Below are 72,089 nucleotides of genomic sequence, written 5' to 3'. Positions count from 1 at the left end.
CCCCTCAAATGTCTGGGGAAAAATGTTGACATAAAAAAGTTCAATAGTTAGGACTTTTGCAGGCAATCCCACTTAAAAAAGGACAAGTCACCAGTGTTTTTTCCAACTTTAATGCATGCATTCAGTGGTGAAGGAAAGAGGTAATGTTCAGTAAAATTTGCACTTTAGTGAATTTGCGGAGTAATGAACGTTCACTAGAGCGAAAAGTCGCCTGGAAATAGAATGTGAACAAACGCTAGCAATTGCTCGTTCGCTAGTGAATTGTGCTGTCAGTGAGATTGCTGCTGATTTGTTGGATGAGATTGCTGCCGAATTGTCGCTAGCGATGGCCCTGGTGCCACAGTTTTTTGTAACTTATAGGGGGCCCTGCCCATCAATGGCTTTTTATAACTTGTGTGTAAGGGAGGTTTACAGTTTTAGCTCTAAGGTCTTTTAACTGTGTTGTGGGCTGGATCTGGGGTGGGCAGGGCCAATGGGGCCCCAAAGATTTTGTTGTACGGGGCCCCGTGATTTCTTATGGCCGCCCTGCTGGTAGGATGCAAAACCTGTGGGCTCCAGGGGCTACAATTATAATCCCTGGCCATAATCCCAAGGCATTAATTGCCTCTACCGCACCAAAAGAGCCTCAGTGTGGCACCTGCATGGAGAGCCAGCTGGAATCGGTTGCTGGCACCAGGGAGAGTGGAAATCCATCCGAGGCCTACTGCTGCCGGGGAGGCCTCAACCTCGCATACACGCAAGTGCACGGGGCGACTGACCGAGTGGGTGCGGCTACATGGAGCAGCCGGGCAACACCATAGAAACTGACCACCACTGACTTGCTGCTGCCACACACTTGATCCCAGGGTGCCCTCCTCCCTGCCAAAATATACCCAAAGCAACGGAAGGGGCCAGCAGCAGTTAAACCCGGACTACACTTGTCAACTATACTGCTTTAACACCTCAAAGCCCCATGCCAGGACATCACAAGCTGTGTGAGACTGGTTGGCTACCTCCAACTGCAGTCCACAGCACCCCCCAAGCGTGATTTTGGGCACTCATTGTCTGACTTTCTCCAGCATATCAGCCTATCGCAGTAGGACACCAAAGCACCAAAACACTTGGAAAGCAACTGAGTTTAAACTGAAAGCTAAAAGGCTATACAGCAGGGAAGGTAGAGGCTTAGCTACAAGCACAACCATATTGCAGCAATGCATCAACCTGAATATCTCCCCCTTACCCCCACAGACGCGACATTGGACCCACCACCAATCTATGGCTATCCTACTCACAACAATGCCCCAGGCTAAACAGGATGTCATTGAACCCCGGGGGCTCCATGATTTTCTGTGTTACACTAATAGTGAATCATTAACAGGCTGTGGTAAAAGCCTATACTTTGACTTCATGCATGTACAGATATCCTACCAAAACAAACCTCATGTCTAAACCAAAAACCCAATGTGACAAGCGAGACACAAGGAGAGAGACAACAGCACCTCCTACCTCAACACCAGAACATACCTCAGCAAACCAAAGCAATTCAGAGATGAGCACTCCCAGCAGACACACAGCAAACCTTAGCGCAGGAAACCGCCAAGATGGTAGCAGAATTGCTAACTCCCACATTCAAGCAAAAAATGTTTTTTTTTTCATTTCATTCTCTGTAAAGGAGATGCTATCTGAAATCTAGCAACACACTGAACGTTTGAATGAGGGTTGGAAAGTCAAGTAGAACACATACAAAAAAAACCAACACAATACTAATAGATTGCATTGAAGACCTGAAAACAGGAACAGAAGGAGCAACCTACCCTTGATTGACCCTAACCCTAACCCTAATACACTAACCCTAACCCTAATACACTAACCCTAATACACTAACCCTAACCCTAATACCCTAACCCTAATACACTAACCCTAACTCTAATACACTAACCCTAAATGAATAAAAGTACAAGATTTATGGGAATTTGTCAGATTTACTCCACCTGGATTAATATACAAAATGGAGAGCAACCTGCAACTTAATATAGACAGAGTCTACAGGATAGGCCCACTGAAACCAAACCAAGCGAAAAGGCCCAGGCCAATAATATTCAAAGTGACCAACTATGTAGATAAAGTCAAACTCATGGCAGAATACAGAAGAATGGACATACTGGAATTTGAGGGCTGCAAGTTGCTACTATTCCAAGACTTTTCTGCCATGGTCACAGAAAAAAGACGACAATTCTCATCAATATGCAAGATATTGTACAACCGAGGCATTAAGTTTGCACTGCTCTATCCAGTGCGACTGAAAATACTACATCAAGGGACGACACACTTCCAGAAAACCTGAATCTGCTAAAAGCTTTATACAATCTCTCAACTGCTCTCAGGCATCCAGCGGAGAGTCTGACCCCCAAACTGAACAACCCGGATGTATTATTTTCCTTTTTTTTCCTTTTTCCTGCCCTACTCACATGGGACTCACTTGGGTGGCTAATTACACAATACTCGACTGTGACTAAACCCATTACTGTAATAAGGCCATACAAGGCCGAAAGCTAGCTCGAACAAAGACATGTCCTTGGAGCTGGATATTATGGCATGGGACAAACTATGGCACTAATTATACACACGTTATGAACCTATTAAAGGATGAAATAGTGCCCCAACACAATGGATACATGAAAAAAATGGCTCCAGACTACTAGACTCCATCTGAGCAATGCAACTCAAATACTCCGCCAGATGTTCTTATGAACTATAGGGGAAAAAAAATCCTAAGTCTGATATCGGAGGACATGTTTTGTTTAATAATATGTTGAATTCTTTTTCCTTATCTTTCTCTCTCTCATCTATTCTTTATCTTAATACCTATGAAAATGAGGAGGAGGAAGCGAGCACCAAAACAAATAAATTGCCAAACTACAATATCATGGACAACCACACAGAAAGTCACAAGTTCAAATGACATGAACATTACATACGACTAACAAGACAACACAGATAGGAGTCTCATCCTGGAATGTAGGAGGCATTAATAACCCAATCAAGAGATACAAGATTCTTCATCACCTCAAATTGTCACACACACATACAGCACTCCTACAAGAAACACACCTCACGGCAGAGGAGCATAAAAAACTCTGCAAAGATTGAGTAGGAACATGCTATACAGCCCCATACACATCACATAGCCATGGAGTAGCTATATTAATACACAAAAGTCTTAATTGGAAACTACTCAATAACATTGAAGATCCAGAAGGCAGATTCTTAATCATTAAAGGACAGGCCAACATGGAAATGTATGTGATTTTGTAACATATATGCCCCGAATTCCCCTACACATAGCTTTTATAGTCTGCAGCAAACAATAGATATTCCTACTAAACAATTATTGGTGGCAGGAGATTTCAATGTAGTCATGGACCAGCAAATAGATAGGAATAAACCCCCGTCCCAAGGAGCTAATCCCCTTTGTTCATTCACAAAGAAATTACAACTACTACACGCATGGCAGATCACACACCCCTTAGATTGGGAATTTACCTACTACTCACATGTACATGACCTATAAACCAGAATAGATTATATACTAGTAAACCAAAACACGCTCCAACATCAAGCCATATAAAAATACATGACATAATCATCTCAGACCATGCCCCTAGCACTATAACACTTGTGGTAACAAACCCAATACGTATACTGATGGTATTTGTAGTAGTACCATTTTGACCTTGTGTAAGACAAAACTCAGTAAAGGAAAACCTTTAGTAATAGTCAGGCAATTTATTCATACAGAATACAACATAACAGTTGTGTCTGGGTAAGCTGTTGAAGTTACACATAGAATGTCAACCAAGGATTCTTGGTCCAGGCGTTATATAACTTTCAGAAGGCATTTACAGTAATTGTGACAAGGGGTACAGGGAAATACCATACATGGTCTGGCGAGGAGACTTACTGGCATATATATTTATACATTCCTGTAAGATGTGCAGTTTTGCAACATTGCAACATCTTCTGGTTCCAACTATCCACAGCCTCGTAAACATCTGTTGGCTAAACATGGCCATTGTGGTACAGCCAGTAATTGAGCAACACTTCTGCAAAAGGGCATAAGAGACAGGCTGACACTATGCTGACACTCTGGAATCTAAGTAACAGAGTGGAGATCATTTATTTGTATGGACTAGTATAAGTTATATGAGTGACCATTGTCCACAGTTGACCATTAGCCCTTATAGTCCATCCTGCCTTGGGCCCTCAAGTGTTATGGTGTCATAGAGGGCGGGGGTAATAGATATCGACCCTCTGACACTAGCCATTCATCCGTCATAGGAAATAGACCGTTCCAGATATAAAAAATATAAACATTTCCTCTTTTGGAACATTTTAAAAACGTTTCATATTAGTAAATCATAGGCACAGTAAGAGGGCCCCCAGGAACAAGGGAGGTCTGTTGTAATTGGTGGACAGTGGTGTGCGCTGTTGTGAGTTACAGTTCAACGTCATGGCAGCACCAGTACAGAAGTGCAGCTGAAAGCTGAAATCAGTGAAAAGAAAACACAGGAAGCTCGGGAGCTACAGATAAATCCTGTTTCATGAAATAACTTGGCTAAGTGCAGCTGGGAACAGAAAACCCTACAAAATGACAAAGAATATATAATATATATATGTAACATGTTATATGTGAGCTGTTATAAGAGATGAATATAATACTGATTTCATTACTATTGAAAAGCAAAAAATTATTCTCTTTCTTTCTTTCTTACCTCCCCACATACGGCTGAGAAAAGCTTTATCTTATAGATGTAAATGAAATGAGAGGAGAAGTTGGGGGGAGGTGCTTATAGCACAAATTCTAACAGAGAAATATAGAGCAAGTATCAATACTAGGATGACATGGATAGACTTAATGAAACTTCCAATGGAGTTGTTTAACCAGCTATAAAATGTAACCTAATCATTTGCAATAACTGAACTCTTCTATAAAAACATTACACTTATTGTTGCAGCTCTAAAACTTTGACTATATGACATTCAACAAACATTTCAGAAACAATATGAGTACAACCTTCTTTCTCCTATCAAAACACATACTAATCTAAAATCATACTATTTTGGTCAGCTACTCTATTTATTTGGACAACTTCTATGTTTATGACAGTGATAGATTTATAGATTTTACATTATGGGAGGATTAGTCTTGGCATCTCGACTCTATTCATTACTAATATTAGCACATGACAAAGTTCTATTATTATGGGTCTATCATTTTGTTTATGTCAGTGCCGTTTACACACAACCAGCTACATATAGAGCTGAGGACCTGGGGCAATAATACAATTAAGTAATTACAGGAAACTTTCCTTCTAAAACCTTTTTAAACAAATACCTTTGTTGTTTTCATAACTAATCTATAACTAAACATACATAAAAAACTTTTTCATTATCACATTCCCACTGTTCTTGTCAATGTCACACAATTTAACTATATCACATTCAATACTGTATGAATCTAAAACTTAAAATTAAGCCGTTTCAATATCAGTCCGTCAGTTCATTATAGAGGAAAGTCCAATCAGAGAGACATCATGGCTGTGGATAGACATATGAAGAAATATTCACTTGTATTCAGTCAATGCAGCAGTCTCTGTACAGTTCTTAATAGTTCATAATCAGTCCATAGATCTGATATTAGGATAAGCAATAGATGTAAAGGCATCACAGATATGAATGGAGAACTTATGAAATGGCTCTTTGTATGTATGTAGAGTTTCCTTCAATGAGTGGTGGGATCAATGATAGTTGTTCTATTTGGAATGGATTGGAATATAGTGAATAATCTCAACAGCTACTGATGGAGTTTTGCTCAGATCACCAACCTGGAAACAAAGAGACAATGTGACAATATCTGGTGTTCTGGTAATACTGACTTATCTAATGTACTAGCTAAAGAACTCTAATGAAACTACTGTATGAACTGTCAGTAATGAGAAGTGGTTGTACATTTATGATATGAGTGAAGGACGTTTGTTTTCTTGTGGTTAATTCAAATGGAGAGAGTCCACAACAGCTGATAGGATTGTTACAGAGAATTGACAGGAGAGCTGGGAGTAAATCCAACCAAATGCTGCCACTAATTGTGTTGTTGGAAGTGGTACAAAGACACAACTCCACTTAATATCACTGTCATTTGCACATTTCTAACAGAATTGAAAATGTAATTGTGTCAAATACAACCTGTACTGTTTCCTTCTTATAACAAAACCATTTTGATTAATCATAACTAGGAAAAACATTTAACAAGTTCTCTCTTGTACCTTTATATATTTAGCCTAAATGAGAATGACATAGACCCATTTTAGTAGTATTATTTCTACAAATTTGGTAGTGAAATGACTGGTTATCAGATAAAATCAACAATAAATCCATTAAGTCCCTTCTGCATTTTCTTACACTTGCAGACGTGAGATACAAGATACACAAGTGCAATGATACGGGAGAATTTTTTCTTTTTAGCAGCAGCACAAGCACATAAGCTGCATTTTTACGAACTGAAACTTATTTAATTAGAAAAAATAGTAACAACAACAGAACCCACAATATAATACTCCCCTCTTGTTGTACTGCAAATGTAGTACAATAATATGAAATAATAGATTCACATCTGTCTAGAGAATAATGAAAAGAATTTAACCTGTACCAATGAGTGGATCGGGTATAGATCCAAACTGCATCAAGTTCACCTTCATGTTGGTGAAAAAGATCCAGACGCAGGAGATACAGAAAAAAATGCAGATGAATATGAAATGGGAAAGTTAAAAATATTTGCTGTGGTTAAAAGTTCCTGAGCCAGTGGGCTGACAAAAGAGGAAATTACAAAACAGTGAGAGTTGAGCATCTGAAATATTGTGCAACAGGTCCGGACTGAGAATTAAAATAGGCCCTGGCATTTCAGGTACTCGGAGGCCTAATCAGCCCACACAGAGGCCCAAACATCCCCACCAGCCCACTAAATAGTGACTTTCTATGGCACCTTATAGCAGCCCTTCTGGCATTTGCCAGAACCCACAGATTGCCAGTCCGGGCCTGTTGTGCAACGGAGGATTCTGGGAAGTGTAGTTTGTATGACAGTTCCAGCAAATAGAATCCTTCTTGTTATTGTTTGGACTATGAACTAGATTTCTAAAGGGTGCTGTAAGTCTAATGCATCGTTAAGTACGTCAGTGTGACTGGGCCCTGGTGTTTGAAACAACTGACTGTGATTTATTTGGTCATCAGGATGTCTGTCTTCAGAATATTCAGGGGAAGTATTACTGTTAATATACTACTGTTAATATACTACTGTTATTATACTACTGTTAATATACTACTGTTATTATACTACTGATAATATACTACTGTTAATATACTACTGTTAATAAGCTTAAAACATCCTGACCCATTAGCCCAATAAAAATCTTTATTACTAGGGCTGCACTGTCTGTGGAAGGAAAAGTTGTGAGACTGTGTAACCCTGTGTCACTCTAAGGTTCCAATAGGCACATTTAAATGGCATTTAATTGCTCCTGAGTTTCCATATAAAGGACTGGATCTAAGTTTGCTGAGCAAGGAGCAGAGAATAGGTGTAATGTCTCAGCTGAAGTATATGTGAGAAATATCACTTTCTATTGGTTGGCAAAAGCCTGCTAGATCTAATGGCATGCAATGTGTATAGGAAAATATTTACTTATTTACCCACAACTGTATGGGACTTAACCTCTAAATGCGAATAAACAATATTAGATAGCCAGGACCATGCAGATTATGTTAAAAAGCAATATTTATTATCACCATGCCAAAATAACTAAAACCATTTAAAATAAGCAGCGCTGCTTGGGGGGTGGGGATCCCATTATTCCTATTTTGCATATATTATACAATACAATATAAGAGGCTGCGTGCACGCTGTAAGTCAAAGCCTCCAATATATGTCGATTGCAACCAACTGGATAGATCCGTAATTAAGTGTTCATGAAATGAGGAGAGCGATGAATCATCGCGGCTTTAGTGTAAGTCACCAATAGGGTGCTCAATTTAATGGTAGAGAAGGTAATTAGTCCAATTCAATTGTGAATAAGATATCAGGATGTAAAACGGCATGTGAGGGCGGAGCCGGTGTGGGGTTAATTCTTTGGTGCCCAGAATAATTCAGTCTTAAATGGTGCGGACGTAGGCACTAAGAGGAGAAATATCCTCTATGCATATCCAATGGACATCCAGATCCCGGTATTGTGGTGGTGTGGCAACCGCTATATGATTGTGTTTATCCCACCGCTCTGCAGCGGACCGCTGTACAGAATAGAGAAGATACTGACCGTGATGGATCACCTCCCACACCGGCTGCTCAACGCTCCATACTCACATCCGACTCCCGCAATCACTTGAGCCTCTGATGCGCATCATCCTCAGGAAAGGGAAACAGGAGACCATAAAGGTAAGCCTTGTTGTGGCACTATTCACGTAGCTACTCGCTAGGTTTGTATACCCCTAAGGCATGGTGGTAAGATACAATTAGAAGATTATCCAATAGGCCCTGGACATATGATCAAAATTCTCGGTTGTAAACATGTATGTATATATATATAGATTAAACTCCCAAAAATTAAAATAAATATATTAGAAGAAAATAGAAGGAAAGAGAGAGAGAAAAAAAGAATTGTACTAATTTTGTATATATGCCATTCTTCCTTTTTCCTTTTCCTTTTTTTTCTCTCTCTCTTTCCTTCTATTTTCTTCTAATATATTTATTTTAATTTTTGGGAGTTTAATCTATATATATACATACATGTTTACAAATTTTGATCATATGTCCAGGGCACAGCGCTGCAAGGGGAATTGTGGTCTCCTGTTTCCCTTTCCTGAGGATGATGCGCATCAGAGGCTCAAGTGATTGCGGGAGTCGGATGTGAGTATGGATGTTGAGCAGCCGGTGTGGGAGGTGATCCATCACGGTCAGTATCTTCTCTATTCTGTACAGCGGTCCGCTGCAGAGCGGTGGGATAAACACGATCATATAGCGGTTGCCACACCACCACAATACCGGGATCTGGATGTCCATTGGATATGCATAGAGGATATTTCTCCTCTTAGTGCCTACGTCCGCACCATTTAAGACTGAATTATTCTGGGCACCAAAGAATTAACCCCACACCGGCTCCGCCCTCACATGCCGTTTTACATCCTGATATCTTATTCACAATTGAATTGGACTAATTACCTTCTCTACCATTAAATTGAGCACCCTATTGGTGACTTACACTACAGCCGCGATGATTCATCGCTCTCCTCATTTCATGAACACTTAATTACGGATCTATCCAGTTGGTTGCAATCGACATATATTGGAGGCTTTGACTTACAGCGTGCACGCAGCCTCTTATATTGTATTGTATAATATATGCAAAATAGGAATAATGGGATCCCCACCCCCCAAGCAGCGCTGCTTATTTTAAATGGTTTTAGTTATTTTGGCATGGTGATAATAAATATTGCTTTTTAACATAATCTGCATGGTCCTGGCTATCTAATATTGTTTATTCGCATTTAGAGGTTAAGTCCCATACAGTTGTGGGTAAATATGTCAATATAAAGTAAATGTGGACACCTCTTTAATGCGGGCCACAATTGGCTGCTACTAATTGCATGCACCTTGCTTGGGTTATATGGATATTTGGAAAATATTTACTCTTACACATATTCTTTATCTATTAGATAAAGAACTGTGATAGATGTGAAGAATTTATATTCTTTATCACAGTAGAATGTCAAGTTGTGAGGGAAGAAAACTATCGCCTTCTGGCCAGGAAAACGCAGTCTTGTCCCCTCCGCTGTGACACTTAACAAAGGCTTTGAAACTTAAAATGTTTTGGGCACTCAACTAGTATATCTAGGAGGATTGTTAGATATTCTAAACTGATGGAACATGATTTTTTCAGATCACAAGTCAAACATAATACACTTAGAAAAGAGTTATTAATCTGACACATAAAGATAAAAAATAGAAGTAAAGTTAGTTTGAGACAAAAAACTATAACAGAGAACATTTAAAGAGACAACACTAATATTTCTGTTAACACTATAAAGACAATTGGAGTGTATTAACCTTATTCACGCGTAACCCATTCACAAACAGAAATACACAAAAGATCTAATATTACTATGAGAATAATAACAAAGTAGACAATGTTAGGATAAGATAAGAATAGAGACATGATAGTCTAAGACAAAATGACAATATTGTAGTGACAGACACATAGAACAAATATTATATTACAAGTGGTACCTATGAAAACATATAAACTTTAAAGAGAACCAAAAACAGTAACGCAAACGTACTCATTACAGACACATCAAATTCATATAACCGTCAAGTCAAGTCCTTTTCTTTGTAACATACACACAAGTATTACATTCACAATATGCTCTAACAGACCTGTAGGACGCAAAAAAGCTTTAACATTAATATTGGTTTATAAAACAAACAGGGCAAACAAACAGACATATAGACTGGAGTCACCTGCAGGAAAACATGATGTTATACTTTTCTCTGTAATTTAGAAGAGGCTTACAATTGAGTGGAAAGGGAGAAAATAGGTTTGAAGTTGCAGATGGACAACACCTAGATGTTTGTAGGGCTCTCGTTTTTCATCTGACAATTCAAACGGACAGGAAAGTGATTCGCACTTCACACTCTAAAGAATTTCCTTCAGAAAACCTAGTTTTGCGTATTTCTGGCCTGCTAGGTCGCCCCATAAACAGGAACTGCAGAAAAACTCCTAAACAGCAAGCAGACTCTGAGATAGAGCCACATATTCTCTCATACACAATCACACCAATTACATTTACACTAAAGTTATTCACGCATTCGGCTAGGCAAACATTCAACATTCATGGATCCTTTTGCATCCATCAAACAACATACACGTGTAATTTCTATTTCAAGATGTTTTAGACTAAACTTCATGATAAGGAATAAGAGACGTACAAAATACAAAAACAGGAAGGGCATTGCGGATTCCTATCATGAATGGCAGATGATTTCAGCTGATTAACACAACAATTAACAAAACAATAGGCAAAAAAGAAGTTAGATAAAACATATATGCCCACCCCAGGGGGGCTTTCAACCATCCATGAGTAAAGCTCCAGGGAAAACCTTCCGGGAGTAGAGAGCTTCACGGGTAGACTCCAGTCACCCAAGGATTCTTGGTCCAAGTGTTATATAAATTTCAGAAGGCATTTACAGTAATTGTGACAAGGGGTACACGGAAATACCATACATAGTCTGTCGAGGAGACTTACTGGCATATATATTTATACATTCCTGTAAGATGTGCAGTTTTGCAACATAAGAGTCCTCTGGTTCCAACTGTCTACAGCCTCATAGACATCTGTTGGCTAAACATGGCCATTGTGGTACAGACAACTATTGAGCAACACTTCTGCAAAAGGGCATAAGAGACATGCTGACACTATGCTGACACTCTGGAATTTAAGTAACAGAGTGGAGATCATTTATTTGTATGGCCTACTATAAGTTATATGAGTGACCATTGTCCACAGTTGATCATTAGCCCTTATAGTCCATCCTGCCTTGGGCCCTATAGCGTTATGGCGTCATAGAGGGCGGGGGTAATAGATATCGACCCTCTGACACTAGCCATTAGTCCGTCATAGGAAATAGACCGTTCCAGATATAAAAAATATAAACACACAAAACACCAAATACTCCCAACAAAACACCAAATACTCCCAACAAAACTAAACTACGAACAGCAAAAGATAACTATGATCTAACACTCCAACAAGTGATACAATATACAATTATATAACATCAGCAAGGTCCCCATAGGCTTTCCTACGTTTTTTTGATCGAAGGATATTCCTTTGATCGTTGGATTAAAATCCTTCGAATCGTACGATCGCAGTATTTGCGCTAAATCCTTCGACTTCGATATTCGAAGTTGAAGGATTTCGATTCCTAGTCGAATATCGAGGGTTAATTAACCCTCGATATTCGACCCTTAATGATTCAGCCCCTTAATATAACAGACACTATAGAAAACGCTTTACAGGACTTCAAAAGTTGGGAAATCGACCTATTTATAGGCAGACTTAATCTTATCAAAATAATCACCTTCATGAGACCTTACTACAAAGTGCAAGTGCTACCACTAATATTAACAAACCACAGACATAACCAAACTTAATAAAAAAACTACAAGCCTTCAAATGGCAACACAAAAAACCTAGGATATCATTATTAAAATTAGCAGAACCCAAAAACAAAGGTGGACTCAACCTACCGCTACTAAAATACTATAACCTAGCTAGCCTGGTACGCATAGCTGCAGACTGGATTAATCAAATAAATATATATATCTATGTCCAAAGAGATCAAAACTTCACACCGAGGGGCAAATTCACTAACTGGCATTGCGCACATCGCAACACTTTGCCATCGCAATTATGCTCAGAAGTTTGAAGTTCCGCTAGCGTTGGCCAATTAGCATACGGCGTGCAGTTAAAGTACAATGGCTGTATATGTTGCAGCAAATACATTACATTACACAAGCCCAGGGAATTTGTGTAGTTCCACCAGAACAGAATCAATATGGCATTGTCATCATTAAAATAGTTTAACAAACATTTATTAGACGTACATAACAGCTATTAAACTCAGGTATAAATACTAGGAGGAGTTTTTTTTGTTAAGCTGTTTTATTGTATTTTCAGATGAAATAAAGTAACATCCTGTAATATAATATAGATCTCTCTGAAGTCGCCCGTGGAGTTCCACCCTTAAACTGTCAAGAAAACTCCATATAAACTGTGACATGGGCAAAAACCAGGTGTGAAACATCAGATTCTGGAAGAAAAGCCTTTGTTTACATATCAGAAGAGAAACACAACAAACTGCAAACGTGACTAATGGAAGGTATTCCTTTTTGGGTAATGCGAAAAATCCTGAGGGATATAGAATTCTGGATCCAAAGATTAGGAAGAAGAACTCCAGCAGGAGAACTGTATAATAGGATAGTAGTTACACTGCATGATTTTGGTCGATACCCTTTATCAAGTGTACGAGGACATTTTGTTAATGACATTTTAAAATAATAATCACAACAATGTCTGTCAAGCCAAGTAACATGGGCTAGAATGCTACAGAATACAGCCATATATTATTTAAATAGAACTATATTTCAGATTAGAACTACTAGCAAAGGTAACCTGGTTGGATCTATGGATGTTAACTAGGCTGGAGACTCCAGTGACATGAAGTCTACTAGTGGCCCTACTAGTGCTAGTGGAGCCATTAGCTGGACCAGTAGAAATAGTCAATGGTAGGAATTTCTTTAATTCATGCAGAGTTTGTTACAGCAGCACAGGCAAGACAAGGGGTAATAAAACTGAAACCCTGCTAATAGCATTGAATTAGCAGCAGACAAGGCCAATTAAAAGAGAGTTACAGTAGTCTAGACGCGATATGATGAGAGAGTGAATAAGAATTTTGGCAGCATCTTGGGTGATAAATGATGGTATTTTGGATATGTTCCTTAGGTGGAAGTCAACTACAAGAGGTCCTCTGGACTCAACCCATTATCAATATATTTAAGACAGAGACATTTTGTGCTACTGCTACTGAAAAATGCCTTACCCTTTAAACAACACAGGGATTGTTTGTCCATATATTGCACTTTCCCTTGTTTGCCTTAGGTGGAAGTGACATGATTTGATAAGTGACTGGATATGAGGAGTGAATGACAGGGCAGAATCTAGGATAACCCCAAGGCACCGGGCCTGGGGAGAGGGGGTGATAGTGGAATTGTTAACTATGATATTTCCAGGATATTACAGGTATTATTTGGGGAAAGAGAACCATTTCCATTTTAGAGAGGTTTAATTTAGAGGACAAGGAAAGTTAAACTAAAGAAGTAGGTAGAAATGTTGTACATGATGTTTTGTGCTTCTGTACCAGCCCAAGGCAACCACAGCCCTTTAGCAGTAAAGATCTGTGTCTCCAAAGATGCCCCAGTAGCTCCCCATCTTCTTTTCTGCTGATTCACTGATTCACATGCTCTGTGCTGCTGTCACTTACTGAGCTTAGGGAGCCACTCACAATATACAGTACACATAGAATAGAAATGTCACAATATAAGGCTGATTAGTAATTAATACACATAATTACTACATGGCAGCACAGAAACCAGTGCAATTAGCATCAGAATTGAATAATCAGCAAACCTGTAGCATCAGCTTATATTACAGCCAGGGAAGCTCATTTTCTGCTGCTGGATAATTAGTGACGAGCCCTAAGCTTAGCTTCTCAACAGCCAATCAGAGCCCACTGAGCATGTGAGTGTCACAGACACTTTCCAAGATGGTGACCCCCTGTGACAAGTTTGAAGTCCTGAAGCCCATGTGGGGGAGCAGAAGCCCATGTGGGGGAGCAGAAGCCCATGTGGGGGAACTTAGAGTTGACATTAAGGTGATGGGTTCAATACAATATTAGCTTTCAAAGGAATCCAAACATGGCTACGAATATCTGGGCAGGGGCAGGTCACACAGTATTAATACTTCGACTCTATGAAATCAGTAGTAGGAGCCATAACTAAGGAATAAAATATAATTTCTTCCCTGTGTTTCTGTAAGGAGTTATGAAATTCCAGTGAATATCACAGCACTGCTACATAGATGTTTTTTTAAAAATAAAAAGCCTTTATTACAGCATTTGGCTTCTGATCCAGAACATACAAAGTTTCTGGCCTAATCTCGGCCCTTTATGTAAGGACTTCTGATCATTATATTCTTGGCCCAGTCACTACTGAGGTTAGAAAAAAACGAATGCTGTGTCCTGCTAGGCCATGCCCATTTGCATTGCCTGATTCCCCTGAAATCACTGATAAATAGTCAGCTCTTAGGACTAAGAATTTGGATCTCATTGGAGGACCCATTTTCATGGGGGTTTATCCCGGCTGTTTCCCCTTGCCTCCAGGACCAGAAAATTCTATATTTTCAGTTGACTTCCATATTTTTCCCTTTTATTTTATAAACTGTTGTATTTTACTGTATGTCCTTTTTGTATAAATGTACTGTTGTGCCTTTTATAATATTAAATCTAAAATGTAATGTTTGTCTTTGATGCTCTAATGACCCCTAGCCCAAAAATGTGTAACTGGGAGCCTTAACCCTCTGCATGCTGAATGGAAGCCTCTGTGTGTGTGTGTATGTGTGTGTGTATGTGTGTGTATATGTGTGTGTTTATATGTATGTATGTATGTACTGTATGTGTGTGTGTGTATATGTGTGTGTATGTGTGTGTTTATGTGTATGTATGTATGTGTGTGTGTGTATGTGTGTGTCTATGTGTGTATGTGTGTATGCGTGCACATGCTAGTTAACCCTTTAGTGGCTATGAAAAGAAGTGAGTTTGTTTTATAACAATTGAAGGTATCTCTGAAGTCTTGAGATTGGTGGCAGCAAGTTTAGTATGAGTTTTTATGGGTGTTGGTTGGTGTTTGGGGGTGCTGTTGTGCTACTCTAACCTATATTCAAGGTGTGTGAGAGGGAGTGACCCCTTATAGTCCCACCTAAAGTCACATTCAGCTGGAAGTACCGTAATCCTGACAATATAGGACTGTAGATTCTTCTTTCCAGAAAAGGAGGCAACCCTATCTCTTAGCTTTGTAACTTTCACAATGGCAGCTCCCAGATGGGATTTAGACAAGGGAAGTTTTAGGGGCAGATTTACAGATGGTCGAATATCGAGGGTTAATTAACCCTCGATATTCAACTGCCGAATGTAAATCCTTCAACTTCGAATATCGAAGTCGAAGGATTTACTGCAATTAGTTCGAACGAACAATCGCTCGAACGAACGATTAAATCCTTCAATCGAACGATTTTTCTACGACCAAAAAAACATAGGAAAGCCTACGGGGACCTTCCCCATAGGCTAACATTGCACCTCGGTAGGTTTTAGGTAGCGAAGTAGGGGGTTGAAGTTTTTTTTTAAAGAGACATGACTTCGACTATCGAATGGTCGAAAAGTCGAATGATTTTTAGTTGCAATCGTTCGATTCGAAGTCGTAGTAGCCAAAAAAGAAATTGAAAGTTTTTTTATTCTATTCCTTCACTTGAGCAAAGTAAATGTGCCCCTAATTGTCACTTTAAAGGACAAAGAAACCCTCATCAACAATCATAGGCATCTGTTAAGATGACTAACTATAGTCCATAATCAATAACCAAGACTAAACAATAGGCACATCCAGTGTTCACTTTGTAGGACAATAGCAATGTAGCAATTTTCACAGACTAGGCTGATGCCCCATCCAACTAGGAAAGAGTTGTGAGAGTTAGGCCCCAGCACATACATATAAACATCCACCCAAAATTCTCAAATAGATTCCTCTCTCCATTGAAATCCACCCACAGTTGTAACTCTCAGAAATCCCTGGGTACTTACCTCCATCAGTAGGTACAACTGCTGAGCTCTCCATTGGAACTGTTTCTCCTCTAAACTGTAATATTTTCACTTCATTTGCTTTGTACCCAAATATCTCATGGGGGGCTGTCCTGGATATTGAAATTGACACATAGTGGAAAAGTCCCATTAATAAAGCAGTAGAATATACAGAAATCACTATTTAGGGCCACATGTAGAAATGACATTTTATTGATTTCTTTATTACCTTAGAGAACAAATGAATAAAAAGGAAACAAAGAACAATGTGACATATTCATATAATAACACTTGTGCAATTCCAATTGTACCCAGAATATTAGGGTGATTCTGCAGTGGAGAGGTCGGGCTTGTAGCCAGATGGTATGTCTGATGGTTTTGATAAGAGTTGACCATCTATCCTGAATCTCACAGGCTACAGACGTACAGACTAATGCTGTAATGTTAATGTGGTGCCACTGTTCAAAAAATGATCTTGTTCTCAGCCTCAGAACTAAAGGCCAGTTAGTCTGACATCAGTGGTAGGAAAGCTTTTTGAAGGATTTGGATTTTGTAAATATTTTAAGTATATGCAACATGGATGTTTAACCCATAGGCCTCAGCTGTTGATCTAAAACTCAAATCATCCTCACAGACAAAGGCCAAGGACCCTGAGCCACCAACACATCCAAGTACAGAAACAGCAGCAGCAGCAGCAGCAAGACTGGGGCATTTTCCTCTATTGTTATATAGCACTAAAACCTGCATGCAGCAGCAGAAATTGCTCATCATTCACACTGGCCCAGTGAGGCTTACTATCTAAAATGTCTATCACACTGACAGACAAGGGAGGAAAGCAGAATAACTGAAAAAGCACGTGAAGACACATGGTCAGCATGAAAACTGCCACTGTTGGAACCAAACTCAAAACCCCAGTGCTGCCAGACAGAAGTGCTACCTACTAAACCAACATGCCTAGCATCATAGCAAAGTGAAATAGCACCAGTCCCACAGTCTCCCCTCTCTATCAGTCCCTGCAGCAGGATTAACCCACAGTCTCCCCTCTCTATCAGTCCCTGCAGCAGGATTAACCCCCAGTCTCCCCTCTCTATCAGTCCCTGCAGCAGGATTAAGCCCCAGTCTCCCCTCTCTATCAGTCCCTGCAGCAGGATTAACCCCCAGTCTCCCCTCTCTATCAGTCCCTGCAGCAGGATTAACCCCCAGTCTCCCCTCTCTATCAGTCCCTGCAGCAGGATTAACCCACAGTCTCCCCTCTCTATCAGTCCCTGCAGCAGGATTAACTCCCAGTCTCCCCTCTCTATCAGTCCCTGCAGCAGGATTAAGCCCCAGTCTCCCCTCTCTATCAGTCCCTGCAGCAGGATTAACCCCCAGTCTCCCCTCTCTATCAGTCCCTGCAGCAGGATTAAGCCCCAGTCTCCCCTCTCTATCAGTCCCTGCAGCAGGATTAACCCCCAGTCTCCCCTCTCTATCAGTCCCTGCAGCAGGATTAAGCCCCAGTCTCCCCTCTCTATCAGTCCCTGCAGCAGGATTAACCCCCAGTCTCCCCTCTCTATCAGTCCCTGCAGCAGGATTAAGCCCCAGTCTCCCCTCTCTATCAGTCCCTGCAGCAGGATTAACCCCCAGTCTCCCCTCTCTATCAGTCCCTGCAGCAGGATTAAGCCCCAGTCTCCCCTCTCTATCAGTCCCTGCAGCAGGATTAACCCCCAGTCTCCCCTCTCTATCAGTCCCTGCAGCAGGATTAAGCCCCAGTCTCCCCTCTCTATCAGTCCCTGCAGCAGGATTAACCCCCAGTCTCCCCTCTCTATCAGTCCCTGCAGCAGGATTAACCCCCCAGTCTCCCCTCTCTATCAATCCCTGCAGCAGGATTAACCCCCAGTCTCCCCTCTCTATCAATCCCTGCAGCAGGATTAACCCCCAGTCTCCCCTCTCTATCAGTCCCTGCAGCAGGATTAACTCCCAGTCTCCCCTCTCTATCAGTCCCTGCAGCAGGATTAACCCCCAGTCTCCCCTCTCTATCAGTCCCTGCAGCAGGATTAAGCCCCAGTCTCCCCTCTCTATCAGTCCCTGCAGCAGGATTAACCCCCAGTCTCCCCTCTCTATCAGTCCCTGCAGCAGGATTAACCCCCAGTCTCCCCTCTCTATCAGTCCCTGCAGCAGGATTAACCCCCAGTCTCCCCTCTCTATCAGTCCCTGCAGCAGGATTAACCCTCAGTCTCCCCTCTCTATCAGTCCCTGCAGAAGGATTGAGCCCCAGTCCCACAGACAGAAACTTTTCTTCTAAAACCTTTTTAAACAAATACAATTTTACCTTTGTTGTTTTCATAACTAATCTATAACTAAACATACATAAAAAACTTTTTCATTATCACATTGCCACTGTTCTTGTCAATGTCACACAATTTAACTATATCACATTCAATACTGTATGAATCTAAAACTTAAAATTAAGCCGTTTCAATATCAGTCCATCAGTTCATTATAGAGGAAAGTCCAATCAGAGAGACATCATGGCTGTGGATAGACATATGAAGAAATATTCACTTGTATTCAGTCAATGCAGCAGTCTCTGTACAGTTCTTAATAGTTCATAATCAGTCCATAGATCTGATATTAGGATAAGCAATAGATGTAAAGGCATCACAGATATGAATGGAAAACTTTGTTACTTTCATGTTGGTGAAAAGATCCAGATTGAGGAGATAGAGAAAAAATACAGATGAATATGAAATGGCAAAGTTAAAAAACAAAAATTAGCTGTAGTTAAAAGATCCTGAGTCAGCGGGAGAAGTTAAGCATCTGAAATATTGTGCAACAGAGAATTGTGGGAAATGTAGTGAACTGGTGTTTACGCTCATGGCAGATAAAATCCTTTATCTATCACAGCAGAATTTCAAGTTGTGAGAGGAGAGAAAACTATCGCCTTCTGGCCAGGAAAACTCAGCCTTGTCCCCTCCACTGTGACACTTAACAAAGGCTTTGAAACTTGAAATGTTTTGGGCACTCAACTAGCATGGCCAGAGGACTGTTAGATATGGAAAGTGGATTTGTTTTAGATCACAACTAAAACATAATACACTTTAAAAGAGTTATCAATCTGACCCATAAACAAGCTGCTGTGTAGCCATGGGGGCAGCCATTCAAGCACAGGATACACAGTAGATAACAGATAAGTACTACTATAGTTTATATAAACAAGCTGCTGTGTAGTCATGGGGGCAGCTATTCAAGCACAGGATACACAGTAGATAACAGATAAGTACTACTATAGTTTATATAAACAAGCTGCTGTGTAGCCATGGGGGCAGCCATTCAAGCACAGGATACACAGTAGATAACAGATAAGTACTACTATAGTTTATATAAACAAGCTGCTGTGTAGCCATGGGGCAGCTATTCAAGCACAGGATACACAGTAGATAACAGATAAGTACTACTATAGTTTATATAAACAAGCTGCTGTGTAGCCATGGGGGCAGCTATTCAAGCACAGGATACACAGTAGATAACAGATAAGTACTACTATAGTTTATATAAACAAGCTGCTGTGTAGCCATGGGGGCAGCCATTCAAGCACAGGATACACAGTAGATAACAGATAAGTACTACTATAGTTTATATAAACAAGCTGCTGTGTAGCCATGGGGGCAGCCATTCAAGCACAGGATACACAGTAGATAACAGATAAGTACTACTATAGTTTATATAAACAAGCTGCTGTGTAGCCATGGGGGCAGCCATTCAAGCACAGGATACACAGTAGATAACAGATAAGTACTACTATAGTTTATATAAACAAGCTGCTGTGTAGCTATGGGGGCAGCCATTCAAAGGAGAAAAGGCTCAGGTTACACAGCAGATAGCAGATAAGCTCTGTCTGTTTTATGGTGTTATCTGTTATCCATTAGTTAACCTGTGCCATATAGCCATTTTTCAATTTCCGCCATTGCTTCACAGCAGCTTGTTTATATAAACTATAGTAGTGTTTTTGAAGCAAACACATCAGTTTTACCAGTGCAGGGCAACACTACATGATATTTTCATTACTTTAAAACACTTACATTTTTGGTGTTACTGTTCCTTTAAAGAGACAACACTAATATTTCTATTAACACTATAAAGACAAGTGGAGTGTATTAACCTTATTCACGAGTAACCCATTCACAAATGAAAATACACAAGAGAACTAAATAACAAAGAAGACAATGTTAGGATAAGATAAGAATAGTGACATGATAGTCAAAGAAAATAAATAACAATATTAGTATAATAGTGTCAGACAGAGAGAACAAATATTATATTACAAGTGGTACCTATTAAAACATATAAACATTAAAGAGAACCAAAAACAGTAAGGCAAATGTATTCATTACACACACACATCAAATTCATATTTGTGTCAAGTCCTTTTCTTTGTAACATACACACAAGTATTACATTCACAATATGCTCTAACAGACCTGTAGAAACACACCTATATAACAATGTAAAAAAGCTGAGCAGCAAGTTATTAACATTTGTTTTGTTTATAAAAACAAACAGTGGAGACAAACAGACACATAAACTCCTCGAGTCGCCTGCAGGAAAAATGATGTTATACTTTCCTCTGTAATTTAGAAGAGTTTGGGAGTTTAAAATTAGGAATAATTAATATCAGATAATAGACACGGAAAATGAAACCTCCTAGAGAAGTAAGGCAGAAGATAGTTACAGCTGTAGCTTTCAGATTATTCAGCAGAACTAATTTCTCCATTTGGAGACATGTGAAAGCTCCCTAGTATAGATAGTGGGACCTGTGTCTGTAGTGGGGATTTACTGTGTGGGACTTACAACTGGGTGTAAGGGAAGAAAACCTATTTGAAGTTGCAGATGTTGGACACATAGATGTTTCTAGGGCTCTCGTTTATCATCTGCTGATTCACACAGACAGGAAAGTGATGGACACTTCACACACTACAAGAATTCCCTCTGGAACATCCTAGATTTCCATTCCCTGGTCTGTGGAGTCGCCTCCTAAACAGGAATCATAGGGAAAATCCCAGAACACAAACAGACTCTGAGAAAGAGCCGTGAATTCCCTCATGGACACTTTCATACAGATTATACTTATTCTAAATCTTATTCACACACTAGTCTGATGCCGGTTATTGTATCCGGTCTCAACCTCATTCATCCAGCTCAAGACACAGGGATTCTTTTTCATTCATCAACCAACATTCATGTGTCGTTTCTATGACAGATTAGTCTAATGTTTCATAATAAGCAACGACATACATGACAAAAATAGTAATGAAAAAGCGTATTCCTATCACGAGTGGCATTTGAACTAATTGTCACAACACTTAACAAAACTGAGCAAAATAGAACAGGCTGAAAACCATGAATACTCACACTATGGAGTCTGCCGCTGCCGGATCTACTTTATACATAAGCGATAGACCGATTGCACTGCCATCAGTTTATCCTGTAGATAACTGGCCCTTGAACAAATACGACTGGAAAATCTCAGGCGTCAGGAAAATGATCACGTCGGGAGAGTCACCAAATATGTTGCTAATTTTATTGCTATGACCTCGTTATATGGACAGGGCCGCCATCAGGGGGGGACAGGGGGGACAAGTGTACTGGGCCCGGGCATGAAGGGGGGCCCGGCAGCGCTGCATTTTTTGAAGATCCGGGCCCCCCTTACGAGCCCCCGAGCCGTACGTCTTGCCTCTTGCGTTGCCGAATGCGGAAGTGCCGAAAAGCCGAAGCCGATGCGCCGAAAAGACCCGAAGTCACGAAAACAGCCAAAGTCACGAAGCGCCGAAAAGACCCGAAGGCACGAAAACAGCCGAAGTCCTGAAGCAGCGCAAAGACCCCGAAGTCACGAAAACAGCCGAAGTCCTGAAGCAGCGCAAAGACCCGAAGTCACGAAAGGAGGTGAAGTTGAAGTACTGAAGCCACAAGTTCAATTCTACTGACACCAGTTTGTGTGTTTTTTTTTTAATCCCCTGGCCACCAATGTATTATTTAAATATTCTATAGGCCCCTGCCGCCAAACTTTTTTTTTAAAACTTTTTTTTGGGGCCCCAATTTTTTTTTTAAACTCGTAAGGGGCTCCTTGCCACCATTGTTTTTTTTTGGTTTTTTTAAAAAAAAAAAAATTAATTTTCTTTTTGGTGGCCCCAAATTTTTTTAACTTGTAAGGGGGCCCCTGCCACCAGTTTTTTTTTTTTCAAATTTTTTTTGGGGCCCCAATTTGTTTTTGACTTATAAGGGGGCCCCTGCCACCAATGTTTGTTTATTTTTTTAGGTTTTTTTACATTTTTTTTTGTTGGGGCCCCAAGTTTTTTTTAACTTATAAGGGGGCCCCTGCCACCAATGTTTTTAAAAAAAAAAAAAAATTTAATATTTTTTTTTGGGGCCCCAATTTTTTATAAGGGGGCCCTGACCATCAATAGCTTTTTACAACTTGTGTGGGGGGGTTACTTTTTTAGCGCTGATGTCTGTGTGGTCTTTTAACTGCGATGTGGAGTGGGCGGGATATGGGGCGGAGCTTGGTCGTCAGTGTGGGCGGGGCCCAGGGGGCCCCAAAAATTTTGTTGTACGGGGCCCCGTGATTTCTAATGGCGGCCCTGTATATGGAAAGCAAAACTCAGAGATAAGGCTATTTCAAATAGAATGAAGTTTATTGAGTTTAACAAAGAACATAGAATGGTTCTGATTTGGGAAAGAATTCGATGTGACACCGAAGTGGAACACGAGGGCTTTGCCATAGACTCTCCTCTTCTCACAACTTTTATAGATTAAAATGGGAGGACACAAACATACGTCAATGTTGGAAGAGAACTGAATGTTCTTCTCTACAGATATTTCCCGCTTACAACTGTCCCTCAGCCTCGTGGTTCTTTATCAGTTAAAATCAGACACAGGGAGGAATCAGTAAATGAAGAAAACACAAGGGGCCCATCTGCTGACACTCTGAATTCTGTCAGTAACTTACAAAGTGGCCTCTCATCACTGGGTGTCATTAATAAGAGAAATAATAAATGGGGGAACATCACCCCTCCCTTCACCTTTCCTGCCTTAGGGATTTGTTTTTATGATCAGATATAGGGACATTTGTTATTAGACTTTATTATTCCTACACTTGACACATAACCATTTGTCCATCATTGGAATAGGCTGTTCTCATAGAAATGTGCTCATATAAAAAATATATTATCAGCACTTTTACAGATTTACATAGGGTCGAATATCGAGGGTTAATTAACCCTCGATATTCGACTGCCGAAGGTAAATCCTTTCGACTTCGAATATCGAAGTCAAAGGATTTATCGCAATTAGTTCGATCGAATGAAAGATCGTTCGAACGTTTCAAAGGATTTTAATCCATCGATCGTACGACCAAAAAAGCTTAGAAAGCCTATGCGGACCTTCCCCAAAGACTAACATTGCACCTCGGTAGGTTTTACTTGCCGAAGTAGGGGGTCAAAGTTTTTTTTTTAAAGAGACAGTACTTCGACTATCGAATGGTTGAATAGTCGAACGATTCAAAGTCGAAGTCGAAGGTCAAAGTAGCCAATTCAATGGTCGAAGTAGCCAAAAAAATCATTCAAAGTTTTTTTTTATTCTATTCCTTCACTTGAACTAAGTAAATGTTCCCAAAAGTGTCTCAATCCGTAATGTTATGAGAGAGCAGTTCTCCCGCATTCTCCTGTAAGGACTGTTCCATATTGTATGTGTTTGTGCAACCATCGAGATCACAGTCCCGTTATCCTTTCTTCTCCAGCTTTGTGGTGTCCCAGGGATAGTAACAATTAAGGCAGTAGATAACGGGACAACTCCACCTCCTTTTATTTTATTTTCCTTCTATTATATCATGAATTATGAGCAGATTGTTTTAATAACTTATAAAGATAAATATAGGGACTGCACAATCAAATTAAAAAAGGCAAAATTTTATTACATTTACAAAAATACATTTACATTTTCAGTTATGGCCCAATATTGGCCCATGGCCCAGTATTGGCCCTACGCGTTTCGACCACTAACGTGGTCTTCATCAGGGCAAAATTCATAAATTATTGCAAAAAAGATAAAAGGCCTGCACTGCACTTTAGATTAATTGAAGCTAATTTAGCCGATTAATATAAAAATAATTACTGGATGCACTTAATATAGAGATGAATTAATTGTTTTTTAAATCACTTGTGTAAATTGATTCCTAATTAGAATTAATTTGAGGTAATGAATTTCTAAATATTGCACTGCACTTAGTAAGGTCCATAAGTCCAATAGACTATCAACCAATCTAGGTGAGGGCATTGGTGTTTTTCTGTATAGGCCTATGATTAAGGAGCAGTTGAGTCCAAAACGCGTCAGGCAATGATGAGTCTACATGCTTTTATGTGATCTTTTCTAATAGCAAAACAATAAAGGAGAAACGGTTTTTAATCGTAGGTGCGGTCGATATCCTTTTGATTGTTTTTTTTCTGTATAAGGATTAACCTGTTAGGTGATTATTATATTCAGATATTAGTACAATAGTTACAAGTGACCAGTTAGAATTTAAAACTTGATATAGGTGGGTACTTTATTCTACTAAAACTTTGATATACTGACTTACAGTTAGGTCCATAAATCTTTGGACAGAGACATCTTTTTTCTAATTTTGGTTCTGTACATGACCACAATGAAGTTGAAATGAAACAACTCAGATGCAGTTGAACTACAGACTTTCAGCTTTAATTCAGTGGCTTGAACAAAAAGATTGTATAAAAATGTGACAAACTAAAGACTTTTTTTACACAATCACTTCATTTCAGGGGCTTAAAAGTGTTGACTCACAATTGAGCCAAAGTCTATTTCATGGGCAGGTGGGGCAATTCCTTGGTTATGTCATTATCAATGAAGCAGATAAAAGCCCTGGAGTTGATTTGAGGGGGGAGGGGTGTATGTGGGACAGACAACATGAGGACACAGGAGCTCTCCATGCAGGTGAAACAAGTCCTCCTTAAGCTGCAAAAACAGAAAAAACCCATCGGAGAAATGTCTCCAATATTAGGAGAGGCAAAATCTCCAGTTTGGTACATGGTGAGAAAGAAAGAAATCACTGGTGAACTCAGCAACACAAAAAGACCTGGACGTCCATGGAAGACAACAGTGGTGGATGATCTGAGAATCATTTCCATGGGGAAGAGAAAGCCCTTCACAAGAGCCAAACAAGTGAAGAACAGTCTCCAGGAGGTCGAGTCTCCATATCCAAGTCTACCATAAAGAGAAGACTGTATGAAAGTCAGTGGCTTAACTAGGGCCCTGGTACATAAATTTATAACTGGGCCCCCCTACCCCCCCCCCAACACACACACGTGTATTGGGCTGGAACACAGGATTACTGACCTAATGTCATAGAGCAGTTAAACTGTTCCAGTAAAGAGAACATTAATATGATCAATATGGCTGCTCATGACATACATATCTACCAATTCAGAATAATAGTTCATGTATGTTCTCAATCATTTAAGTCCACAGCAACATTACTCTTATGAAAAGAATGACTTCATGCAGCTTTGGACAGTAAATAGTGGATTGAACAATAATATATCTGCCTATAATATAATATGGATGAATCATGTTCCTGTTCTGGCTGCAATATACACACATATATACTGTATATGAATAATGCTGCTGGTTTATAGGGACAGAGAAAAAGAAATCAATCTGAGAAAGACAATTTGTCTTTTAGTACAGGTATGGGATCCAGAAACCTGTTATCCAGAAAGCTCTCAATTACGGAAAGGTTGTCTCCTATAGACTCCATTATAATCAAATATTCCAACTTTTTAAAAATGATTTCCTTTTTCACTTGATAATAAAACAGTAGCTTGTACTTGATCCCAACTAAGATATAATTAATCCTTATTGAGGGTTCATTTTATGTTTACATGATTTTCTACTAGACTTAAAATATGAAGATCCAAATTACAGAAAGATCTATTATCCGGAGCATTCTGGATAACAGGTCCCATTCCTGTTCTCAAAGGATCTAAGCATGAGTCTGAAATACATTTTTACTGCATTTATGACAAGGGTTAATTAGTGCAGCATTGAAGGAGTCATTCACCTTTACATTAACTTTAATATGGTGCAGAGAGGGATCTTCTGAAAAACTTTGCAATTGTTTTTTTCATTTTTTTAATTTGCGGTTTGCATTATTTAGCTTTTTTTATTCAACAGCTCTCCAGTTTGCAATTGCAGCAGTCTGTTTGCTAGTGTCCAAATTACCCTAGCAACTATAAATTGATTTGAATGAAAGACTGGGATATGAATTGCAGAGAGCCTGAATAAAACAAAAGTAGCAGTAAAATTATAGCCTTAGAAGGCATTGTGCAAGATGGTACGGTGGCAATTCCATGTATAAATACCCCCAGAATAAATAGTGGGATGGCATAAAGGCAATCCCATGTATAAATACCCCCAGAAGTCATAGGAAAATGATATGTGGATATCACATGTATAATAACCCCAGCCCCAGATTCCCATTGTGATTCACATGTGACTAAGTAAAGTATTATGAGTTAGAGAAACTTACAGGGGAAGCAGCAGGTCAATAAGAAGTTGGAGTTTCTCGCTGCTGTCAGCTCATTCCATTCCTCTGCTACATTAGCTGCGTGTTCTGTGCAGGACGGAGGGGGGCTGGGGGGGATCAGGTTACACAGCAGGAGACACAGACAGGAGCCAGCGATGAAGAAAAAAAAACTTCTATGGCACAATGTACTTCAATGTACAAACTGGCCAATCAGGGGGCGCTCCAGGTTTTACAGCAAATTGAAAGTGCTGCTGCTTAAAGCTCCCTAAATGGCCAATTTGCACATGGAAGTCCTTCTTACCTCCTTAGGCGGCCAAGCAATAGCCTGACAATTCTGTAGATTCAGGAGCCTTATTTTCCAGGTGGGGCCCCACCGGGGGTGCAGAGACCACGGACCCTGGTTCAGTTGCACCTGCTGCACCCCTGGTAGTTACACCACTGATGAAAGTAAAGGGTGCACTGCAAGGTACAAGCCACTCATAAGCATCAACAATACAAAAGCTACACTAGACTTTGCTAAAAAAAACATCTAAAAAAGCAGCAGAGTTCTGGAAAAACATTCTTTGGACAGATGAAACCAAGATGAAGCTCTAGCAGAATGACGGCAAGAGTAAAAAAGTGTGGAGAAGGCTTGGGAAGAGCTGTTTATCCAAAGCATAGCACAGTTGTGTATAAAACATTTGGGGGGCAGTGTGATGGCTTGGGGTGCATGGCTGCCAGTGGCACTGGGACACTAGTGTTTATCCATCATGTGACACAGAAGCACAAGAATGAATTGTTAGCTCTTCAGAGACACTGTCTGCTCAAATCCAGCTAAATGCAGTCACATTGATTGGGAGGCGTCTCATAATGAGCCAAAACATAGAGCCAAAGCAACCCAGGAGTTTATTAAAGCAAAGAAGTGGAATATTCAGCTGATGTGAAGCCAATTGAGCTGCATTTCACTTGTTGAAGACTAAACTTGGGACAGAAAGGCCACAAACAAAGAGCAAGTGAAAGAAGCGGCTGCAGTAAAGACCTGGCAGAGCATTAAACAGGAGCAAACCCACAATCTGCTGATGTCCATGAGTTCAACACTTCAGCCTGTCATTGCAGCAAAGGCTTTTCAACCAACTATTAGACGTGAAAATTTAATTGTCAGTTTTTTAATTTGTCCAATTACTTTTGAGCCCCTGAAATGAAGTGATTGTGTTAAAAAAAGGCTTTAGTTGGTCACATTTTTATACAATCTTTTTGTTCAACCCACTGAATTAAAGCTGAAAGTCTGCAGTTCAACTGCATCGTAGTTGTTTCATTTAAACTTCATTGTGGTCATGTACAGAACCAAAATTAGAAAAAAAGTTGTCTGTCCAAATATTTATGGACCTAACTGTAAGTCAGACCTCAACTGTAATCAAGAGGATAAAGTTATAAGTCGTCGGACAATGGTATCTTCTTTTTTTTTGTATCTTACTGGAAGCTGCCATAGTGGTTGCTGTGATCTCTCTAACATTTCCCATAGACTTCAGTGAGCTGCCATCTACTGGGCAAAAAAATTCCTTTAAAGGAGTGTTCACCTTCCAAACGCTTTTTTCAGATCAGTTGTTTTCAGATTGTTCCTCATAAATAAAGACTTTTTTCAATTACTTTCCATTATTTATTTTTTACTGTTTTTCCAAAATCTAAGTATAAAGTTGAATGTTTGTGTCTCTGGTGTTTGAGTCTGACAGCTCAGTAATTCAGGTGCAGATTCTGTTACAATTTTGTAACATTTAGTTGATCCATTTCTCAGCAGCACCTCTGGAGCGTCAGCAACTATTGTATTAATTCTAACAGCTGCCTGTAATGAAACTCAGGGACTCTGCTCAGAAATGTATCAACTAAATGTATCAATTTAGAACAGCTTACAGGGTCGGCGACCCCTCTCCCAGAACTGCTGTAGAAAGCGAAAAATGACACTTTACACTTCAATATTAGAAAAACGGCTGCACATAGAAAATAGAAAGTAATTGGAAAAAGTCGTTATTTCTGGTGATCTATCTGAATCCAACTAGTTGTTTGAAGGTGAACAACCCCTTTAAGCAATTACATTTATTTATTTTGTTTTTAATAGTATTCATTTCAACACTGAACTTTTTAAACCTGGGGATACCAGGATTACTGGGCTCTGGCTGATGGCCCTTTAATCTCATGTCCCAGTCTGGCACTGGCCTCACACAGACATGGCACATACAGAACAATCCAGATCCAGCCCTAATATTGATCCAGACTTAAGGTGCCCATACACTGAGAGATCTGCTCATTTGGCAATGTCGCCAAACGAGCGGATCTCCCTCCGATATGCCCACCTTGAGGTGGGCAATATTGGGCTGATCCGATCGTGGGCCCTAGGGCCCAACGATCAGATCCTAACGATGGCTAACGGTTGGATTTCGGGACCGCATCAACGAATAGATGCGGCCGCGATCGGATGGGATTTTTTGTCCCATCCGATCGAGATCTGGCCGACTTTCGGGCAGATCTCGATCGGTGAAGCCCGTCGGAGGGCCCTATACACGAGCCAATAAGCTGCCAACACGGTCTGTCTCCAGCTTTTATTGGCACGTGTATGGCCACCTTTATTCTCCTGCAGCACAGGGTCTGATTGTCATTATAACCTCCGATGTGTCCTTAAACCAGATCATGTGATTATACTGGAATGTGGGATCCGGGAGTTGCACAGATAAGGTTGCGGGGAGTGAAGGAGTTTTTATAGAAACAGATTCAGTTCACTTACACCAGGTTCCATTCTTTAGTGAGACTTTTTGTCAATTCTCATTATTGTATTGATAATATTTTGAATGTTAAATCATATTTACTACTTTGCATTAAGCCCCCGGCTTTGTAACTGAAGCTTTTCCCATCATCTCACTTTGTGTAATAATTCCAACCTGGCTGTGGAGATTTGGAGAAAATTTTGATTTATTGCACAATATCACTTTAAGAATACAACCCTGATGTTGTTGGATTTCAGCTGTAAGCATGCCTCCAACTTCATACGTTATTCTGGGATTTGTAGTCCAGCAACAGTAAAGTTTGGTTGAGCAGTGCAGCAGGCTTCGCTTCCCCTTGAATAAAAGGCTAAATCACCAGCAGTATAGACAAACTATTTAAAGGAATATAAGCCAATCACATTGGAGAACTGTACCATCAGTCATCTTTATTATATAATATATATACAGAAAAAGTAACTCTAAGGATAACCTTGTACAGATAAAAATAAATTCCGAGTTGTATATGAATAAGTGGGATATATATATTATTAATGAAGGGGGGTAGATACACACGTGTAGCATACAGGGGGGTGAAATATAGGTAAACTATACCCTGAATAATATAGGTCTCCATGAAAATATATTGTATAAAACAGCACATATGCAAAACACTGCTTGATCTAAACACAGCATTTTAATAAAAATCTACTTTTCTAGTAGAATATGCCAGTTAATCCTGAATAGAAAACTGTCATTTTAATATTAAGGGACACCCCTTGGCATTGTACAATTCACAGGGCAGACAAACACACCAAGGGCGCACATACACATGCTAGGTCACATGAGCCAATGAATGGTTCTGAAAGTTCTTCCTTTTACTCCCACACTTCTTCCTGTTACAGTTAGAGCTGCATCACTTCCTGTCAGGTGACCTCTGAAGCAACACACAGACCATCACAAAATGGTGGCTCAAGGTAAATGATGTAATAAAGCAAGATTTACTGGTATATATATATATATATATATATATATATATATATATATATATATATATAATAGGCCACTTATTATTATTATATAAATTATATGGTAATCTGTTGGCCAGGTATTCATGCTGAAGGTATAGTTTTCCCATGTGGCTTGAAGTCACATGATTTTAAATGTCTGGATTCAGTTTAGCCAGGCACTTGGATCTGGCGGCATTTGAATCCTGCCAATAAAAAGATTATGTTTTGGACAAGTCCCTAACTGAATTTTGTATTCTGTGCATTCCTACTTAAAATACAGAATTAAAAGGAATCTGTTATAATTTTTATAGTATTATATTTATTTCTACATTACTTTATTTATTATACATTTATTTTTTTAATATTGGTGTGTAGGCGCCATCTCAGGTCACTGTGCCCGATTCTGAGCATTCAGAAAGATCCAGCACTACACAACAGAACTGCTTTCAGATAAGCCCAAGTCACGTAATAGCAAAACATTTCGACCACTAGCTGTGACATAGGGCATATTTAATAATGTGAATAATTTATGAATTTGTTTGATCTCTACAATGTTAAAATATTCTCGTATTTGGGAAGCAGGTTTCCTATTTTACGGGCCGCCATCTTGGATTGCACAAGGTTGGTTTTCTTTTTAAAGAAAAGCAGTTTTAGCTTGGTTTGTGCCATGGATTGCTTTCTCCCCGTTATTCTTTCCTTCATTTTCCCCATCGCTGGATCTGGGTGTGGAGCACAGAGCTCTACAGATGCACTGCCATTCAGCTCAAAGGCAAGTCATGTGCTCATAACTATAGATCCTTTACTGTGCAAACTAATTGAGGCGAATGGCAAATGGGGCAGTTTTTCCATAGTTTTTCAAAGATAACGTCAATGCTTGAAGCCACCCTAAATTATTGGGAAGCAGTATAGGTAGTTTTGCCTGTTTACCCACTCAGTGAACAAAGGAACTCTATGAATAAGGGCTTCAGTTAAGGGCAGCCAACTCTAGTTATATCTCACTACATGAGTGTAAAGAAATACAGTATGAGCTGGTAAGAGCAGTTTTGTGCTCCAACAAAGAGATTGTAGTTTGGGGTAGTTCCCCCAGTGACATCCACCAATCCGTAGGGACTGCAGTTCAGGGATAGACGATGATATTCCTTGGAGCAAACTGTGAATCCTGATGCACTTGGGGCAGACATCTGTGGTATGAGTAATATGCATTTTGTTATTGTGCCATGAATATTTGTTTACCATGGAAACAACAACTTCAATATTATTCTACTATTCTTGTAGAATGTTATCCTAGAACAGCTAGGATGAATGATCAAAGCATATCTTGAGAGTTATAGTTCAGAGGTTTACTGGTGAGGACATTTGGAAAAGGCACCCCAAATACTGTCTCTATAGTGCTACAAATCCCCAAAGCAAGCGTTGTGACAGTTGAGGTCCATTGGTCTCCATTGCTTGGGCTTTAACTAGTGCATAGCCCCATGGGAAGTAGTGACAGATGGAGAGGGGAGTTTTACTTGCCAGTCCCACCATGAGAAACCTGATCTAAAATGAACTTAAATCTGATTATTAGGCAACATTTCATGCACTATGTCACCATTTCTGTGGATTTCGTGGTGTGCGGAAAGATGGTTCTGTAGAAAGAATTCTTCCCCACGTTCTGCAGAAGTGAACATTTTCTCATCTTTGTGGATTTTATAATGTTTCTTAAGGCTTATTTGGTGCAAAAATGCTTTACCGCATTCAGTACATGTGAACGTTTCTCCCTGGTGTGGGTTCTTTGGTGTGAGACAAGGTAGCGTTTTTGAGGAAATCTCTTCCCACATTCTGTACAAGAGAAAGTTTTCTCTTCTGTGTGGATTTTCTGGTGTGTGACAAGAATGCATTTCTGAGAGAATTGTTTGCCACATTCTGTACAAATGTAAGGTTTCTCCCCTGTGTGGGTTCTCTCGTGTACAGAAAGGTAAGACTTTTGAGAAAATTCCTTTCCACAATATGTACAAGAGAAAAGTTTCTCCCCTGTGTGGATTCTCTGGTGTAAGACAAGATAAGCTTTCCGTGAGAATCCTTTCCCACATTCTGCACAAGAGGCATATTTCTCTCCTGTGTGGGTTCTCAGGTGTCTGCAAAGGTATCTTTTAGTAGAGAATCCCTTCCCACATTCTGTACAACAGAAAGGTTTCTCCCCTGTGTGGATTTTCTGGTGTGAGTCAAGGTAGCGTTTTTGAGGAAATTCCTTCCCACATTCTGTACAAAAGAAAGGTTTCTCTCCTGTGTGGAGTCTCTGGTGTAAGGCAAGGGAGCTTTTTTGACAGAATTGTTTACCACATTCTGTACAAATGTAAGGTTTCTCCCCTGTGTGGGTTCTCTCGTGTAAGGAAAGGTGAGACTTTTGAGAAAATTCCTTTCCACAATGTGTACAAGAGAAAAGTTTCTCCCCTGTGTGGATTCTCTGGTGTAAGACAAGATAAGCTTTCCGTGAGAATCCTTTCCCACATTCTGCACAAGAGGCATATTTCTCTCCTGTGTGGGTTCTCTGGTGTAGGCAAAGGTATCTTTTAGTAGAGAATCCCTTCCCACATTGTGTACAACAGAAAGGTTTCTCCCCTGTGTGGCTTTTCTGGTGCGAGTCAAGGGAGCTTTTTTGAGAAAATTCTTTCCCACATTGTGTACAAGAGAAAGGTTCGTCTCCAGTGTGGATTTTCTGGTGCGAGTCAAGGGAGCTTTTTTGAGAAAATTCTTTCCCACATTGTGTACAAGAGAACAGTTTCTCTTCTATATGGGTTTTCTGGTGTAAGTAAAGGGCGCTTTTCTGAGAAAATAGCTTTCCACATTCTGAACAAGAGAAAAATTTCTCTCCAGAGTGGATTCTCGTGTGTCTGTAAAGAGTGTTTTTTTGGGAAAATCCCTTTCCACATTCTGTACAAGAGTAAGGTTTCTCTCCTGTGTGGATTCGCTGGTGTCTGCAAAGTTGGCTCTTGTGAGAGAATTCTCTCCCACATTCTGTACAATTGTAAGGTTTCTCCCCTGTGTGGGTTCTATGGTGCCTGAGAAGGGTGCATTTATCAGAGAATTCTTTCCCACATTCTGAACAAGAGAAAGGTTTCTCTCCTGTGTGGGTCCTATAGTGTCGCAGAAGGTTGCTTTTTTGTGGGAATTCTTTGCCACATTCTCTGCAAACAAAGGCTTTCTTTTCTCTTTGGAATTTCTGCTGTGACAGATTTTCAGACTCTGTGAAGGTGTTTTTCCCTTTATAGACTTTCTTGCCAGAGGCAAAACTATGTTCTCCAGGGTCTGTGTGTGAATTCTTTGATGAATCTGTGTTCACTGTCTGGTGGATCAGCTGATGAGAAGACAGAAGTATATTAGTACTAAAGTTCTGCCCCCGCTGAATGTATTGATATCGTTTCACTCACCATCTGGTTGTCTGGGTGTGATGGCCCGTTGGCTTCACTCTGTGTATAGGAGAGACCATTGCCTGCTAGATTGTGAATTTCCTCTTCTTCTTCTGTGTCTGTTGAGCAGTTACCTAAAAAATAGAAAATAGATCAATGCAACCAGGCCGAGATTATAGTTATTTTCATAAATAAAATGGAAGACCAGGGCCAGTTTATTAAACACAAGTTGCCCTTGCACAAGTGTTCTACCTGGTTGTGAGCACCAGAAACAACGATTGCTGCTACTAACACATACATTCTTCCCCACTGTCATGAAATGGAAAGCTGGGCTTTAGAAAAAAAATGTAACTTAATCATGTCCTGAACCTTACAAGGAACAGGTTTACCATCTGGATGAACTGGGCAGGTTTTGATGATGATCAGCAGAGTCTTATTAAAGCAAAGGTTACAACAGCCTTTCTGTAAAGGTTCCCCTGGGCTTCAGCTTAGCTGAACCAACTTGAGCTGCACAGGTTCCTGCTCATCAAAGGGAGGATAAACTGGTGGAAGAGCTTTGAGTGTGACAAAGAAGCTTGAAAAACAAGTCTATCAGAATTGCTGTCTCTTAAACAAAAGTCAATTTAAATTGCCGAAAAAGGTTCTTCAAGAGTCAGCCCCCCAACTATAGCCAGTTCTCTTTCCAGTATTCAGAAAGACTAAAGCAATACCTATTTCTGAGGGTAGGTTCATTCTAACAAGTATCCACTTCCATAATTCTGCAGGATAGACCTCAATTGGGAGGCTGTTGAGGGTCATCATAAAGAAAAGCAGTGGCTTATATTAAACACTGTCACTCAGAAGAGGACTGTTCATTTCTAACAAGAGTGAGCCCAAGACTAACATTCTCCAAGAGGAATGTCTTCTCCTCAGCATTAGTTCAAGGTTTTAAGAACAATTGCAATCTGCAACCATTCACGTTAGCAAAAAAACTGTTTGTGGTCCCCTACAAAATGTTGAGGCAGGAGAACCGGAGGTTCAGGAAGTACAGTAGAAAAGGCTGGTGGGGCTGCATCTGAATTGGATGTTGGATGTACAGGCTGATGAGTATGAGGAAAGTCTTGAAGTCTGGACTGAATGGTTCTGTAGTCTCCTTGAAGTTCCTGAACAGGTCATGTGAGAACAATGGTCTGTTGAGATAAAGTCTCTAAATCAGACCTCCCCAGTAGAAAGTTCTTGAAACTCAACTGCTGGAATGGGACTTCCTTACAGCTCCCCATACAGTATACCCTCAGCAACGAGAACAGAGAACTAACTGGTGAAGGAGTGATATGAATCCACAAGAGGAAAACCAGGAGTAAGCATAAACAGGTTGGAAAAGGACCCACAGTAGGTGTATTAAGAGAGTTTAAATGTGGCTCTGGTGAACTGTGGATTGCTACTCAGCTGTTAAGATCCAGACATGATTTTATATGTCTGGCACTGGAAATTACCCTAACCCTGCCACTCAGCAGCCCACTATACATTCTTGGGCTGATGTAGCTCTTTCAACCATTAACATACGAGTTGATCCAGGAACTAGTCCGATGCCATTTTAGAGTCAGGAAGGAATTTTTCCCCCTCTGAGGCAAATTGGATATGCTCCAGATGGAGCAGGTTATATATGGAATTAATTTTTAACTTGATGGATGTGTGTCTTTTTTTCCAACCTAACTTACTATGTTACAAGAAATCCACTTCTTGACAGGAACAATAGCAAACCAGTCACATATATATCTAACCCCCTACACGGGTAGTGGCCTTGAATTTATTGGACATTAAATCATGGCTTCACTTTACCAGATATATATTTGGTTTCACTGTCCTGAGCAGTCCTCATTGCATCTGATTTTAGGCCAGCCAGATATCAAAAGGAATACAAATTTAGGTGGAAGAGGAAATTTCAAAACCTTTCTGCAACCCAAGACAAGTGCATGCATTGCCTTCTCTAGATGCTTTTTGAGGCATCTGTAAATGTTATCCCTAAACTGGTTATGACATTGGTTTGCCTAGACCAGTTGGGGCTACATGTCCTCTAAATCTTATATCAGCATCAGAAGGCTGTACTAAATCTGCATGTAATCCATGAAAAATATGGGTTCATGAATATTGGTGTCTTTGTTCATCCTCACATTCTTTGACTTATCTGAATGATTATTTTTATGGGAGGTTGCCAATAAAATTAATTTCAGCCCATCCTCCAACATCAACTTTCTGAACTTTTATAAGTGCATCAGCCAAATTTGTAGGTCTAGACATGTTCTTTTGGAATGTAGGTATGGTTGGGGGTCAGAAAGTTTAACATTTTCTTTACTACATGAAAAAACGGTTACAGTAATGTATAAATTGGTCCTAGGTTTTCTACTGATCTAGTAACCCATAGCAACCAACGAACTGTGTTAGCTGTGTAGAAAAAAACATCTGATTGGTTGCTAGATGTGAGCAAATCCAGTAAATATCTACTGTAATAAGTCAATTCAGAATGACTTGTAGGAAGATGTTCCTGGAGTTAAGTACCCTGGAATATTGCTTCAATCGGCATAATCTGTTTAGCAGAAGTAGCATGGGGTCAGAGAGCTCCTGAAGGCAGTGCTGGAATATATATATATATATATATATATATATAAAAATAATCTTGGGTTATACAGAATATGATGGGGTTGTTACGATACACAATACACAGGCAATGTGCTGTGTTTGCAGTAGCTGAATTGGCAGCAAGAAAAGTCATATGCACAATTTTCATTTTGGGGTCCCCACAAGTCACATACGTAAAAAACTGGGCATTAGTAGGAAATACCAAAAAGGAAACAGCAAAATGGCTTTGCTTTAAAGTGGATGAACCAATGGGTGTGGCTTATGTGGCTAATCTATTGGCAGTAAACTTTGTTAGTAGCTTTCCTTCTCCTTTAAAAGCATTGTATGTGGCAGACAATAGATGTCACACCAATGTGAACTTGAAGTCTTCAAGCACGAGTCCTGATCAGAGGAGCTGGCTCTTCTGTGCTGCAACATACCTGGGTGTACTCATTGCTTTTCTCCCATAAACAAGTCAGAGCTCTCCTCACTGCACTGCATACACCACGTTACTCTTCTTATGCTTTACTTTTGTTTGTTTTTTGGGTAAAATAGTTGCTGGGTTTAAAGTAGACCAGGATGAGGTGTTTATTATTTTTAATAAACTCCAGAAAGATCTTGTACAAGTCTTTTTTAAATGAAAAAGCCGGTTGGATGACTTGCAAAACATCTTAAAGACAAAAAATACAGCAAATATTTCCCTAATACTGTATATAAAACTGAATCCACCGCACATTCTCAATCTTTTGCTCCCCACCTGCTGGAGGAGGTTGTGTGCTGAAGGGTCTGGACAGAGGTAGGTCCAGCAAGTATAGAAAGTCTTATTCCTGGAAGTTGAGATATTTATGCTGCTTTACACCCCCAACTGAAGAGATCATGTCAAATGTTATCATTGTCCGTTTAATAAAAGTGAGCTGTGTGTAACCAGATGGTCTGTGTCCTACAGAAACGTTACTCACCCTCTAAGGAATCAGAATCCATTTCTATCTTTATTGTGATCAGAGAATCTTCAGTGTCTGACTCTTTACTCTTCACTTTTACCCACGTTGGTTCCATCTCGGAAGAACCTGTCGGCAAGGAACACAAACTTACAATATGAAGTTGGCTATGAGGCCCACACATGTGATTGACACAAGTTATATGAGTGGTGGCTATCTTTTTGTTCATTCTGCTCTTTTGGTGTAACTTGATGTGCACTTGGGTTTAACTCAAAACCTGTTCTAGTCAGGTTGGACCATGACAGTAGAACTGGAGGACATGGTGCAACTGGTGTGTGTGTGTGTGTGTGTGTGTGTGTGTGTGTGTGTGTGTGTGTATATATATATATATATATACATCCCCTCTATAGGCTCACACTTTGATGTGACCCCTCTATCACATTAAAGTGGAACAAGTTAAAGGAGAAGGAAAGCCCCAGGGTGCAAAACCCCTCCCCCCTCCCTCCTGGCCTACCTGTCCCCCTGGGCAAATGCCCCTAACTTGTTACTCACCCCTCTGCGCAGGTCCTGTCCACGGAGTTCACAGTCGCCATCTTCTCCTACACGCGTCTTCTCCCTGCTCTGACCGGCGTCTTCTGGCGCATGCGCAGTAGGAACAGGTACCGGTACAGCTCTACTGCGCATGCGCCGAATGTCGCGAAGTGAAATCGGAAAACTTTGTGACATTCGGCGCATGCGCAGTAGAGCTGTACCGGTACCTGTTCCTACTGCGCATGCGCCAGAAGACGCCGGTCAGAGCAGGAAGAAGACGCGCGTGGGAGAAGATGGCGACTGCGAACTCCGTGGACAGGACCTGCACAGAGGGGTGAGTAAAAAGTTAGGGGCATTTGCCCAGGGGGACAGGTAGGCCAGGAGGGAGGGGGGGAGGGGTTTTGCACCCTGGGGCTTTCCTTCTCCTTTAAGGGAGAGATTGCTGTAAAGAGGAGTTGGCAAAGGTTTCTTATGAGTAACATGGTATCCTTTCAATCTGAGCAATCTGTTTATATAAAAAATAGATCCATATTTATTCCTGGAAGTTCATACATTTATGCAGCTTTTCTACACAAGTCAAACTGAATGAGCTCATGTCTAAAAAGAGGAGGGTCTGATTTTCATTTAGCTCTTCTTGTCCCTCCAGTGCAGTTGTTGTGTGTAAACAGTTGATGTGTCCTACACAAACGTTACTCACCCTCTAAAGGATCAGAATCCATTTCTCTCTTTATTGTGTCCAGAGGATCCTCAGTGTCCGGCTCTTCATTCTCCCATTTCCCCTCTAACCTCCTTGTTTCCATCTCTGGAGAACCTGACAGCAAGGAACACAAACCCACACCATGAAGTTGGCTATGAGGTCCACACATGTGATATATATGCCAATATTTTTGTTCATTTTGACATAACTAGATGAGCACATGGGTTCCACTCCAGACCTGTTACCATGGACATGTGGCTACTAGAGAGGTACATCTTTGGCTTCAGTGGTTCATTAAAATAAGAAATACTATAGGAAAATGAGGAAATCAGTCCCTTTTATAGGCCAATAGGAGCCCATAGTCCTTTTTGTTACCCTGATGGCAGCCCTACATATGGACACCAGTGCTGGATGCCCCTCTTTGCTTCTGCACACCCAATAATAGAGCCAGAGCCCATATGATGATCTACTTGCCACCCCTGCATGTTGCCATGCTACTAGCCAGACTGAGCTTAACCACTAACACTTATCAGTCCCACTCATTTACAGACCTGTTTAAGACTATTTGGAGCAGATACAAGCAGTGAGCAAGAACAATGATGAAAAGTCATGTGACAAAGTATGTTTTACATGTAGAAAGTTCCCTATTTCAGTATGTTGAAACTTTATATTATTACATTACATTTTCATGTAACTACAGAGGAAGCCGACCCCATGACTGTGGCCGTTTCAGCCGGTAACAACATAGACAAGACAATGGCAGGTTTTTTTCAGCAAACAGTTGTCTCCAACAGTGAGACTGGCAGTGAGGGCTTTATGGGCTACTGAGTAGACAACTCAGGCTACTCACACACAACTAGTCTGTAGCTCCTCACTTGGCTACATTCCTCCCCAGTTTGGCTTCCCATGGTTGAACTCCAACTCTCCAACCCTTGTCTGGTAAATTTTGCTTTTCCTTCCCAGGCCTTTGTTGTACCTTAAAGGCAAAGAGTGGGAGACCCATATACCAGCTCATCAATCTGGGGTATGTATCAGTCATGGGGGCAAATTCACTAAGCCGCGAAGCGCCGAACGCTAGCGTTAATTCGCTAGCGTTTGGCATTTTCGCTACTGCGCAAATTTACTAACGAACGCTGGCGTAGTTTTGCTAGTGTTACTTCGCAACCTTACGTCAGGCGAATTTTCGCTAGCGACGAAACTACGCAAATTCACTAACTTGCGCAGTGTACTGAACGCTACCTTTTACGCTAGACTTCCTTCGTCACCTCAGACCTGGAGAAGCGCAATAGAGTATATAGGGATTGTTTAAAAAAAAAGTCAATTTTTTTTCTAAGTCCCAAAAAAACGCTGGCGTGTTTTCTACATGATGGCTGAAAAAGATCGAAATTTTTTTGGGGCTCCCCTTCCTCCCCCCTACATTTCCTGACTCATGGCAACTTACCTAGACAGTGGGCACATGTGTAGGGCAAAATAACATTTTTATTTGCTGATTTGAAGGTTTTCTAGGCATTTGTAGTGCTGATACGTGTTCCTCCATTGAAATTTGAATTTCGCGCCGTATGCAAATTAGCCTTCGCTAGCGTAACTTTGCTTTATATAGCGAATCAACGCTAGCGCAACTCCGCAACCTTACGCTACCCCTGAGCGCAACTTCGGATTTTAGTGAATTTGCGGAGCCCTGGCGAAACTAATCGCCCCATGGTGTGAAGCAATTCTAAAAGTGCGTGGCCAGTTACCAATACTAGCTGTAATCCTTCCAGGTAATTCCGCAATAGACCATTTAGCAGACAAAGAATCTTTCTCTAGTACTCCCTCTCCTTAGACTCACACACATATTTATAAGTTCACACGGTGTTCGTGCAGCTTTTCTACAGGTCAAACTAAATGGGCTTATGTCAAAAAAAGAGAGGGGTCTGTTTTCCATTTCCAGTGACTTGTTATCCCTCTAATGAAGTTGAGCTCTGTGTAATCAGATGGTCTGTGTCCTACACAAACGTTACTCACCCTCTGAGCAATCTGTTTATATAAAAAATAGATCCATATTTATTCCTGGAAGTTCATACATTTATGCAGCTTTTCTACACAAGTCAAACTGAATGAGCTCATGTCTAAAAAGAGGAGGGTCTGATTTTCATTTAGCTCTTCTTGTCCCTCCAGTGCAGTTGAGTTGTTGTGTGTAAACAGTTGATGTGTCCTACACAAACGTTACTCACCCTCTAAAGGATCAGAATCCATTTCTCTCTTTATTGTGTCCAGAGGATCCTCAGTGTCCGGCTCTTCATTCTCCCATTTCCCCTCTAACCTCCTTGTTTCCATCTCTGGAGAACCTGACAGCAAGGAACACAAACCCACATCATGAAGTTGGCTCTGAGGTCCACACCCGTGATAGCCACCACTCATAAAACACTTGCCAATAGTTTTGTTCATTCTGCTCTTTTGGTGTAACTAGTTGAGCACATGGGTTCCACCCCAAACCTTTTATACTGAGCTTGGACCATGACAGTAGAAGTGGAGGACATGTTGCTACTAGTGTGGTACATCTTGGGCTTCATTACAACATAAGAAATACTCTCAGAACAGGGACACAATAGAATAAACATGCCACCATATATTTTTCTTGGTTCCAAGAAAAGTGTATATCAATGGGGGATGCTCACAATAAAGAAACCCTATTGCCTGTTGCAGTTCAGCTCAACTCTGACTGTATCTTCTTATTGGAGCTTCCTTATATGGCTTAATTAGAGGCCCCTGTTTTCCATTATATTGCTATAATCATAGAATGGACTCCTTCCTCATTCATGTATATGGACTGCTACTAGATACCTATACTGGAGCACACAGATCATTATTCATATTATACCCATAGGTTGGGAAAAGGATCAAAGAACTACAGAATGGCAGCAACATTGTTAGGAAAATGTGGACTTCAACATGGCCAGGGTTGCTTTAATTACCATTTTCCAAGCGTCTGTGCCAGTGATCCATAATGATCTTCAGTTCCCAAACTCTAACTGCCCTTTTCATAGGAAATTAGGGCCAATGACAAGTCCCTTTTGCTTCCCTGATGTCAGCCCTATATATGGACACAAGTGCTGGATGTCTCTCTCTTTGCTTCTGCGCACCCAATAACAGAGCTTACCAGAAACTTACCAGAAGCTGCTGCATTTCTCACCCTAGGCTTATACTCGAGTCAAATAAAGGAATGGCTGCGGCTCACCAAAAGTCTTTGTTGGTTTAATTCCACGGGTTATCCTGTGTTCGATATCCCAAATCAATGTATCAATAATGCAGACGGTTGTGGAACAAACCCAAGGCAGCAAGTTGACTGCAATACTCTTTATTGGGAGGTAGAGTTACACAACATGTTACACTTGACAAAGGGCTCCGCCCGAAACATGTTGTGTAACTCTACCTCCCATTAAAGAGTATTGCAGTCAACTTGCTGCCTTGGGTTTGTTCCACAACCAACTGCATTATTTATACTCGAGTCAATAAGCTTTCCCAGTTTTTGGAGGTAAAATGAGGTACCTCGGCTTATACTCGGGACGGCTTATACTCGAGTATATACAGTACATGGACTGGCTGGAGCTGGAAGGAGTCTAATTACAGAAATTAAAGCAATGAAACAGAGGCATAACTGCTTCCCCAGTGTTTCCTTCTCATCTCGTCACTAAAATGCTCAGTAATATGCAAAGCAGTATCTACAGCAGCCCTGCCCATGCCAATCCACCTGCTCAATTTGGTGTGTGACTCCAGCCACTCAGTAAGGTGAGAAGGATTTTCAACCTGACAGCCTCCGTATCTACAAGAAGCAACAAATGAAACTTGGCAAGAGTCGCAACAACACTGGCAGCAGTTACTTTCATTTGTGCTGAACTGCAACAATAAACTGTGCCGGTGCTTCTCATGGACATTAGATAATAGTGTGACACTCTCTGAGATCTCATTCCTCCTCACTCTCTGTCTCTCCAACTCCAACTGACTCACTAGGCTTTAAAAGGGGTTGTTCCCCTTTAAATTAACTGTTAGTATGATGCAACGAGGGATATTCTGAAAAAATTGTAATTGGTTTTCATTATTTGTGGGTTTTGAGTTATTCAGCTTTTTATTCAGCAGATCTCCAGTTTGCTATTTCGGCAATTTGGTTGCTATGGCTCAATTCACCCAAGCAACTATGCACTGCTTTGAACGAGAGACTGGAATATGATTAGGAGAGGCCTGAATAAAAGGATGAGGAATACAAAGTAACAAATGTGTAGGCTTACAGAGCATTTCTTCTTTATATGGGTCAGTGACCCCCATTTGAAAAATGGAAAAAGTCAAAAGAAGAAGGCAAATACTCAATATAAACTTTAAAAAAAAAAAAACTAATGAAGACCAATCGAAAAGTTGCTTAGAATTGGCCATTCTAGAACATACTAAAAATTAACTTAAAGGTCAACCACCCCTTTAAATTAGGCAACTGAATGTAATGAGTCTGAGCTGGTCAGTCTCACAAAGGCCAATGGAGCAAACTATTCACACAGCTGCATGGTATTTTGGCATCCCCCAGGCTCTACATACATATCCCTATATATATCAGCGAGTGTGTGTATAATATATATTATATATATATATATATATATATATATATATATATATATATATATATATATATATATATATATATATATATATACACACACACACACACCCGGGTTGAATTTTATGGACTTTTTCAATCTAAATAAACTGTGTAACAATGTAAGTTGAGCAACAGCATAACCTGCCGGAGGTGCAACAACCCCTTATTCTTTAACCCTAAATTCACTCTGACTCTAATGTTTCCCGCATCTTGTTTGACAGAAAGTTCCTGGAGTATCAGCTATAATCGCTAGTCTGCCTGTTTTGCAGCTGGATGTGCTGGAGCTCAGTGCTCAGTACCAGGCAGGTTGGCAGCTTTCATTAAGACAAATAGATGAAATTGATCAGCACATTTTAATTAAAAGGGGTTGTTCACCTTTAAATTAACCGTTAGTAGGATGTAGAGAGGGATATTCTGAGACAATTTGCAAATGGTTTTCATTTTTTATTATTTGTGGTTTTTGACTTATTTAGCTTTTTATTCAGGCAGTTTCCAGTTTGTAATTTCAGTCATCTGGTTGCTATGGTCCAAATTCCCCTAGCAACCATGCGCTGATTTGAATAAGAGGCTGGAATATGAATAGGAGAGGCCTGAATAGAAGAATAAATAAAAAGTAACAATAACAATACATGTGTAGCCTTAAAGAGCATTTGTTATTTAGATGGGGGGAGAATCAGAAGAAGAGAAATAATTCATAAACTATAAAAAATAAATGAAGACCAATTGAAAAGTTGCTGAGAATTCGCCCTTCTGGTAATATACTAAACATGAAGCATTTAATGCTGGCATTTCATTCCTTCTCAGCTCCTGTCAATCCCAGACCAGGATAAAGACATTTGCCTTCCATTACAGTTCATATGACAGTCAGTCCCATACACTGCATGCAGCACATAGAGTCATAATAAGTATCACATGTACCGTCCAACCCTCGCTCTGAATAAGAAATACACCCCTCCCAGCTGATCTGGACTTTCTGTAACACTTCTGTTCCTGTATTTCTATTGTCTTACCTCGAGTTCCCCCAGTATCCCTTCACTTCCTGTTCCTGTATTTCTATGTTCTTACCTCGAGTTCCCCCAGTATCCTTCCCACGGAAACACTTCCTGTTCAGCGAGTTCCACACATTAACCGGCGCTGATACTACGCGGGCTGCCTATTTCCCTGTAATCCCGGCTACTTAACCCACACCAGTAAGTGCTGAGCTTCTCCCGCCAATGCTCCTCAGTCTCAGCTTCTGATTTAATCTCAGATATTCCATGTGTCTCTGTGGGAACCTGAAACAACCGATGTGCTCAGCTGAGCTTGTTCACTAACAACAGAGGAGGGCGGAGAAACGCTGGGGGAGGGGATGACATTGTCGGACGGTTTGAGAGAAAGGAACAGAGATGCCTGAAGGGAGAGGGAGGAGGATTTACTGAGCGCACAGGGAAGGCAGAGGAGTGATTGAGGAGGGGCACAGGAGACACGTGACAGGGAGGAGGAGGAGCATTTACTGAGCGCACAGGAAAGGAGAGGAGTGATTGAGGAGGGCACAGGAGACACGTGAGAGGGAGGAGGAGGATTTAATGAGCGCACCAGGAAGGAGAGGAGTGATTGAGGAGGACACAGGAGACACGTGACAGGGAGGAGGAGGATTTACTGAGCAGCACAGGAAGGAGAGGAGTGATTGAGGAGGGGCACAGGAGACACGTGAGAGGGAGGAGGAGGATTTAATGAGCGCACAGGAAGGAGAGGAGTGATTGAGGAGGGCACAGAGCAGACACGTGACAGGGAGAGGAGGATTTACTGAGCGCACAGGAAGGAGAGGAGTGATTGAGGAGGGCACAGGAGACACGTGACAGGGAGGAGGAGGAAAGAGGAGGGAGTTGGCCGTGTGTGACAGACAAGGGGCCTCAATGTGACTGATACAGGACTCCAGAGCTCTGTGTTATTATTCTTTTACTCACACAAGGGCTGCCAGGTTGGTGGTTTTCCAGACAAATTGTGTTACGTTACACTCCTAATACAAAGGGGGGCTGTGGGAGCACTAATAAGGCTAAGTTAATGTGTATACCTCCCAACTGTCCCTTTTTCAGAGGGAAAGTCCCTCTTTTGACAGCTCAACCCGCAGTCCCTCATTTGTACTGGAAAGTCCCTCTTTTCTCTGCACTGAACAGCCAGAAAAAGAAACAAAGTTTCTCACTTAATTGGCTTTTAGCAGAGAGCCAGAACAGCCTAACAGGTGCAAATAAGATACTTTGTAACAATTTTGAGACACAAAAACACAGTTTAAATAAGGAGAAATATTTTCAAACTTTTAATAACTTGCCAAATTTTGTAAAACGAACATGGAATTAGGGGGTGTGGTCACAGAAGGGGCGTGGTCAAAAAAGTTTTGCTGCGCTACGTGCGGAAAAACATTTTTGACCCTCTTTTTACTTTCAAAATGTTGGAGTATCTAATGTGTATTAAATACAATGGAAGTGTCACTGACTGGGCCAATGAATTAATGCACATCCCTGGTCCCGTCTGCATAAGTAATTCAGTATAAATACAAGTGTAAGTGTCCACAAACACAGGGGTTTAGTTTACAAAGTTCTGATCATTAAAGTCTGATAAGTCACAAAACCTCGTCAAGGTAAACTCCACACGGTGATCCCTAACTTGTTCCCTCCAGTCCGTAGTATAAAGGCTCTTGTGCTTCTCTCTATAGTAACATTCATTGGAGTAAATGTCTGTGTGAATCAAATCAAATTCTAATCAAAGTTTTTTTTCAAAAAAACCCTTCGATTTTTCAAAGTCCACCAAATGACTCCAAATAGGTTCTAGGAGATCCCCATAGGCTAAATCAGCAATTCTGCAGGTTTTAGATTACGAATGGTAGAAGTTGAATTTTAAAAGAAACAGTACATTATAAATTTCGATATTTGAATTTTCAAATTTGAATTGAATTTAGACTATTCTATAGTCAAAGTAGACAAAACTTTGAATTTTTTTAATTTGAATTTTCACTTGGACCTTTGATAGATCTGCCCCTTATAGTTACTGGGAGTTTTTTCTCAACAAAGTAATGTGGGGCTGCTGCTGCCTGAGACAAAATTTGCCCCTTTCCACGTGTCTTGCAGTGTAGTTGTATGACCACTGGTTACTCACTGTATTAACTTGTTTGTTTCTATCCAGGGAGGATTAAGATCACACTAGTTATTGTGAGTGGAGCTGCCATACTCCCTCCCTCCTCTCACTCACCTCTTTTCTAGTGTAACAATACAAATTATTCTGAGCCTGATACTCATCCTATTCAGGAACTGAGAGGGTTAACTCACAGGAAAACAAAGTGCTGTTTGTTTTTGATAAAAGGGAACTTTCAGTTTCGTTTCTTGTTCAGTTGCTGTTCCTGCTCTCAGTGATGGCGGCTGCTGATCTGAGAGACGAGCTGAGCTGCTCCATCTGCCTGAGCATTTATACTGATCCTGTATCCCTGCCGTGTGGCCATAACTTCTGCCGGGGCTGTATTGGGACAACATGGGACACCCAGGAGGGATCTGGGGCTTATTCCTGCCCTGAATGCAGACAGGAGTTTAAGGAGCGCCCTGCCCTGCCCAGGAACAGAACTCAGCCGGAGCCGGGGGAGACTGGGATTCCCTGCACCTACTGTGACTCCCATGTACCTGCTGTTAAATCCTGTCTCCTGTGTGAGTCTTCTCTGTGTGAGACCCACCTGAAGGTGCACAGCAAGTCAGCGAAACACGTCTTAATAGAACCCACAATGCACCTGGAGGACAAGAAATGCTCAGTCCATGATGAACCCCTGAAATATTACTGCTGGGAGGAGTCTGTCTGTGTCTGTGTGTCCTGCTGTCTGGCCGGAGAGCACAGGGGCCACAGGGTGGAGCTGCTGAGTGAGGCCTCTGAGAAGAAGAAAGAGAAAGTGAGGAAAGTTCTGGAGAAACTGAGACCAGAGAGAGAGGAGACTGAGAGAGGAGCCCAGAGACTGCAGGAGCGCAGGAGAGAAGTGGCAGAAAAAGCAGCCGGTGAGACAGAGAGAGTCACTGCCCTGTTTAGAGACATCAGGGAACAGCTGGAAGCCCTAGAGAAGAGACTCCTGAGTGACATCTCCAGCCAGAAAGAGAAGCTCTCACTCACACTCACTGATCTGATGGAGCAGCTGGAAATAAAGAAGGACGAGCTGTCCAGGAAGATCCGTCACATTGAGGAGCTGTGCAACATGGCAGATCCATTCACTGTCCTACAGGAACGGGAATCACATGGAGCTGAATTGTATGGAGCTGCAGATAATGAGGGGGGCAGAGAGAGAGAGGATTCATTGTTCTCATTTTTGACTGCTTTTCTGCCTTGGGGAAAGGGAAAGAACACACAGATGAATAGAGACAGCTTACAAGAGAGACATGATATAAAGGTCCCTGCTGTAGGGGATCTGGATGTGGATCTGATCTCAGAGACATTACTCACAGGCTTAGCTGCCATTGGGACTGGGGTAAAGGGAAGGATCTATGGGCAGGAGGCAACAGACCTGTTACTGGATATAAACACGGCTCATAATCGTGTATCTGTATCAGGGGACAGGAAATCTGCTTCCTACTCACTAACACAACTACATTACCCACAATCCCCAGAGAGATTTCAGAAATATGCTCAGGCTTTAAGCAGCAGGAGTTTCCCCTCAGGGCGACATTACTGGGAAGTGGAGGTCAGTGAATCAGGGGACTGGGGGGTAGGGGTGTCCTATCCCAGTATAGAGAGGGGAGGGGGTCAGTCCTGTATTGGGAATAATAACAAGTCCTGGTGTTTGTACAGATGGGATAATAACAGATATTCAGTGGGACATGACAGTGAATGGACAGATTTACCCCACCTCCCTTCCTGCAGGAGAATCAGGATCTCATTGGACTATGAGGCCGGACGTCTGTCCTTTTATGAGCTGAGTGAGCCAATCAGACACTTACACACCTTCACTGCCACATTCACTGAGCCCCTTCATGTTGCATTCTGGGTGAGGAGGGAAGGTGACTGGGTGAGATGGAGAGAAAAAAGAGATGAAGTACTGACACTAGAGAGAGACAAACAGATAAGAGACAGGAAGGATCTGACCCCAGACATAGAGAAGTTCTATCTAAAGACTCAGATGCAGGAGGAGGATGTTGTGTCTCATATAATCCACACGGGGGAGACAGAGAGGGAAGAGTTGGTCGGGCAGATCCCTGACATGGAGGAGATGTGTAACATGTGTGATACATTGTGTTCCTTACTGGCACAGGAATCACATGGAGCTGCACTGTGTGGGGCTGAGGGGGCACATAATGAGGGGGGCACAGATGGGATAATGGCCCCTGGATTGGCTCATATTGTGCTGGGTATAAGGACACTGATCTATGGGCAGGAGGCTACAGACCTGTTACTGGATATAAACATGGCTGGGAATCATGTATCTGTATCAAGGGACAGGAAATCTGCTTCCTACTCACTAACAAAACTACATTACCCACAATCCCCAGAGAGATTTCAGGATTGGCCTCAGACTTTAAGCAGCAGGAGTTTCTCCTCAGGGCGACATTACTGGGAAGTGGAGGTCAGTGAATCAGGGGTGTGGAGGGTAGGGGTGGCCTATCCCAGTATAGAGAGGAGAGGGGGTCAGTCTGATATTGGGAATAATAACAAGTCCTGGTGTTTGTACAGATGGAATAATAATAACAGATATTCAGTGAGACATGACAGTAAATGGACAGAGTTACACCACGTCTCTTCCTGCAGGAGAATCAGGATCTCATTGGACTATGAGGCCGGACGTCTGTCCTTTTATGAGCTGAGTGAGCCAATCAGACACTTACACACCTTCACTGTCACATTCACTGAGCCCCTCCATGCTGCATTCTGGGTATTGGAGTCTGGTGTTTGGGTGAGAATCATTAGTTAGGGCACAGGCCACTGTAGATTTAGAAGTAAAATCACATTCCTCTCGGGCTCATTTAGTGGCCACATCCCTATATCACGGCCCTTTTTATAAAATTTGTCAGGAAAGTCTGAACACATTTCTGGGAGTTCTAGGGCCATGTTTTATTTGTTATTACAGTTTTACTAATGAAGAGACCTCTCCCAAGAGACCTGCTGATCTTATTAGTTACAATTGTATCTCGGTGCAGGTGCTGAGTATTCTGGGATCTGACAAAAGTCTCCTTATCTCATCAAAACTGTTACTAACTCTGTGAATGTAATGTGTGTTATACAATATTCTGTGGGTATGGGGGGGGCAGATTATATTAGAGACAAGAAGCCAAATACATTAACCCCATATTAACCCTGGGGCACAGCTCTTATGTGAGGGGATTATGCCAAGATTTTACTGAAGTTATACACTGATCATGTGACTAAAGAGTATACGGCCAGACAATTAGTTTGGCAGTGACAGTATTAATTAGCCCCACCCATTTCCCGCAAGGTCACACCCACTGATATTTCCTATAGGGAATGGCACATGGGGGAGTGAGAGGACTGTGCCAGTCACATGATTAACAGCTCAGTTGGTGCAGCAAATGGCTCAGTTGCCCCTGAGTAGTGAGCCCAGGACTGATTCACTGGTCACTAAGGCAATTATCCATGATCTCCCTCTAACTGACCTCACCACTGTGTGTGTATAAATAAAATAGGTCCGGATTTTAGCAAATAATGTGCCTGAGACTTTGTGACTCTTCTCTTCTTACTGTATGGGAGGGGCTTGTGTTTATTGTATGGAATATGCTGCTTTGTGATTGGCTGACATCAGTGATATTCACAATCATCTATAAACCTAATAATGAATAAATGTTAAATTCCTGCCAGAAATTATATTTTAATCTGCTGAGAGAGCTACAGTTTATATCCTGTAATTAATCTGATGGCTAAAGGCAACACAATAACTATAATAAAGTTTTTGAATATTTTTGTTGGTTATTAATAATAAAATGTGAGTGTTTCCCAGTGATGCCTCAGTCTTCTCCACTATTATCCGGTCCCTTTGGGTTCATGTTTATGGACACAATTGACTAACAGAGGAACCAATGATGAATTCAGAGGAATATTCCTGAGCAAGTGAATTGTGTTGTTTGCAGGTGAATCAGTGAGTGTAGGTCAGGCCCAGCCAGTTGAGTTGCTCAGAGGGGTCCCAACTGCTGCTATTCACAGGCTTCTTATTCACCCAAATGACTTTATATCCATATATACTAGGGAAGCTTCTGCCCAATCACCAATCATGACTTCTGATGTCCTTATCACATTCCTATCAATCCTTGCTTCAGTGAGCTTACAATCTAATGTCCGTATTATATTCACCCACACTAGGGGCAGTTTCCAGTTAGCCTGCCTGTGTATGAGGCAGATGTGCTGATCACTGAGCCCCTGTGTTACCCATAGTATAATTATTACATACAACCTTCCTTTGCAAAAAGGAATTTCTTCTTTTCTTCTTTTTCTTCCTTTGCAAAAGGAATTTATTAGACAATGATTTCACTACTGGTTCTGTAAGTGCAGGTTTGTCTGAATATAAAACTGCTCCCAGATTCATATTATGGGAAATGGAGAAAGAGAAAAGTTCTGGTTGGAAATGTGTTAGTGTTATCCCCAGTAGTTATTAGTGGATCAAACACAGACAAGTCCATATCACATTCCCAATGATTTGTATGGAGGGGAGAAGAAATAGTGACATTACAGGAATACGTTGGTCACCTACAGGTAAGTACTTATCACTAGTGATCACTTGAATCTGTTTTGCTTCACCAAAAAATCTGCCAAACTGCTGAAAAATTTGTGACGGATAAAAACTCACAAAACTGCATTAAAGTGAATAGGTGACAATTTTCTTTGCAAGTGACATATTTTTCTTACTCCAAATACATCAAAATCAATGGGCGTTTTTTTTCATGCAGTGACTTTTTTTTGTCTCAAGTTTTTTCTGCTGCAAATTTTTGCTAAATAAATCTCGGATGGCAAAATGCAAATTTTGCTCTGAGTCCATGACTGGCAAAAGAATTTGCTCATCACTAGTAAGTACTTATCACTAGAGACGAGTTCATTTTACAGTTTTGTAGTGAAATTCATGTCATTTACCAATTCTGCAAACCTGCATTAGAATTCTGCATTTTGTGTTACCCCCCAAACAATCCTGATTTGTTGTGCCTAAAAAAAATATGGAGAAAACATCTATTGACTGCTATACATTTGCACATAATATGATTAAACATGAAACTACGCCCATTGACTTTAATGTATCTGGCATAGATTTTGCTAAATTTTCAACAGTTTTGCAAATGTTTTGATGAAAAAGAAATGGGCAGTTTTGTTGATCACTACTTATCACTGGACAGTGACTCCTGCATGTAGAGAGACAGATCCCTGAGAGACAATAGTGAAGAGTAAGTTGCTGATCACAAACTGCTCAGAATGTTTTATTCATTATATTTCCACAGAATGTGGCTTCAACTTCCTTCTCCATGTTCAGGATAATTCCCCCGACTACATTAATTACACATATCCAATGGTTTTAAAGGAGTTGTTCACCTTTGAGATAACTGTCAGTACGATATAGAGAGAGATATTCTGAGACCATTTGCAATTGGTTTTCATTTTTTATTATTTAAGGTTTTTGAGTTATTTAGCTTTTTATTCAGCAGCTCTTTCGTTTGCATTTTAAGCAATCTGGTAGCTACGGTCCAAATTACCTTACAGAGCATTTGTTTTTAGAAGGGGTCAGCGACACCCATTTGAAAGCTGGAAAGCGTCAGAAGAAAAAGACAAATAATTATAAAACTATAAAAAGTAAATAACGAAAAACAATTTAAAAGTTGTGTAGAATTGGCCATTGTATGACATACAAAAAGTTACTAAAAGTTGAACCACCCCTTTAATGTTATGTGTACAAGTAATTGTTATTGAAAGCAGAGTTTATCCCTTTCTGTTCTATGGTTGTGACTTGTGAAGCAATGTAGGCAGCACTCGGCTCTCCTCCTGCTCTGTAAATCCCCTGGTGTTGCTGCAGATAAGAATAGACTATTACACTGTAAAACATTGGGTATTGGAAAATGTTATACTCCAGTATTGATTAAGTTAAAATATGTTTCATTTGTACACTCATGACTTGACATTTACACATCCTTCACACATCCGTTCCCATACTCCATTTGTTGAACCAGCCAACAGCTGGGGTCACAATCCAAAATCAGGCATGCCAGAAAACTTATAGCCTACAAACACTGGTACCAACCAGTAATGATGCACAATCCACTGGCAATGAGCCAGCCACCATACATGCAAACCAGTGGTGGACCAGCCAGCTATTATGTATTCTAACATAGATGTGCAAGGCCATTGTCACACTAGCAGGCCATGATGCCAGTCAGCTGCAGTGTATGCAAAACACCAGGAGTGGAACTCTAATTACACAAGCAATAGTACATAAGCCAGCTATTGTGAATGTCACCCTTGGAGACAAGGTCATCAACTGCACTGGCACCTGACACAAAAGTCAATTTCCACAGTTATTGAACTTGCAAAACCCTGGTCCACAAGCCAGCCTTATTGATAATAAGCAGTGTCATACAAGACCAAAAACAATGCATGGAAGGCAGAAGCAAAGATTAGCTGTAAGCCGACAACCTATGACCACCTGCCGCTGCTGAATACCAATCAGCAACAAAATTATCTATGGGCTGTGAAACTCAGAGCAAACACCAGCTGATGGTACAACCCATGTAGATCCAACCAAATAGCCAATCATGCCTACTGCTGGTGTAACCAGAACCATGCCTGCAAGGATTGTAGACAAGACAAAACCAATGGCTGTTGTCCTGTCAAGGATTGCCGCAAGGCAAACAGACATACCCACCAAGGGCCACAGCAAAGAACAGTAGCCACACCTATCAGTGACAACCGCCTAGCCTGTGCCTATGCACATTATGCAAAGGCTGGCCAGCCACAAGCCCCAAGGACTATAATAAAAACTAGCGGCCACCTTAGCCAAGGGCCATGGAAAAGGCCAAAATCCCAAGAACCCTGGTAAAAGGCAAGCAAGCACCTAAGTTAAGGGCCATGGAAACAGGCCCACAGCCATAATAACCCTGGTAAAAGGACAACCAAACAAATGTGCCAAGGGTAAAAGACCACATGAACCAAAAAGCTCATGCAACAGGCCAGCAGAACAAGGGCCTTTGTAAAAAGGTCAGCAGACCCATGAGCCGAGGGCCATGTTAAAGCCATGGACCCAAAACAAGGGCTCTAACCCAAGCCAAGGGCCATAATAAGAGCCAGAGGCCACACAACCCCAGCTCCCTGGCGAGAGGCCCGAGGCCACCAAAGGGCCATAGACTACAAGCTGGCTTCAAGCATGTTAAAGGTGCCAGTAGACATAACAGTAAGTGCCCTTCAATCTACCAACACTTAAAGAAGGGAAACCTGCAGTCACCAAAACTCAGTAGATGTAGTATAACTGCAACTGAGCTCCCAACAAAAACCACCAGATGGGAATAGGCTATCTAAGAGAAGGCTACATTGCACAAAAAGACACCATATAAATCGGAACACTGCTTGTTAAGTGTGGAAACATCATAGGAAAAAATGGGGTACAATGCCTGCCACAGCAGAACAAACCCCTAGCCAGTCCTGGAAATAGCAGGTGTAATAAGAGCACACTTACCTACTGTGTCTGCACAGAGAACAAACCTAGGACCTCAGGTGACATCAATACAAGAAGTCAGAGGAACCCCGGCACACAACCAGATAATATGCACTAGACAGTAGGAATAATCCAGTCAGATCCTTGGTGGGAGGCTGCTTCTTAGGAGCAGACTCAGGGCGTAACTACAGAGGACGCAGACCCTGCAGCTGCAGATGGGCCCAAAAGGTATAGGGACCCCATGAGGCCCAAATAAAGAGCAATTTCAATATGTATTGGTAAAAAGGCACAACCTCTGGATATGTTAGGGGCCCTAAAATGAATTTGCTGTGGGGCCCAATGACATCAGGTCACAGCACTGAGCAGACTCAATGTAAGGAAGGAAGGGGCTACCATACTGCTTCAGGAGTGCAGCCTCCAGCCAACCCTGCAAGCACCCAGTGTAATAAAAGGCAAATATAACCTCTGTGTCTGCTCAGAGTACAATAGAAACAACAGTAGCAAAGAGGCCAGAGGAGTATCTGCCACCTTACCTGATAGCAATGAAAAGTCTGCAGGATGGAAACTCCAGCCAAAGCCCTGATAGCTTTCAGCTGAGGGACATAATTAGCTTATTAACATGCAGACTTCCCAGTATAAGGGCTCTTACTCATGAGCGTTTTTACCTGCACTCCCCTGCGTTCCATTTTTCTGCGTTCAGCCGCAGGGGAGCACAGGAATAGACGCATTAAATTTTTTCTAATGGGGCTGTACTCACTCAGGCGCATGTAGGCGCCAAACGCAGGTTGAGACGCAACATGCTGCATTTTTCCTGCGTTCGGCGCCTACACGCGCCTGTGTGAGTACAGCCCCATTTGAAATAATGAAATGCGTCTATTCCTGCGCTCCCCTGCGGCTGAACGCCGAAAAACGGAACGCAGGGGAGCGCAGGTAAAAACGCTCATGAGTAAGAGCCCTAATGAATGTTTTAAACACACCGTGGATACTGATAAATCATACTCACCAGATTCAGGTACCATCCTGCTTCAGCAGAGAGATTCACCAACCACTACTGAAAGTACCTTGTGTAAGGGAATTTTGTGAGACTCCAGCTCACAACATATGACTTCATATAATATAAGAAGTCAAAGAAACATAGGCAGCTTGCCAGATAGCTCAGACTTGTCAGCAGGAATATCCAGTCCAGTAGAACACTTCTAGTTAAGTGCAGACTCAGAAGAAAGGAAGGAGGTGCCATATTGCTTGAGCAGTATGGCACTCCTGAAAGTGCTTTAGTAACATGAGCCAATATAACCGTGTGAGCCAAGAGGATGCAGGTTCACCCATACAAAACTTAAAATATTAAACAGCAATAGCAAAGGGGCCAAAAGGAACACCTGCACCTTACCAGATAGTGACTAGTTGGTTGGAAACTCCAGCCAAAGCCCTGATAGCTTTCAGCTGAGGGACATAATTAAGCTTCTTAACATGCAGACTTCCCAGTGAAATTAATATTTCAAACACACAATGAATACTGAGAAATCAAACTCACCGGATTCAGGTACCACACTGCTTAGGCAGAGGGATTCACCAGCCAGTACTTAAAGTACCTTGTGTAACATGAGCCAATAATGCATTTTGCACAGAGGACTCCAGCTCACAACATAAGACTTCAGATAATACAAGAAGTCAGAGGAACACAGGCACCTTAGCAGATAGCTCAGGCTTGTCAGCAGGAATATCCAGACAGGTGGAACACTGCTTGTTAAGAGCAGACTCATAAGAAGGAAGGAGGTGCCATACTGCTTGAGCAGTGCAACCTCTAGCCCTTCCTGGAGGTGCCTTAGTAACATGAGCCAATATAACTTCTGTGTCTGCATAGAGGATGCAGGTTCACTCATACAAGGCTTAAAATATTAAACAGCAATAGCAGCAGGCCGAAGGCACACCTGCACCTTATCAGACTTATTAGCTGGATGGAAACTCCAGCCAAAGCCCAAATAGCTCTCAGCTGAGGGACATAATTAGCTAATTAGCATGCAGACTTCCCAGTGCACTGAGCATTTTTAAAAACACACAAGAATCAGACTCACCAGCTTCAGCCAGTTATAACTAGCCCATATACATACCCATGGCCCTTTTGCAGACGTTCTGTAAAGCCTCACGTAACTCAAAAGAAAAGGGGAGTCCAAAAATCTCACAGGTAACATTGTGGAAGCTCACACCTGAGTCTGTTCCCAAAAAAGCACTAGATTGAATCTTGTGCCTCACTGGACATATAGCAGGGGGCTATTTTAGCACAGGGCTAGGACCATGGATATGCCCACACCTGCACTTCTTCCCAATAAGCGATAATTTACAGATTATGGGTCTTGAGGCATCAGGTAAATTCTTCTTCATTACCTGGGAATCATCCCTATGTGTCCACACAGAGGTATAAAATAAACAAAAAAATACAAAAGAAAAAACAAAAACTGTGTTTGAGGGGGAGATCCAACCTCCCTGTCCAATAGGACAAAAAATAACTGTGGTGAGGAGGAAGTCATGTGGTCTTATAGGTCATGATTCATTTCGATTGGCTGTGTTATAGGTCCTACCTACCTATAGGTCCTACCTCCAGGTCTGGGAGGGGCAATGCCCATGTGTACTGACATGGAGGGATGTAGAAGAAAGATTGTTACCAAGAAGATGTACATAAAATACAGAAATACCAACTGTGCTGCCCTCATAGCTATTCTGGTAGAATGACATTGTTGATAACTGCACTGCCATCTAGTGGCCACTCACTGAAGCAGGTAGAAAAGAAAAGGAAGATTATATGTAACCAGGACTGCCTAAATACCAAAAATGAGAGTTTTGATTTTCCCATAAGGCATTATGGGCGGAGACATGCAAATCACTCCTTTGTGTCCCTTTGGCCAACTATGCATCCAGAACCGCTGGTTTATAGCACAGATACAGCCTAATGGTTCAGAGCCATATATCCAAACTATCAGACAGTCTGTTTCAATCTTGTTAGATCTCATCAGTGCAAGATATTGGAACATGGCTTCTGAGAGGTAGGACTTGGAGAAAAAAGGAACCAATTCTGGTTATGGTGAGAAGGGCTGAAATGAGCCAAAAAGCCTTTAGCTAGCAATTGTATGCAAAGTGATGCCTTCTGAAATCCGAAGGTATTTACACAGGGTCGGACTGGCCAGCCGGGGTACCGGGATATAACCTGGTGTTCCCCAGCCTTGGTGGGCCCCTAGGCCCTTTACTTAATGATCTGCGACAGCATTATTATAAAATAAGTTATTCTGTACCATGCGGTGCATGCGACAGGTGATGGAACACATATGCATGCAGGCGGCGTGTGGGCCTCACCAAAATCAGAGTTGCACCGTTTCAATGAGTGAGCCCACCGCCTCCTGGCAGCTAGTGTCCTGGTGTCCATCACTAGTCGCTTCACTTCTGCCCACAATACTTGCCAGTACTGGTTGGAGACTGGCACATCATACCTGGCTTCACTTCACTAATTCTGAGACCTCCAATCAAACCCCTTGTTGCAGCATCACAGAAGGTTATGGTTTCCTGGTGGGCCCCAGGCACCCCAGTCCAACACTGCCCGTATCAAACCCTTCTCTCTTGTGACTCCTTATATTTGGAATGTCATTCCTGAATCTCTCAGCAGAGAATCCTCCTTCAGTGTTTTTATAACAAAACTCAGACTCCCTCTGGGAGCACCTGGATAACAGCTGAACTGGCACTTATATATCAGTGTAACAAACTGTAACTCCCAGCACCTTAATACCCCTCTGAATTGTGTCTGTATGTTACCCTCTCATTTAGACTGTAAGCCCTACGGGGTAGGCTCCTCTAGCCTTTTGTCTCCTTGACACTGAGCACTTGATCTGTATTGTAATTATTTTTTATATTTATGTGAATTGTATTTCTTTTCAAAACTTTTTTATTGGTTTACAGCATTACATTCACTTACATTATGTAGTAACTATTTTTCTTTTTCCTATTTCAGATAACAGATGTTCACCTACGCAGAGGGAATCACCAGCTTTACTGTTAGTTACAATAAATGATGATTTTCCATTTTTATATTGCATACCAATAAAAAAAATGTTTAAAACAAACATAACCGTCTACAGCTGAGTGTTTCTCCAGTTTTGTATACCATATTCTCCTAAAATAGTGCTTTGTGATAATAAAGTATTGTCATATAGATTTCAACTCAACCTAATATCATTGGTCAGTTTGGAGAGTAAGTTACACTTTTTGTGGGAAAACTTCTCAGGAGGATATCAGTATTACATATTAGTATATGATATCCAAGGCGTCCAGATCTTGGTATAGATAGTATAGTTATCAACCGTTATACTTAACTTTCTTTCATTGATCATTATCCAGCTCATTCTATGGCGGAACATAGTTATAGGAATGGTACATTTTTTCCATGAGGCAGCAGTAGTTTGTTTTGCTGCTATGAAGATAAACTGTATCAGTTTTCATGTATATTTATTTGACACTGGAATTTTTGTATTCAACAGCACAAACAATGGGTCTTTTCGAAGATTAACTCCCGTGATTGAGTCTATTAAAGATGCCTCTCTACAATGCCACCATGTATGCAACATCCAGCCCTCTAGTCTACAATTTCTAAAACATGACGGGCTGGAATTGGGATAATATTTATGTAGTTTAGTAGCCACCATGTACCAACCAGATAGCACTTTATATTGTGTTTCTTGTGCCAGTAGATTTATTGAACTTTTGTGTGTAGTTTCCCGAGATTGTTGCCAAAAAATGGGTTCTATTGTCATATTTAGCTCTTTCTCCCATTGTTTGATGTAGTTCGGAGGGGAGAGCGTTGAGGAGTTTAAGATATCTTTATATAGTAAGGTTATTATTCCTCTACTACATGGAAATGTAATACACATTTGTTCCCAAGCAGTCAAGGTTAAAACATTACTGCACCCTTTAAGCACTTTGTTAAGAAAGTGTTGGATCTGAAAATATCTAAAATATTAATTTCCAGGTGGGTCGTGTTGCATAACTATAGTAGCCCATTTTACAATACCATGTAAGCCCAGAAAATGATTCACATACGTCATATTGTGTGTTTGCCACCATTGGAAATTGTATTTCTGTACACCTGGAACAAAAATAGGATCAGTGTCGGACTGGCCCACAGGGATACCAGGAAAACTCCCGGTGGGCCAAGGTGTCAGTGGGCCCTTGTGCTGCTAAACATTTTGCCTATTTCAAGGCCATTCCCTATTTCTATAAGTACAAAGAGGCTAAATAGATGGAATAATAGATTATAGTATGTAAAACTATAAATAGAGGTTGAGCTAGGAGAGGAAGAATATTAGTACTGACAGTGGGCCCCTGGTCTAAATTTTCTTGGTGGGCCCTTGGTCTAAGGTTTTTGGGTGGGCCCCTGGTATCAAAGTCCGACATTGAATAGGAATTCCCAAATACAGGCATAGTGGGACAATGAGGGGAAGCAAGCGTCGCTTGATAATAGTAAAGTAAATTAGGGACACCCAAACCGCCCTTGTTTTTAGGTGTTATAAGTGTTTTTTGTGAAAACCTTGATTTTTTCCCATTCCAGATAAATTTTGTGAGTCTGGCTTGTATTTTGTTTATAGTATATTTTGGGACTTCAATTGGCAACATTCGAAAGTGATATAATATTTTAGGTAGGATCATCATTTTTATCGTATTTATCCTCCCAAGCCATGATATATATATATATATATATATACATATATGTGACCAATTTGAAAGAATTTTTTCTATTTCTGTCCAAAGGTAAGGGTAGTTGGCTTGATATAAACCCTCGAGGTCTGGTGTTATCCTAATCCCTAAGTAAATCAAATATTTGTTTCCATTGTAAATCAAAATTGAGGTGAATTCGTTTTTTTATGCGTCTGACTAATACCTAGGGTTTGAGATTTTGTTGGATTTATCTTTAGTCCAGAGATAATCCCAAAGGTGTGTAGGATATTAAATAGATGAGGTAACAATGAAAGTGGTTTCTTAATTACCAATAACATATCATCTGCAAATAGCATTTGTTTGTGAGCTTGCTGACCTATCAATACTCCAGTTATGTCCGGGTTTTGTCTTATTAGTGCTGCTAGGGGTTCGATTGCCAATATAAAGAGCAGTGGTGAGAGGGGGCAACCTTGTCTTGTCCCTCTATGTACTGTAATAGTGTTATAAGCAAAGGGGCCCCATTTTAAAAAAGCTTGTGGAGTGTTATATAAAGCTTGACTTAGCAAGATAAATTTACCCCCAAAGTTCCATTTTTTCAATATATAATACAGATAATCCCAGGTAACTGTATCAAAAGCTTTCTGTATATCTAATGAGAGTAGGAGCGCTGGGGTTTTGGAAGAGTTAAGAGTGTATATTAGTTGTATTAATCTCCTTATATTTTCTCCACCATCTCTGTTGGGGACAAAGCCGACTTGGTCTTGGTGTATTAAATTTGCCAAAAATGAATTTAAAAGAGTGGCCAGTATTTTGCCTAAAATGTTTACATCATTATTCAGTATGGAGATGGGACGATAATTGCCACAATCTGAGAGGTCTTGTGAATTGTATTTCTAATAATGCACATATTGTTACTTTTTATTTCAATGACCCCTTGTTTGTTACTACTAATTTATTGTTTTGCTGTACAGTGTTTTGCCCTCAGGAAGCGCTATATAAAAAAAATATACATATACACACATAACCTCTTTATATAAACCTGAAATATAATGTTTTTGGCTTAAGTTAAGAGCTGCATAACATCCCTTATGGATTCTATCTGTATTGAACCTTAGGTGTAATAATCTGGCCTGAAATAAACAGTTACTGACATTTTGATCTCACCAAGAATATAAGTTAAATGTAAATTAATACAAAATTCCTCTCATTGATGAATATATACCAGTTTGATTAAAGTAATTGTTAATTGATACAAATAAATTAAACTCATTGACTGAACATTGGCAGATAATAAAGACATGACTGATACACATGTGCCATTATACAATGTGACACAGATATTCCCCCTCCCCCCAGAATAAAATACTGACTGTCAGGTTTGGGCAGAACAAGTTAAACAAACACAAGCAACTTCCTTATCTCACTGGCATTTTTTGAAATCCGTAAGATTAACCATGGTCTCTCTTCTGCTTTGACAGATCCAAAAATAAGTGAGACTGCTGAGACTGCTGGTTCTGGGCATGAGACAGCCCAAGCCAATCACAGGCTGAATTCAGATGAGCTGCATTCATAAGAGACAATATCCAACCAACAGAGAATAAAACTAGAGGGTAAGTGACGTCAGTATATTGTTATAATATGTTACTGACAGACAAACAGATCTTACAGGCAGCACAGAATAACTCTCTGGCCCAGTGCTGAGATCCTGCAATAATTCTATAGCCACTCGTTAGCCCAGCCCTGGAGAACAAGAGGGAATAAAATACAGAAGAACAATCAGTTCTACAGCAGTGACTTATATACAGGACCTAAGTATCTATATATGATTCACTGGCCCTGGATTCCCTGAGCCCGACTTTCCAATGCTGCCCCTCCTCACCCCTCAGATCTGCCGTTAGGAGCTTTGACACCAATCAAGGGCGCAGATCACTAGTGCAGCACAAAAGCCAAAATTCTCATTTAAAAATTGAAATTTTGTTCTTATAGTTACTGGGAGTGACTTTTCAACAACATGGTAATGTGGGGCTGCTGCTGCCTGAGATATGATTTGCCCCTTTCCTCATGTCTGTACCCCTGCTGCCAACATCACTCACTCACCATTGAGCTGTCAGTAGAGCTGAGAGTTGTAGTTGCAGTGTAGCTGTATGACCACTGGTTACTCACTGTATCATACCTCCCAACATTTTGGAAGTAAAAAGAGGGACAACATTTTTTTTTGCAAGTAGTGCAGCAACATTTTTTGACCATGCCCCTTTCTGTGGCCTCACCCCCTGATTACCATGTTAATTTAACAAAATTTGGCAGGTTATGAAAGTTTGAAAATATTTCTCCTTATCTAAACTGTTTTTTTGTGTCTCAAAATTGCTACAAAGTATCTTATTTGCACCTGTTAGCTGTTCTGGGCTCTTTGCTAAAAGCTAATTAAGTTAGAAACTTAGTTTCTTTTTCTGGTTGTTCAGTGCAGAGAAAAGAGGGACTTTCCAGTGCAAATGAGGGACTGCGGGTTGAGCTGTCAAAAGAGGGACTGTCCTTCCGAAAAAGGGACAGTTGGGAGGTATGCTGTATTAACTCGGTTGTTTCTTTCCAGGGAGGATTAAGATCACACTAGTTATTATGAGTGGAGCTGCCATACTCCCTCCCTCCTCTCACTCACCTCTTTTCTCACTGTTACAAAGTTTCTTGTCTAAAGCTACAAATTATTCTGAGCCTGATCCTCACTGTATTCAGAAACTGAGAGGGTTAACTCCCAGGAGTACAAAGTGCTGTTTGTCTTTGATAAAAGGGAACTTTCAGTTTCGTTTCTTGTTCAGTTGCTGTTCCTGCTCTCAGTGATGGCGTCGGCTGCTGATCTGAGAGACGAGCTGAGCTGCTCCATCTGCCTGAGCATTTATACTGATCCTGTATCCCTGCCGTGTTCCCATAACTACTGCCGGGGCTGTATTGGGACAACATGGGACACCCAGGAGGGATCTGGGGCTTATTCCTGCCCTGAATGCAGACAGGAGTATGAGGAGCGCCCTGCCCTGCCCAGGAACAGAACTCTGGGGAACATAGCAGAGCGATTCCTTTCTGCTCAGCCGGAGCCGGGGGAGACTGGGATTCCCTGCACCTACTGTGTCCTCTCTCCTGTACCTGCTGTTAAATCCTGTCTCCTGTGTGAGGCTTCTCTGTGTAATAAGCACCTGGGAATGCACAGCAAGTCAGCGAAACACGTCTTAATAGAACCCACAATGCACCTGGGGGACAAGAAATGCTCAGTCCATGATGAACCCCTGAAATATTACTGCTGGGAGGAGTCTGTCTGTGTCTGTGTGTCCTGCTTTCTGGCCGGAGAGCACAGGGGCCACAGGGTGGAGCTGCTGAGTGAGGCCTCTGAGAAGAAGAAAGAGACACTGAGGAAAGTTCTGAAGAAACTGAGGCCAGAGAGAAAGGAGACTAAGAGAGGAGCCCAGAGACTGCAGGAGCGCAGGAGAGAAGTGGCAGAAAAAGCAGCTGGTGAGACAGAGAGAGTCACTGCCCTGTTTAGAGACATCAGGGAACAGCTGGAAGCCCTAGAGAAGAGACTCCTGAGTGACATCTCCAGGGAAGAAGAGAAGGTTTCCCTCCAACTCCATGATCTGATCCAGGAGCTGGAAATAAAGAAGGACGAGCTGTCCAGGAAGATCCGTCACATTGAGGAGCTGTGCAACATGGCAGATCCACTCACTGTCCTACAGGAACGGGAATCACATGGAGCTGAATTGTATGGAGCTGCAGATAATGAGGGGGGCAGAGAGAGAGAGGATTCATTGTTTCCATTATTGCCTGTTTTTCTGCCTTGGCGAAAGGGAAAGAACACACAGATGAATAGAGACAGGTTACAAGAGAGACATGATATAAAGGTCCCTGCTGTAGGGGATGTGGATCTGATCTCAGAGACATTACTCACAGGCTTAGCTGCCATTGTGACTGGGGTAAAGGGAAGGTGGATCTATGGGCAGGAGGCTACAGACCTGTTACTGGATATAAACATGGCTGGGAATCGTGTATCTGTATCAGGGGACAGGAAATCTGCTTCCTACTCACTAAGAGAACTACATTACCCACAATCCCCAGAGAGATTTCAGAATAGGGAGCAGACTTTAAGCAGCAGGAGTTTCCCCTCAGGACGACATTACTGGGAAGTGGAGGGCAATGAATCAGGGAACTGGAGGGTAGGGGTGGCCTATCCCAGTATAGAGAGGGGAGGGGGTCTGTCCTTGATTGGGAATAATAACAAGTCCTGGGCTTTGTACAGATGGGCTGATGACAGATATTTTGTGGGACATGATTGTGAATGGACATATTTACAACACGTCTCTTCCTGCAGGAGAATCAGGATCTCATTGGACTATGAGGCCGGACGTCTGTCCTTTTATGAGCTGAGTGAGCCAATCAAACGCTTACACACCTTCACTGCCAAATTCACTGAGCCCCTCCATGCTGCATTCTGTGTAGGGAGGAACGATTCCTGTGTGAGAATCATTAGTTAGGGCACAGGCCACTGTAGATCTAGAAGTAAAATCACATTCCTCTCGGGCTCATTGAGTGGCCACGTCCCTATATCACAGCCCTTTTTATAAAATTTGTCAGGAAAGTCTGAACACATTTCTGGAGTTTTAGGGCCATGTTTTATGTGTTATTACAGTTATGCTAATGAAGAGACCTCTCCCAAGAGACCTGCTGATCTTATTAGTTACAATTGTATCTCAGTGCAGGTGCTGAGTATTCTGGGATCTGACAAAAGTCTCCTTTATCTCATTCAGTTTGTGAAACTTTGTTACTTTTCCTGCTCATTCAGTGTCAGGGATCAAAGAGAAATGTGAGATGTGAATAAGAATTTGGGACTATGGGCTGAGCTGTCACAACCAGAACTGTCCTGTGAATGTACAATATACAATATGTGTGTTATACAATATTCTGTGGGTATGGGGGGGGGCAGATTATATTAGAGACAAGAAGCCAAATACATTAACCCCATATTAACCCTGGGGCACAGCTCTTATGTGAGGGGATTATCCCAAGATTTTACTGAAGTTATACACTGATCATGTGACTAAGAAGGATATGGCCAGACAATTAGTTTGGCAGTGACAGTGTAAATTCGCCCCACCCATTTCCTTTAAGGCCACACCCACTGATATTTCCTATAGGGAATTGCACATGGGGGAGTGAGAGGACTGTGCCAGTCACATGATTAACAGCTCAGTTGGTGCAGCAAATGGCTCAGTTGCCCCTGAGTAGTGAGCCCAGGACTGATTCACTGGTCACTAAGGCAATTATCCATGATCTCCCTCTAACTGATCTCACCACTGTGTGTGTATAAATAAAATAGGTCCGGATTTTAGCAAATAATGTGCCTGAGACTTTGTGACTCTTCTCCTCTTACTGTGTGGGAGGGGCTTGTGTTTGTTGTATGGAATATGCTGCATTGTGATTGGCTTATATCAGTGATATTCACATCAGTCAGGTGACACCCCTACTTATCTGCAGCACAGATCAGATGGGGGGGCTGTTCTATTGCAGCTCTATGGGAAAACTGCCTGTTGTCTGATACAGGTGAGAACTGGGACTGCTAATAATAATCTATAAACCTAATTATGAATACATTATTGTATTATTGTATTTTAATCTGCTGAGAGAGCTACAATTTATATCCTGTAAATAATCTGATGGCTAAAGGCAACACAATCCCTATAATAAAGTTTTTGCATATTTTTGTTGGTTATTGTTATTAATAATAAAATGTGAGAATGTTTCCCAGTGATGTTCCCCAGGGTTCATGTTTATGGACACAATTGACTAACAGAGGAACCAATGATGAATTCAGAGGAATATTCCTAAGCAAGTGAATTGTGTTGTTTGCAGGTGAATCAGTGAGTGTAGGTCAGGCCCAGCCAGTTGAGTTGCTCAGAGGGGTCCCAACTGCTGCTACTCACAGGCTTCTTATTCACCCAAATGACTTTATATCCATATATACTAGGGAAGCTTCTGCCCAATGACCAATCATGGCTTCTGATGTCCTTATCACATTCCTATCAATCCTTGCTTCAGTGAGCTTACAATCTAATGTCTGTATTATATTCACCCACTCTAGGGGCAGTTTCTAGTTAAGATTTGAGATCTTAATAAGCGATATAATGTTCCCCTAGGCAAATATCCACTAAATGTTTTTGAATTATCCCCTAAAGTATTTAAATAAAATACATGAAAACAAAAAGATTTCTTTTAATAACCTATGATGTTTTTATTGGTTGTATGAAAGGAATATAGAAGTGCGACTATATGTGTAATACACCTTTAAGAAACACATTGTGTAAATTGTTTGGCTACCAGACTTGCTATAAAGTTGTGTCTTTTTGAAGATCTGTAACACTCTGAGGAAGTGCCATAGGGCATGAAACGCGTCAGTGGTGATCATCATGCACTGTACCTTAGCTAACAAATTTTAATGGAAATAATAAAGTAACGATATTTTTAATTAAAAATCGTGTACGAGTGAATCCGTTAAGTGTTGTGATATAAAAGAAAGTTCCTAAACCAGGAACCCGGATTCAGAGACACGTGATGTCTGGAACCAATCAGAGATCCCACACATTGAAGTAAAAGGCAGTTTCCAGTTAGCCTGCCTGTGTATGAGGCAGATGTGCTGATCACTGAGCCCCTGTGTTACCCATAGTATAATTATTATATACAACCTTCCTTTGCAAAAGGAATATATTAGACAATGATTTCACTACTGGTTCTGTAAGTGCAGGTTTGTCTGAATATAAAACTGCTCCCAGATTCTGATTATGGGAAATGGAGAAAGAGAAAAGTTCTGGTTGGAAATGTTAGTGTTATCCCCAGTAGTTATTAGTGGATCAAACACAGACAAGTCCATATCACATTCCCAGTGATTTGTATGGAGGGGAGAAGAAATAGTGACATTACAGGAATACGTTGGTCACCTACAGGTAAGTACTTATCACTAGTGATCACTTGAATCTGTTTTGCTTCACCAAAAAATCTGCCAAACTGCTGAATAAAAATTCACAAAATATATTAAAGTGAATAGGTGACAATTTTCTTTGCAAGTGACATATTTTTCTTGCTCCAAATACATCAAAGTCAATGGGCGTTTTTTTTCATGCAGTGACTTTTTTTGTCTCCAAATTTTTCCACTGCAAATTTTTGCTAAATAAATCTCAGCTGGTGAAATGCAAATTTTGCTCTGAGTCCACGACTGGCAAAAGAATTTGCTCATCACTAGTAAGTACTTATCACTAGAGACAAGTTCATTTTCAGCTTGGTACAGTTTTGTACAAAACATCAAAAATAGAAGGCGCACACTCCCTAATAAAAAATCAAAAACTACAAAAAGTAAATCTATGCGAGGTGCTAATCCTATAGGAGGCTACCCATCTGTAGTTTCCAAAAAATCATGCATGAAAACAAAAAATAAAAAATAAGGAAAGCACACTCTGTAAATAAATAAAAACGAATTCTGCAATTCTGCAAACCTGCATTAGAATTCTGCATTTTGTGTTACCCCCCAAACAATCCTGATTTGTTGTGCCTAAAAAAATATGGAGAAAACATCTATTGACTGCTATACATTTGCACATAATATGATTAAACATGAAACTACGCCCATTGACTTTAATGTATCTGGCATAGATTTTGCTAAATTTTCAACAGTTTTGCAAATGTTTTGATGAAAAGAAATGGGGCAGTTTTGTTGATCACTACTGATCACTGGACAGTGACTCCTGCATGTAGAGAGACAGATCCCTGAGAGACAATAGTGAAGAGTAAGTTGCTGATCACAAACTGCTCAGAATGTTTTATTCATTATATTTCCACAGAATGTGGCTTCAACTTCCTTCTCCATGTTCAGGATAATTCCCCCGACTACATTAATTACACACATCCAATGGTTTTAATTGTGTACAAGTAATTGTTATTGAAAGCAGAGTTTATCCCTTTGTGTTCTCTGGTTGTGACTTGTGAAGCAATGTAGCAGCACTCGGCTCTCCTCCTGCTCTGTAAATCCCCTGGTGTTGCTGCATTGTGTCAGGAGTCACAACAATAATATTGCACTTATGATGTGCACTTCACAATTAATATTTAGCAGAACTTTATTTCACATCTAGTAAATAACAGCTAACGCGTTTCATGCGTAACCACACGGAATCATAGGTATACAATACATTTAACCACCACCTTTAAAGAGCAACTGGAACTGACGTCATTAGTGACATTACTCACTCTTGTATTAACTCTTTACATTCTTTTATAATTAGTGACAATTCATACTTCAATTTACTCTGCCGAAAGGCTTATTGTAACCTTTATATCCTTTTTACCACAAAGTATCCACTTTTTATTCAGGAAACATTTTTGCTACTAAATACAATTATATTTATATTAACTAACTTTTTAGAAACATTGTTGCTAATAACTGATTATATCCAATTTATATTAAGGTTGAAATACTGTTTCCCCTGTTTTGTTACTCTATATTTTAGTCATTTTAAGTGCATTTTTCTTAACAAATTTTGTTTCATTTTAACTTTTGGCATTAACTATATTTAATCTCACACTTTTAATTTCATTAACACTTAGGGGCAGATTTATTCAATTCAAATATTAAAAAAAAAAATCAAAAATCCGAATATCGAAATTTATCATGTACCGTCTCTTTAAAAATTTGACTTTAACCATTCACCATCTAAAACCTGCCAAATTGCTATTTTAGCCTATGAGGGACCTCCTAGAACCCATGTGGAGTCAATTGGTGGACTTTGAAAAATCAAAGTTTTTTTGGGGAAAAAGATTGAATCGAATGCAGTATTCCTTCGATTCGTATGATTCTAATTTGGCCAAATACTGACCTATTTGATCGAAAACAGACCTATTCGACCAAAAAAAAAACCAACCCTTTTGAATTCGAATTTTGAAGTTTTTTCAATACAAAATTTGACCCTTGATAAATATGCCCCTTAGGGGCAGATTTATCAAAGGTCGAGGTGAATTTTTGAATGAAAAAAATTAAAATTTCAAGCTATTTTTGTGTACTTCAACTAGTATATATTCCAAATTTGAAAAAAATTAAAAAATTTGAATATCAAAATTTACCATGACCCTTGATAAATATGCCCCTTAATTTTTAAACCATCCACTTAATGAATGCTCTACAGTTTATTTATCTAATTTCTTTAAATATTTAATTATAAATGCTTTATTCCAGATTAATAAAAATATAAATAAAATCACAGAGAGGCCTGAGAATTAACACTTAGGGGCCGATTCACTAAGGGTCGAATATCGAGGGTTAATTAACCCTCGATATTCGACTAGGAATTAAAATTCTTCGATTTCGAATATCGAAGTCGAAGGATTTAGCACAAATACTGCAATCGTACGATCGAAGGATTATTCCTTCGATCAAACGATTAAATAGTTCGAATCGAACGATTCACAGGATTTTAATCCAACAATCGAAGGAATAATCCTTCGATCAAAAAAAAAACTTAGGAAAGCCTATGGGGACCTTCCCCATAGGCTAACATTGACTTCGGTAGCTTTTAGATGGCGAACTAGGGGGTTGAAGTTTTTTTTAAAGAGACAGTACTTTGACTATCGAATAGTCGAACGATTTTTACTTCGAATCCTTCGATTCGAAGTCGTGGTCGAAGTAGCCCATTCGATGGTCGAAGTAGCCCAAAAAAAACTTCAAAATTCGAAGTTTTTTTAACTTCGAATCCTTCACTCGAAGTTAGTGAATCGGCCCCTTAATTATGACAATATGTGAATTTAAATTAAAGCTGAAATATCCATTCTGTTTCTTTTCTCAGGGTTTATGTCTGTTTCCTCCTGGAATATCTCTCTGGATTTAAATAAAGGGGCACATTTATTAAAGGGTGAAGTGAAAATTCACCAGAAATCCCATTGGCAGGGACGTCATCAATTCACTAACAGGCATAGAGGACAATTCCCTAGTGAAAAAGGACATCTTTAGCGCAGTTTTGGGCCCTATCACCAGGTGAATTTTCACTCAGTCCAACAACCGTCACTCCGCAAATTCACTAAAGTGCAAATTTTCCATTTCGTTACCTCTATCACCAGAGTTTTCTTTGCCAACTTAGACCTGGTGAGCTGATAAAATGAAGCAACATCCTCCTCAATCTTATGTCAGTGACATCATAATCTGTCAGAAACTCATAAAAGTTCTAAAAAAAATGCTGCATTTTGTTTATATTTTAAAGCGGGATTGCCTTCAAATGTCTTAACTATTAAAGATTTTTTTGTGGTAACATTTTTTTAACCATTTGAGGGGCATGTCACATTTGTTTTAGGGTGGGCTCATGTCTAGGACATTAGAAATACATTAAAAATACATTATTTTGTTTTCACTGCTCACACTGAAGAATCAACACTAGCGAAACTTCACCAGCATTCAGCTACAGAGACGCAACTTTGCATTTTAGTGAATTAGTATAGTGGTAGTGAATTTGCACATGATGAAGGGGCGCAAAGTGATGTAAAGCCTTCGCAGGTGAAAATTCTCCCATTTATACAAATCCCATGAGCCTCTCCCATCATGTTTATAGTAAATGTGTTAGTAAATACTGAGAGTCAGATTGTAATGAGCAATATCAGCACAGACTCCTACAATTCTCTCTCAAACATCTCTTTGTGTCTCCAACATATTGTGTCCCACACTGAAGTGAACTCATCATCAAGTTTTAATGATTCAATTTTCTCACAACAAAAACACATGACCGATATTATTGTGTTTATCTGTGCTTTCATAACTTGGATTTTCTAAGTCCAAAAAATCATTGAAATCAATTCAGCACCTAAAAACTGTGAGGTGTTTTTTCAAAGTACAAATTATTTTTAAATTCAAGCTTTTCAGAAAATGTTGACATTTTCTAGACTCACTGCACATAACTAAAATGTGATTTTAAGGCAGTCTAGTTTTTTTTTAAATGATTTATTTAATGTTTTTGTAACTGGAGTTTTTCATAAATAAGATAGCAGTTGAGAAATAAGATTTAAAGTTTTTTCATTTTTTTTTTAATTTAAAATGAAAATTTTCATAAACATGCCTCTTGCATTGATTTAAAATTAATGAACGGTCTAATTTCATATATTTTACACTCATGATATAGTTAGAATGTCTAATAAAGGGGAAGTTCACCTTCCAACATTTGTTTCAGTCCAGTTGTCAGACAGTTCCCCAGAAATAAAGACTTTAATTTTTTTAATTCAAGACTTTCAGAAAAATGATATTCTCAGCCACAAGTTACATAGTTAGTTAAATTGGGTTGAAAAAAAGACAAAGTCCATCAAGTCCAACCCCTCCAAAGTAAAACCCAGCCCCATACACACACCCCTCCCTACTGTCACATAAATGATATATCCCCATATCTATACTAACTATAGAGTTTAGTATCACAATAGCCTTTGTATTATGTCTGTCCAAGAAATCATCCAAGTCCCTCTTATAGTCATTAACTGAATCATCACCCGGCAGTGCATTCCCCAACCTCACTGTCCTCACTGTGATGAACCCCCTACTCTGTTCCTTTAAATGAAACTTCTTTTCCTCTAGTCTAAAGGGGAGGCCTCTGGTACGTGATTCTCTTTATGGGTAAAAAGGTCCCCTGCTATTTGTCTATAATGTCCTCTAATGTACTTGTAAAGTCTAATCATGCCCCCTCACAAGCCCCTTTTTTCCCCCAGAGAAAACAACCCCAACCTTGTCAGTCTCCCCTCATAATTTAACTCTTCCCTCCCTCTAACCAGTTTAGTTGCACTTAGTCTCTGCACTCTCTCCAGCTCATTTATATCCCTCTTAAGGACTGGAGTCCAAAACTGCCCCCATACTCCAGATGAGGCCTCACCAGGGACCTATAAAGAGACACAATTATGTTTCATCCCTTGAGTTAATGCCCTTTTTTATGCAAGAACTTTATTTGCTTTAGTAGCCACAGAATGACACTGCCCAGAATTAGACAACTTGTTATCTAAGTGACTCTTGGGTGTGGCTACAAGGGATTACACTTACACACAGGTTAGACTAACATGGGACACCCCAAAACCTACCAACATCCACAAAACTCATTTGCTGCCACATCTATCATTACAGATGATAGAAACCTAATGTGACTATTCCCCTGCTCTC

At 40.7% G+C, this 72,089-nt stretch overlaps 3 protein-coding genes and 1 pseudogene across 3 annotated transcripts; 2 read left to right on the top strand and 2 right to left on the bottom strand.

Annotated features, from left to right (window-relative positions):
- The window catches only part of LOC108705619, a 27,501-nt pseudogene extending 5,393 nt beyond the window's left edge, over window positions 1-22,108 (bottom strand).
- An 8,011-nt stretch (window positions 22,109-30,119) lies between these two features.
- Window positions 30,120-44,764, bottom strand: LOC121395188 (oocyte zinc finger protein XlCOF6-like). Its single transcript, XM_041568136.1, is given in 7 exon segments — window positions 30,120-32,545; window positions 32,548-34,129; window positions 34,203-34,315; window positions 37,736-37,843; window positions 38,943-39,056; window positions 41,156-41,269; window positions 44,749-44,764. Coding segments are annotated over 6 exon segments (2,223 nt in total). The 5' UTR covers window positions 41,259-41,269; window positions 44,749-44,764; the 3' UTR covers window positions 30,120-32,342.
- A 1,741-nt stretch (window positions 44,765-46,505) lies between these two features.
- Window positions 46,506-61,469, top strand: LOC121395245 (E3 ubiquitin/ISG15 ligase TRIM25-like). Its single transcript, XM_041568278.1, has 2 exons — window positions 46,506-49,127; window positions 61,375-61,469. The coding sequence occupies exons 1-2, from the start codon at window positions 46,952-46,954 to the stop codon at window positions 61,467-61,469; spliced, it is 2,271 nt and encodes a 756-aa protein (XP_041424212.1). The 5' UTR covers window positions 46,506-46,951.
- Window positions 60,212-65,672, top strand: LOC121395244 (E3 ubiquitin-protein ligase TRIM7-like). Its single transcript, XM_041568277.1, has 3 exons — window positions 60,212-61,506; window positions 62,484-63,834; window positions 63,976-65,672. The coding sequence occupies exons 2-3, from the start codon at window positions 62,728-62,730 to the stop codon at window positions 64,405-64,407; spliced, it is 1,539 nt and encodes a 512-aa protein (XP_041424211.1). The 5' UTR covers window positions 60,212-61,506; window positions 62,484-62,727; the 3' UTR covers window positions 64,408-65,672.
- Window positions 65,673-72,089: the final 6,417 nt, after the last annotated feature.

The sequence above is a fragment of the Xenopus laevis genome, chromosome 6S (assembly GCF_017654675.1).
Source record: "Xenopus laevis strain J_2021 chromosome 6S, Xenopus_laevis_v10.1, whole genome shotgun sequence".
Classification (NCBI taxonomy): Eukaryota; Metazoa; Chordata; class Amphibia; order Anura; family Pipidae; genus Xenopus; species Xenopus laevis.
This window is presented reverse-complemented; position numbering and strand designations above follow the sequence as displayed.

Excerpts from the sequence above, each read along its gene's own strand:
- LOC121395244 (XM_041568277.1), top strand. The coding sequence starts at position 62,728 with ATGGCGTCGGCTGCTGATCTGAGAGACGAGCTGAGCTGCTCCATCTGC. Across the intron at positions 63,835-63,975 it reads CATTACTCACAGGCTTAGCT|TACCCACAATCCCCAGAGAG; the intron begins GCCATTGTGACT and ends AGAGAACTACAT.
- LOC121395245 (XM_041568278.1), top strand. The coding sequence starts at position 46,952 with ATGGCGGCTGCTGATCTGAGAGACGAGCTGAGCTGCTCCATCTGCCTG. Across the intron at positions 49,128-61,374 it reads AGGGCGACATTACTGGGAAG|ATCCAAAAATAAGTGAGACT; the intron begins TGGAGGTCAGTG and ends CTGCTTTGACAG.